Source organism: Pyrus communis, chromosome 12, assembly GCF_963583255.1.
Source record: "Pyrus communis chromosome 12, drPyrComm1.1, whole genome shotgun sequence".
In the NCBI taxonomy this organism is placed as follows: domain Eukaryota; kingdom Viridiplantae; phylum Streptophyta; class Magnoliopsida; order Rosales; family Rosaceae; genus Pyrus; species Pyrus communis.
The window spans coordinates 14,776,749-14,848,837 of record NC_084814.1 but is presented as its reverse complement, the minus strand read 5'-3'; the positions used below and the strand labels follow the sequence as shown (position 1 = coordinate 14,848,837).

General features: G+C 38.0%; 3 protein-coding genes and 1 pseudogene across 3 annotated transcripts in view; 3 read left to right on the top strand and 1 right to left on the bottom strand.

The window, feature by feature from the left end:
• The first annotated feature begins 56,182 nt into the window (after positions 1-56,182).
• LOC137711108 (uncharacterized) lies at positions 56,183-58,763 on the top strand. The gene is made up of 6 exons (XM_068450313.1): positions 56,183-56,451; positions 56,546-57,111; positions 57,431-57,623; positions 57,746-57,810; positions 57,901-58,111; positions 58,293-58,763. The coding sequence occupies exons 1-6, from the start codon at positions 56,299-56,301 to the stop codon at positions 58,659-58,661; spliced, it is 1,557 nt and encodes a 518-aa protein (XP_068306414.1). The 5' UTR covers positions 56,183-56,298; the 3' UTR covers positions 58,662-58,763.
• Positions 58,764-59,352: 589 nt separating this feature from the next.
• LOC137711587 (actin-depolymerizing factor 7-like) lies at positions 59,353-61,703 on the top strand. Its single transcript, XM_068450839.1, has 3 exons — positions 59,353-59,469; positions 59,943-60,202; positions 61,063-61,703. Exons 1-3 carry the CDS (start codon positions 59,467-59,469, stop codon positions 61,211-61,213), a joined length of 414 nt encoding a protein of 137 aa, XP_068306940.1. The 5' UTR covers positions 59,353-59,466; the 3' UTR covers positions 61,214-61,703.
• A 6,554-nt stretch (positions 61,704-68,257) lies between these two features.
• Positions 68,258-71,202, top strand: LOC137710052 (RNA-binding NOB1-like protein; annotated as a pseudogene).
• A 755-nt stretch (positions 71,203-71,957) lies between these two features.
• LOC137709742 (uncharacterized) overlaps positions 71,958-72,089 on the bottom strand; it is a 3,901-nt gene continuing 3,769 nt past the window's right edge. The window contains exon 6 of the mRNA XM_068448721.1: positions 71,958-72,089. This exon is cut by the window's right edge and continues 121 nt beyond it. Within this exon, the coding sequence (XP_068304822.1) occupies positions 72,037-72,089 (53 nt within the window). The 3' untranslated portion in view covers positions 71,958-72,036.

The window sequence follows — 72,089 nt, the reverse complement described above, 5'->3', positions numbered from 1 at the left end:
GATGATATACAATCATACAACAACATATATATATTTGCTTCAGGGAAATCAGTAGTATAAAGATTTTCTTATCTGTGAGATTCCATGCAACATAGGTGAACATGATTTGTGGCTTTGTGCTTTCCACTGACACAAGAGCTTCTTGTGCTGATAACGTGCTGTAAAACTCGACAGTGTGTGCAGTGGAATAAATAAAACAAGACACAAAATTTACGAGGTTCCTCTACAATCAGTGCGACTGGAGTACGTCCTCGGAGCAGCAGTGGTGCTTTCATTATAATTTAGAATAATAAGAGTACAAAATAACTCTCTTGATTATCTCCTCTCCTCTTCCTCTTTTTTCTCTCTTCCTCTTCCGTGAGCCTTGTGGCTTCTATGTGTTTGCTCTCATCCTCAACATTCCTTTTTATAGGCACAGATGATAGTGCTTGCTGCCTTACTGCTAGCTAAGCTGCAGTGTTCTAAAGTGGTTGATATAGTCATCCATTACATCATTTAGTGGCCAGCCACCAATGTTTACAACAAAACATACTTAGAATAAAAAGCACTTTTAGTAAAAACACTTACAAGCATGTATTTATGGGTTAGGATCCGGAGATACATCTTTTTGACACACATTTTGACATACGTTTTTATGAGAATCACTCCATAATATATTTTAACGATCCAACTATCTGTCATTTATGTCTTTCCTCAAATATCATCTCCACGAAAAATCACCAAAATACGAAACCATATGACCATTGGATTAAATTTGGTATTTCTTTATAGAATCATGTTTGTCCATTTTCTTCACTACAAATAAATGTCTTATAGTTTTGGATTTGTCTAAATATATATATATATATATATATATATATATATATATATATTTTATTTTATTTTTTTTTATTTTTATTTTTTTGTGAGGAAGATATGTGAATGATGAATGAATGTCTTCACTACAAATATAGAAGATTACGGAATGGAAGTCATAAAAACATGTGTTAAAATATGTGTGAAAACATTAATTATATATATATATATATATATATGTTAGGATCCGTGAACATACGCTTTTGACACACATTTTGACACCATTTTGTAATATATTTCAACAATCTGAACCTTCTATATTTTAGTATATCATTCTTAGATCATTCTTGCAGAAGATTAGACAAATCTAAAACCATTAAGCAATTGATATGTAGTGAAGAAAATGAGCGAACACGGTTCTACAAAGAAACACTAAATTGAATCCAGCGATCATATGGTTTTGGATTTGAGTAATTTTTGCTAGAGATGATATTTGAGAGAAAACGTAAAAGATAAACATTTGGATCGTTGAACTACATTACGGAGTGAATCTTACAAAAGTGTGCGCCAAAATTTATGTAAAAAATATGTGTCCCGAATCCAAACTATTTTAATACGACCTAAACACTCATTTGGCATTGTATCGCCCTTTTATGTGTCTTATACATAGCTTGCTCTTTTTGATTGCACGTCAACAGGCATGCCAATATGCGCTAATTAGTTTGTTGTAATTTGCAATCTTTACTAATCATTCCAAACACAGTTGTCTTTTTTCGTTAGTGGACACCCTAGATTTCATAGCTCTTCCTATGATATGCTCGTAACCCTAATGCTTGTTTATGGAGTATGATGAGGAAAATTTGTTTCGTTCACAACATTATTTAATATTTATTTACTTTTCATACGACTCCATCGTCATCATGTAATAATAAAGACCATTTTTTTTTTCTTCACCAAAAAAAATAAAGACCATTTTTTAATTTTAATTACTTTCTTCTCAACTAGGGCAAAAACACGACCACCACATACAATTCCCGAAAGAAAAAAAGAACATGTTATTGAGGCATTTTATTCTTGTTTTGATTGGAAGATCCCAAAAGTAACCCAAATTTGTTGTCTGCCAATACTTTTACATGGGCGCTAATGGTGTCAGCAAGCAAAAGTTGATCTTGATGTAACTGAGTGTAGCTTGGAATATTTTTAGTAAAAACAGTATATTTATAAAAGTCGACATTGATGTAACTGAGTTTAGGCATTAATCTGGTGCAAGCAAATCAAATTTGGTTTTATAGTTAGAAAAAGTCGACCCAATTCTGGAGAACAACGTGGAGAAGACGGGAATACTAAAACCTTGCACAACCGGCAAGGAGAAGCCAAACTTAAGAAAAACACAAGACGAGACAGAGATCATCACATAGACCCAAAAAAAAAAAAAAAATTTCAATTAGATACGGGGTAGAGGTCCGGGTTTGTTATCTCGATTTATTTCAGGGAAGGAGAGCCGGGAAATCTCCCTTGAATAGGAAGGGCCGGGGAAGGCTGTTGGTCTCCGGTGCTTGTGCTTTTGGTACAAAGGCGAAAGAGATTTTAAATGACATTTTGCTTTCTTGTACATGCAATTCTAGCTAAGTGCTACTAATTATCCACCTTATTTTTCTATACCCACCTTATAATGACTTGTCATCTATATTTTTAGTATAAGGTTCGTGAGAAAATATGACAAATGATGAGAAGCAAAGAAAACACTCTTTCTAACTATTAAAGAATTCATCAATATTTTCTTGTAGCTGAAAGCGTATGTGAAATAGAATTCAAAAACGGGTGAAAGATGAAATTTACATAAATAAATTAATAAGAGGCATGCAGGGGATTCCATGTTGTATCATTACCTTGCCATTAGACATGTTTTGTATGATGAGCATGGATTTATTTGTATCAGCGTTATGCCTCTTAAATTAATTAAATTCGGGAGTACTTCTCCTTCTAGTTCGTTCGAAGAGATACCCAGTGCAAATCCTATCTCCCATATCAAAAACATGAAAATAAAATAACATCATATTCAAAGAAAAATCATACACTCCACAACCGTTATTAATTTTTAGTTGAATAATTGACACGCATAGAATCTCAAGAATATGCATGATTTGTTTCATTAATTTCAAACGAGTAATGCTATATTTAGCACATATTCATTACTGATACACCCTTTAATATGGATGCGTTTTATATACAATGGTATACTGTCAACAATGAGGTCGGAAGCATTATTGATTTCAAATAGTACATGTATACATAAGGGCCATCTCCATCAAATAAACGCCATGATCATTTCTTTCCCTCCACTTCTTTTTTCTCCTCCTTCTTCTCTTCTTGGGCTGGACCAACCGATTCTATATCTATTTTGCCTATTTTCTTCAGCTTTTTGGCTATTGCAATAGTGTCCATCTCTCCAACGACCGTAAGCTTCTGCTCCTTCAAATCAGCTGCAATTGAGTCAACCCCTGTTTATCAACAAACAATTGGTCATTCTGCAAAGTGATCTCATTAGTACAGGACAAAAGGATGGCAAAATCCGCATGGATACAGATAACTATGGGAGGTCGCCCCGATTGGGCGCATTAGCAAACCCCTACCAGAAACTGCCCCCAGCCCATTCCCAGCTAAATTTAATAAACTACAAACGAAAGCGTCTTGCTCCAAGTAAGAGCAGGTGCATAAATAAATTAAAAGAAACTTGGAAAAATTAGATAAAAAACCGTATAGGTTGGCAACGGCCTCTATGGCTTTCTGCTTTGTCTTCTCGTCATCCATAGTCATGATCCTCACCACAACTTTCTACAAAAAAGCACAACATTGGAAATAAAATTGGATCTTAATTTCCTTCACATGCAACTAGTATATAATTAAGTTGAAAACCATAGTACGTATCAGAACGCGTGAACGAAAAGCTATCAAACTAGGAATATATTGTTATTTTCCAACAATATATACTAATAAGACGAGAAGAATATTAAAGACTTGGCAGTACCTGAGCCATATTGTTTTCACAGTTCTGAAGCTATGGAATGTTAATCAGAGAAACAGTAATCTAGATAGGGAAAGTGTAAGCTATCGAAGAAGAATAAGGAAATAGAAGCTGAGAGAAAATAATAACAAGAGACTCTATACTATTACAAAATTACCCCATATCTAACTCAAATAACACAAATGTGACACGTGTTGTTGTGTTATTATATTGAACCTTAATGTAGAACTAGGGTTACGGTTTTAAAGAGCAGCCTACAAGAAACCAAAGATCTAAACTAGGGTTACGGTTTTAAAGAGCAGCCTACAAGAAACCAAAGATCTAACTTCAAAACTTGTGTTTCAATGAGCTAAAGCCACTTAGTACTAGGGTTTAGTGATATTGCTCTTCACTTGTAAGTGAGAGGTATTAGGTTCGATTCTCGTCAAAAGTAAATTTGAACCACACTATTGCTATCACATTGTGAGCCTAAGTCCACCCTCTCCCCTTAGTGTAGATAATATCGTTTGTTAAAAAAAAAAAAGGTTAAAGGACGATCGATGTTCATATATACAGAGAAATCATGTGGCACTACAATAAAAAATAAAAAAATAAATTTACATTTTTCAGAAGAAAAATTTTTGTCGCACAAACTCACATTTTGTCACTTAATTAGGTTTTGCCCAACAAACATTCGTCTGGCAGAGTTCATCGTGCGAACCTCGTTGCATTAAATTTTTCCTTATAAAAAATAGAAACCCTTGGCCAATAGAATTTTTCCCAACAGACCTTCCGATCACCCTTTCCTCGAGCAAAATTGCGTTGACTAATTTTGCTCCACGAACAATACATGTTTGACCAAAATCTTTCTTTGGCCAAAGTTTAAGTTTACGAAGAAAAACATATATATATATATATATATATATATATATATATTATACCCAATTAAAATTTCATTGGTAAGTTTTATAATTAAGCAAACAAAAAATAATAATCTTGCCCGACAATGAACTTCGTCTCGCAAAATTTTTTAATATTTAAAAATGACATAAATTATAGAAAAAATTATACATACAGTACACTTTTAATACTTAATTGTATATTGAAACAACATTTTTTTTTTAAATATTTGAAGAAGAAACAAAAATTAATACATGTGAAATATGACATCATTGACTATTTCTTAAGTTACAAAAATACCCTTTATTAACACAGATGTTAACATTACAATCATTCAGATTCTAACCTACACTCATGAAACACCAAGCCCACGCAGCCATACTCCCTTCCATTGTACATAAACTTACATCATAGGCGATTGGGGTCAATGAGATTTGGGAATTTTTTTTATTAATAATGGGTATATAAAAAGGAAGGGTTAGTTTGATTATTATATATATATATATATATATATATATATATAAACAATGTTCAGATAATACATTCCTGATTGTGCCTCGGCATATAGTAATCAACATTTCAAAGTGTTGTCCATTTTTTTTTTTTTTAATCCTTGAAAAACCCGACATGTGATTTTCAAAAGTTTATATAATGTCATTAATAAGATAGAACTTAGCTATTATGTGAATGCCAAGTTAAATTATTCCTGGATTGTGATTGTGTTCAAGAGAACAATACTCAAATAGAATCAGAAGTAGATGAAATAATGGAATACAAAGATACAAGAAGATAAATATGAGTTGATCATGCTTGAGTCTTCCTTTGTTTGGCTTGCTGTTGCAGGAGCTCTTCTCTAATCCTCTTCATCTCCATTTCCCTTCTGAGTCTTTCTTGTTTTTTGTCTTGATATAACATTAATCATTTGTGTCCTAATGAGCCAATATGGACAATTCTGGGTATGATAATATGAATAATTTTGTTTAATCATTAATTGGTGAAATAGCTTAATGAGCCAATATGGGCAATTCTCGGTGGCCACCTCTACTCACTTGTTTCTCTTGTCTTAGCCCATGTAGCTGATGTAGCTGACTAGCATCTCCCAAATATCACAATATAAAAAAATTATTTAATAATTAAAACTAAAATGTTCGTACAATTATGTTAAAAAAAAAAAAAAACAAATGTATTTTCAGTGGGAAACAACTTCACATGTTCAATTGCTATACTCTAGAAGATGTCCATCTCTAGAAATTATAAATTTTGAAAGTAATCGTAGAGTCAATGTCACTCATCCATCATATGCTTAAAATCATGGGCGGATGGGTTAGAGCTGTAAACAATTTCCTATGATAAATGAGACAAGAACACGCGTACAAAATAATTGTTTTGTATTAATGAATTTGTAGGGTTACAATCTCTTTACAACTTGATCTTCTGATTCAATCTTCGAAATGTGTGGATGTGTACTATTGTTGATCCAAGGCTCGCAATGACTTAATCTTAGATGAACGAATGCCGCAAGGTTTTGGCTCTTAGCAATGGAGGAATCAGCACATGTAGGGGTGCTTGGTAGTTCTTCATGGGATTTGACGAAGAACACGAAGAATTTTCCGAGTCTTCTTGAGTGTTTGAGTGTTTGAGGGGTTTGAGTGCTTGAGAGCTTCATAATTTCAAAGCTTCAACGTCTGGGTGAGAAATAACTTTTAGACCCTTTCGTTTATTTTGGAGCCTGCTATTTATAGACTTTCTAAGCCTTGACTATGGATGGATCTGGCCTTGATTGTGGGCTTGATTAATTGACGAAAGAACCTAGACTCAATGTATAGGCTGGTTCATGATCTAACTCTATCAATTAACATTTGATTTGATTAAATTAAAATCAAATAATTCCCTTCCGACAAGGGTTGAACTGATTCTGCAAAAATAGTCAATGATGAGTTAAGCTTATGACATATATTAATTTTGGTGGAGTTGTGAGAGCTAAGTTCTATTAACAACCCTAAAGCCTTAGGGGTATAACTGGTATTTTAAATATTGTTTCCATGTTTTTTGGCTGGGCTTTAGTTATTTTTATGTTTTTGTCTCTCCTTGACATGTTTTAAAACTAGTGGACTTTTTTTTAAATATAGTGAAAGTTGAGTTTGGGAGTGGGGTTTGTGTTTGTGTTTATTTCCTATATATTTCAAGTGAGAGAGGATTTTCCACAACTTCTGTTTGAGGCTGCTTGGGCTCTTACAAATATTGCTTCTGGGACATCTGATAATACAAAGGTGGTAATTGGTCAGCGAGCTGTTCCAATATTTGTGAAACTGCTTAGTTCTCTGAGTGATGATGTTCGTGAGCAAGCTGTTTAGGCATTCGAAAATGTTGCTAGTGATTCCCCTAGTTGCCGTGATCTTGTACTTGGTAATGGGGCTTGGCTTCCATTGCTTTCACAGCTTAATGAGAATGCAAAGCTCTCTATGCTGAGAAACGCAACTTAGACACTGTCAAATTTTTGCAGGGGAAAACCACAGCCTCCATTTGATCGGGTTAAGCCTGCCCTTCTTGCTTTTGCGCGTTTAATTCATTCAAACGATGAAGAAGTCTTGATTGATGCTTGTTGGGCTCTTTCGTGGATTGTTAGATCCCACATCGCCCAGGAGAGTGGATCCTCTATGCCTTATATGTACATGCTCACCTTCATTAGCACGAGACATTTTGAGAGCTCACTGGCTTCGGAGTTCATTCTCTATATATAAAGCTCCCTAAATTATATTTAATTCTAATTAATTAATTTTTATTATATTAATCTCCCAAAATATCACAATATAAAAAACTTATTTAATAATTAAAACTAAAATGTAAATGCAATTATGTTAAAAAAAAACAAAAAAAACAAATGTATTTTCAATGGGAAACAACTTCCCCTGTCTAATTGCTATACTCTAAAAGACATCCATCTCTAGAAATTATAAATTTTGAAAATAATCATAAAGTCAGTGCCACTCATCCATCATATGCTCAAAATCATGGGCTAATGGGTTAGAGTTGTGCACATGAATTTCCTATGACAAATGAGACAAGAACACGTGTACAAAATAATTGTTTTGTATTAATGAATTTGTAGGGTTACAATCTCTTTACAACTTGATCCTCTGATTCAATCTCCAAAATGTGTAGATGTGTACTGTTGTTAATCCAAGGGTCACATGTAGGGGTGCTTGGTGGTTTTTCACAGGATTTGACGAAGAACATGAAGGATTTTTCGAGTCTTCTTTGAGTGTTTGAGTGTTTGGGGGGTTTGAGTGCTTGAGAGCTTCAAAATTTCAAAGCTTCAGTGTTTAGGCATGAAATGATTTCTGGACCCTTTCGTTTGTCTTGGAGACTCCTATTTATAAACTTTCCAAGCCTTGACTATGGATGGATCTGGCCTTGATTGTGGGCTTGATTAATTAATGAAAGAACATGGACTCGATGTGTAGGCTGGTTCGTGATCTGACTCTATCAATTAACATTTGATTTAATTAAATTAAAATCAAATAATTCCCTTCCGCCAAATGTTAACACATGTCATTCGTGATGACTCGTCTGATTTTGTTAAGTCACACTCTATGTGTACAATTTGTACGACAAATAATGCATGCCACATATGCCTTGGCCTGTCAAAACTTTAATGCGTTGCCAAATATTTATTTCACCGAAATTTCGATGTCTACAAATGCCCCCACTTCAAGGTGCGTCGTATGCATGTGCTTGTCACGTATAGAAGATGTGTTTTTAAGTCCCTGAACGTAGATGTCGATTCAAGGGCTGTTGAGGCTTGAACTTGAATTTGGCTGGAAGTTTCTTCAAAGGCCGAAGAGGCTTGGTCTTGAATTGGGCTGAAGGTTTCTTCAAGGGCCGTCGAGGCTTGATCTTGAATTTGGCTGGAAGTTTCTTCAAGGGTCGTAGAGGCTTGGTCTTGAATTAGGTTGAAAGTTTCTTCGAGGGCTGTCGAAGCTTGATCTTGAATTTGGCTAGAAGTTTCTTCAAAGGTCATAGAGGCTTGATCTTGAATGAAATGGGATCACGAGGAGTGTTATGTGGCTGGTGATCTTCAGCTTTTGTAATGGATGAATTGGCACGTGTTTGTTGTGCTTGTTGATTTTCCACGAGCTTGATGAAGAACATGAGGCCAGTGAGCTTTCTGGTTTTCTCCAAATGTTTAGCTTTGCTACATTTCTTTGGAGTTGAATTTGATCCAAGGGTGAATAACACTTGATCTTGAATTAGACTTGTCATTTCTTCAAGGGCCATTGAGGCTTAATCTTAAATGAAATGGGACCACAAGGAGTTTCACGTGGTGCATGGTCTTCGGCTTTGTTGGGGATGAACTGACATGTATTTGTTGTGCTTGTTAATTATCCACAAGTTTGATTAAGAACACGATTGTTTGGCTATTTAAGAGAGTTCTGGATGTCCAGAGTTTCAACTTGCTTTCTTTTGCTCCTCCCTTTGCTTATGAATGAGTGCCTAATATTTATAGGCAAAGAATTGGGCTCAATTTGAAAGACCTGATTGGAGCATTAAGCTCGCCATGTTGTTTTATTTTAAACTGCTTGGACCGGTATGCCTCAGACTTGTCGCTGAATTCTTTTGTATTGACACATGATGATGAAAGAATCCGCATATGCATATTATGTGACTTGAACAAATGCATATATTTTTTTCCATGTCGAATGTCGATACCAATCATGTACCAATCAGTGCATTTTTCTTTCTTTCTGCGCCATGACCAATCAGTGCATATTTTATTGGAAGAATGACCGAAGCATTAAACAGCCTCTGCCTAACCTGCTGCTACTTTGTATATACGGTAAATATTAGTTTACTACCCTCATGTTTCGTGGTTTTCAACATTTAGTACATCCAGTTTTTTTCGTCCCAGAGTCATACCTAAAATGTAAATTTTGGGACAGTTTCATACATCCATTAGTCAAACTATTAAGTCTTATGTTAACTGATGATGTGGCGTCCACATGGACAATGACTGGGTGCCACGTATCAATAAGGGTCCCACATGGATATTTAAAAAAATTAAAAATTAAAAATTACAAAATTACAAAAATTACAAAATTACAAAAAAAAAAAAAAAAAGGTTGTTCTTCTCAACCCCGACCGTCCTTCCCTTTTCCTTCCATTCTCGGCCTCCAACCATATGTGCAAATCAAACCCTCTCCCTCCCTCAACCCCCAACCCACTTAATTAAAAAAATAAAAATAAAAAAAAATTTTGGGTACCCTACCTCAACCCCCGACCCTTTCCCTCCATTCTCTCCTTCGCACACCCTTGCCGCGAGTCTGACTCGAGCTAATTCGGCCAGCTCATCCATTGATCACACCTAGATGCAGGGGAGTTAACCCATCGCGATCCAACACCAAACCCAAATCTGGGTTGACCCGCACCATATTTTCACCATTTCCACTGACCCTTTTGCCCTTGCCAGGTGAAGGGATCAAGAGCCACGGGAGTCCAGCTCGGCGGTGAGTTCAAGATTCTGACTCAATAACTCTTTAGCAAAGTAGAGTGACCCAGAAGCTATGAAGTGGAGATGGTGTGCGGAGAGGGTGTGCAGAGGAGGAAAGAGATAAGGGTTAAAGAAGGAAGGGAGAAGAAGAAGAAGTTCGAAGAAGAACAACTTCTTCTTTTTTCTTTGTAATTTGTAATTTTTTTTAATTTTTAATTTTTAATATCCACGTGGGACCCTTATTGACACATGGTGCCCAGTCATTGTCCATGTGGGCACCACATCATCAGTTAACGGAAGAGTTAACAGCTAGACTAACGGATGTATGAGACTGTCCCAAAATTTACATTTTAGGTACGACTCTAGGATGAAAAAAAATTAATATACTAAATGTTGAAGACCAAGAAACATGAGGATAGTAAAATGATATTTACCCTTGTATGTATCTGTGTTTGTTTGTGTGTGTGTGTGTGTTTGTTTGTGTGTGTGTGTGTGTGTGCACAAAAACTCACACGGCACCATCAAACCAATGATGCCCGTCATTGCTTTTATTATTTTACTCCTTTTTTCTTGCTTTTTCACACGCCACCGTCACTCAATTTAATGAAGGGCATCATTGCTTTTTCCTTGACTTTGCTTTCCACGCCCATCCATCTTGCTTTTGGCAAGAATTGGATCCTTTGTCTATGAAGCCACGTCAAACAGAGTAATGTTATTTATATTGTGTTTTTATGTCATAGTTTTATATCATATTAGTTAGTATTTGATGTGGGCAATCACTTAAGATTAAGTTTGGCAATTATTCACACGACTCGATAATTCGATACAACACGACATGAAATTAACAGGTGTTCGGGTCGACACGATAACGAATCAGGTCGTTATCGAGTAACCCGATAAGCACATGTTAAGATAACAGGTTAGTTCGGGTATACACGTAGGTAACACAATACACAATAATCAAAATATTAATTTTATAATTTTATACCCCTAAAAAAATATTATAATAATTGTATATATTAATTTAACAATTTTATACTTCTAAAAACTACAATAATTATATATATATATATATATATATATATTAAATTAAATATTAAAAATTGGTGACCGCTGGATCGGCTTAAATATACATACCATTCAATTTCTTAAGTATTATATGTACAAAATCAATAAATTTAAATCTACTTAATAAATAAATAAACATATATATATATATATAGACACCATTGAACTTGATGGGATACAAATTGTACGAAACTAATTTGAAAAATCCAACTGTCAAACTTGTTTGTATATGCATCGAGATTGCATCAGCAAATAATCGCAAAAAAACAAACATTCAGAAATCAAGTAACTGGACAAAACTTTTCGACGGTTATCAACGAAAAATCACGATTTAATGGTTATTTTAACTCTGATTTTGATGATTTTTTATAGCTACACTCCTTGACCCTATATCAATACAATTAATGAGCTCGATCTTCAATTTAAAATATTTACACTAGTGGATACCACAAAATCTTATGTTATACTTAATGAAATTATGAATAAACTCTTAAGTGTTAATGAATCTATTATTTTGATGGGATATGCATTCTACGAAACTAGTTTCAACGATCCAACCGTCAAACTTGTTTGTATATACTTCGAGATCACATATGCCAAAAATTGCAAAAAATAAACATTCATATATCAAGTAACGGGACAAAACTTTTCGACGGTTATCAATGAAAAATCACGATTTAACGGTTATTTTAACTCCGATTTTGATGATTTTTTTGTAGCTACACTCCTTGACCCTATATGAATACAATGAATGAACTCAATCTTCAATTTAAAATATTTACACTAGTGGATACCACAAAATCTTATGTTATACTTAATGGAAGTATAAATAAACTCTTTAGTGTTAGTGAATCTATTGTTTTGATGGGATATGCATTCTACGAAACTAGTTTCAACGATCCAACCGTCAAACATGTTTGTATATCCTTTGAGATCGTATATACCAAAAATTGCAAAAAACAAACATTCAGAGATCAAGTAACGGGACAAAACGTTTCGACAGTTATCAACGAAATCAAGATTTAACGGTTATTTTAACTCCGATTTTGATGATTTTTTACAGCTACACTCCTTAACCCTATATGAAAATAATGAATGAACTCGATCTTCAATTTAAAATATTTACACTAGTGGATACCCCAAAATCTTATGTTATACTTAATAAAAGTATGAATAAACTCTTAAGTGTTAGTGAATTTATCGTTTTGATGGGATATGTATTCTACGAAACTAATTTCAACAATCCAACCGTCAAACTTGTTTGTATATACTTCGAGATCGCATGTGCTAAAAATCACAAAAAACAAACATTCAAAGATGAAGTAATAGGACAAAACTTTTCGACGGTTATCAACGAAAAATCACGATTTAACGATTATTTTAACTCTAATTTTGATGATTTTTTACAGCTACACTCCTTGACCCTATATGAATATAATGAATGAACTAGATCTTCAATTTAAAATATTTACACTAGTGGATACCACAAAATCTTATGTTATACTTAATGAAAGTATAAACAAACTCTTAATTGTTAGTGAATCTATTGTTTTGATGGGATACGCATTCTACGAAACTAGCTTCAACGATTTAACCGTCAAACATGTTTGTATATACTTCGAGATCACATATGCCAAAAATTGTAAAAAAGCAAACATTCAGAGATCAAGTAACGAGAGAAAACTTTTTGACGGTTATCAATGAAAATTCACGATTTAACGGTTATTTTAACTTCGATTTTGATAATTTTTTTATAGCTACACTCCTTAACCCTATATGAATACTTTGTATTAACTCGATCTTCAATTTAAAATATTTACACTAGTGGATACCACAAAATCTTATGTTATACTTAATGAAAGTAAGAATAAACTTTTTAGTGTTAGTGAATCTATTGTTTTGATGGGATACGCATTCTACGAAACTAGTTTCAACGATCCAACCGTCAAACTTGTTTATATATACTTTGAGATCGCATACGCAAAAAATTGCAAAAAACAAACATTCAAATATAACAAGACAAAACTTTTTGGCGGTTATCAACGAAAAATCACGATTTAACGGTTATTTTAACTCCAATTTTGATAATTTTTTATAGCTACACTTCTTGATCCTATATGAATATAATAAATGAACTCGATCTTCAATTTAAAATATTTACACTAGTGGATACCACAAAATCTTATGTTATACTTAATGGAAGTATGAATAAACTCTTAAGTGTTAGTGAATCTATTGTTTTGATGGGATACACATTCTACAAAACTAGTTTCAACAATCAAACCGTCAAACATGTTTGTATATGCTTCGAGATCGCATATGCCAAAAATTGCAAAAAAATAAACATTTAGAGATGGTTATCAGTAATGGGACAAAACTTTTCGACGGTTATCAATGAAAAATCACGATTTAACGGTTATTTTAACTCCGATTTTGATGATGTTTTACAGCTACACTCCTTGACCCTATATGAATATAATGAATGAACTCGATCTTCAATTTAAAATATTTACACTAGTGGATACCACAAAATCTTATGTTATACTTAATGAAAGTATGAATAAACTCTCAAGTGTTAGTGAATTTATCGTTTTGATGGGATACGCATTCTACGAAACTAACTTCAACAATCCAACTATGAAACTTGTTTGTATATGTTTCGAGATCGCATACGCTAAAAATCACAAAAAACAAACATTCAAAGATCAAGTAACGGGACAAAACTTTTCGACAATTATCAATGAAAAATCACAATTTAACGGTTATTTTAACTTCGATTTTGATGATTTTTTACAGTTACACTCCTTGACCCTATACAAATACAATGAATGAACTTGATCTTCAATTTAAAATATTTACACTAGTGGATACCACAAAATCTTATGTTATACTTAATGAAAGTATAAACAAACTCTTTAAGTGTTAGTGAATCTATTCTTTTGATGGGATACACATTCTACGAAACTAGTTTCAATGATCTAACCGTCAAACATGTTTGTATATACTTCGAGATCGCATATGCCAAAAATTCCAAAAAACAAACATTCAGAGATCAAGTAACAGGACAAAACTTTTCAACGATTATCAACGAAAAATCACGATTTAACGGTTATTTTAACTCTGATTTTGATGATTTTTTACAGCTATACTCCTTGACCCTGTATGAATACAATGAATGAATTCGATCTTCAATTTAAAATATTTACACTAGTGGATACCACAAAATCTTATGTCATGATGATTGATGGAAATTGAGGATTTTGTAAAAGGAATAACATGCAAGCTTTAAGTTCCATTGGCAAAGTTTAAACTTTTAAGAAAGGCTTCACAACCTTGAAAACAAAAACTCTTTCATTTTGCATATCCTTGCACATTTAATATTTTGTAATAGACTAGTAGTGTATGAATGTTTGTTTATTAGGCTCTTATTTTCAAATGTAGATGTAGTACTTAAACGACAAATGTGTTTTAATGTTTTGAAATAATATTTATGTGGCAATGTGTGGTATATGCAAATTTAAGAAAAAAAAATACATTTTTCTTAACGGGTCATAGCAGGTCATAACGGGTTGGGTCACTTTACCGGTTGGGTAAAGTGACCCGACCTGTTAAGGACCCGTTAAGATAACGGGTGTGACACGACACGACCTGTTAAGATAACAAGTGTTACATGAAAACAACACGAACACGACATACACAACCCGTTTACCACGCCTACTCAAGATGATATGAAAATATGATACAAAAATATGATATGAATAGCATTTGAAATCAAGTCAAACTTTGACCATCTCTCTCTCCATTTTTCCTAAAGCTAGCACCTATTATGTCTTTTTTAGGCATTTTTCGGTTACCTTCTAGATTAACGCGTAACCTCAATCATTATCAGTATTTCCTTTAGAGCCATGTTTTACAATTAATTTTGAATTAATTGCCTTTCAAAGCTCCTAATTCAGAACAAACCCAGAAACTCAACAAGGAATGTCTTTCAAATCGCTGCAATTTATTTGAACTATTAACATGGAATAAACTGGATTTAATTTCCATTAGCTTTATTTTTTGGGAACTTTAAAGAAAAACTTATGTTACTGTTCATTTTAACGAAAAACCACATTTTTACACTAAAAAGTCAATCCAAGTACCATTCACTTTAACCTTTATTTTATCTTTATTTTGTCCTTATCGTTAAAACTCAAAGTTTTCAAGTCATTTTCATTAATTTTCCTTTATTTTGTTTTCCTTGAAACGCCCACAACCTCAGCAACTCATGCACAAAATTTAATACATGGGGGCCATGCTCATTATGCCCACGTGAGTGGAAAGTTTTAGGGGAGCTTCAATTTTCCTTTTTTGCTGTAGCTTTTGTTTTCTTCTTTTGCTTCTTTCACACTTATGCTTTTTGTGGGAGTTTGGTTGTGGTAAAGACAGAGGACTATACACGTCTTCTTTCTTAGAGCATGGACAATGGAAGGCATCGACCACTCCCTGGAAATTTATGGAGCCGATGACGACGGCATGGAACGGAAAGCGTTTAGCCGTGGAGTTTTGTCTCGAACTTCGACGAGTGGTCTAGACCACTTACAAATTCATGGCAGCAACGATGGTGTTGCAAATATCTCCATCGGTGGAAAAGATAAAGGAGTGCATCTTGGCTGCTACGTCATTTTGGGCATCCGTTCAACGTCGACGACAGTGCTGCAAATATCTCCATCGGGGGAGAAGAGGAAGAAGTGCACCATGGCTGGTCAACTTGAAAACTCACAGTAGCCATGTCAAAGGCTGCTGTAGGCAGAGGGCCCCAGCAACGTTCTTGTTGGGCAAAGAGGGAGAAGAAGCTTGGCACCGAAATTCTCACGAAACTTTCAGAGGCATGGCGGTTGACGGCAACTGTCGATCTTTCACGGATCATTGTGTAGCTGCTGTGTTTTACAAGGAAAATGAGAGCTCTGCAGCTCTATTGGGAGCATAAGCTTTGGTGGAGATCAGAGATAGAAGCGGCACAGCCTAATATTTTGTTTTCTTTCTTTTAATTTTTTTTTTTTTGGTTTTTGCAGGTGCTCACTACATTCATGGATTTCCTTATTGTTTTGATGGAGGTTCTTTTGCTCGTGCTTACAGTTAGTGGCGGCTTCCTACAAGTTTCTACCTTTTACGAATCAAGTCTGCGAGCACAGTTTCTAACCCGTAGATGGCAATTCCATTTTTTGGGTTGAATTGGTCCTACGACGCCCGCTGCTGCTATCGCAAGAGGTCTGAGTGCCGTCTTCAAGTCCAATTTCTAACCCATAAGTGGCAACTCCCTTTTTTGGGTTTGCTGCAGTCTACGAAATTGGTTCTACAACACACGTTGATGTTGTCGTAAGAGGTTTGCGTGCCGTCTTCGAGAGCATTTTCCAAACCGTAGGTGGCGGCTCCTTTTTGGGGTTTGTTGCCATCTTCAGTATTGGTTCTACGATGCATATTGCTGCTGCGGTCTTTGGCATTTATTCTGCGACGTCGGCTGCTGCTATCATAAGGAAGACTGCTTGCCGAGAAGAAGGTTACTCACCACAGAGGAGTTTCTTGTTACAAGGGAGTACGCTTGCCACAAGGGAGTGTGATAGCCGCAAAGATCTCTACGCACCACAAGGAAGGGTGCTCGCGCGCAAGGAACGGTGATTTCCCCAAGGGAGTGTTACTCATCACAATGGAGACTGCTCGTTGCAAGGCAGTCTAGTTATCGCAATGAAGCTTGCTCGCCGCCAGGGAATCTACACATGACAAGGGAGTGTGCTCGCTGCAAAAGAGGTGTGATTTTCGTAAGGGAGGGTGATCGCCGCAAAGGAGTGCTACACATCATAATAGAGGCTGCTCGTTCATGGAAGACACCAATTCATTGAAGACATTGGAAGGCTTGCTCATGATTTAGCTACACAACTTCAAAGACCTAGTCTCAAAGTAATGGCTTGATCTTGCATCTTCATCTCAAAGGTTGGATCATATTTTTTTTTTTTCATTTTTATGTGATTGAACTCGAGTTTCATTTTCGAGCTACCTACATACCCTTCCGAAAAAGAGATCAAGTCATAATGTAGTTCAAATATGTTTGTTTGTTTGTTTGGTTTTTTTTTTTTTTTTTTTTTGTGGACTTTTTTTTCTTTGGTGCCGTACACAATTTAAGCTTTTGCGGGCCAGGAGCATGTCTTTTTCTCAGGCGTAGCATTGCTTCAAACGTGGCGAAACTTTCTTCAAGTCATTAATGGTTGCTTGCCCTCCATTCTCGAGTGGTAAAACTTCCTTAACATCTTTTCCCTCGACCTCTTCAACTGCGACATGGTACATAGCTTGGATCATCTCCTCTTCGTCATCCTCTTGGGCTCGTTGGTTCGAGGATTGGCCTGTCTATATGATTGTGCATAGTTTCGCCTTCAGCTGACCATATGTACTCACGTCCAATGTTGAACAATATTTCATGCGTGTAGGAATTACACTACAAATTATATCACTTTTGGCGAAGTCAACGAGTCGCTTTCATTCTTATATCAGTTGTTTTTCCTCATAAGGTTTATTTGCAACTTTGAGTCTCTCCAAAGCTGACCTTCGTGGGGGAGAACTAGTTGTGCTTTCCTATCCAGCAAGGTTGGTCAACCTGTTAAACAAAAAACCTTGAAAGGCTGGTGTATTGAGTCGATTAAATACGGGAGTCTGAGCTTGACCATCAATGTGATCAACACACAGAATTTCACGGCTTTTAAACCTTAAACTCATGCCGACTATGTCACCTTCATGGCTCATTTGGGGCGGGTTTGCTTAGTGTTGAGGTGAGAACATCCCTTTTGTGTCTCATTCCTTGCTCGAGCAACTTGTGTTTGCGGCTTACACACCTTCCTTAGGGCCACCAACGTCCATCCTTCGTTACCATTGACTGAATGGCCATCGATGAGGTTAACGCCACTGAGATAACTTGCTCTGCCAATGGTGTTTGCTTCACCTGCATTAATCACTTTAGACTTTACCTTTAACGACTACGGCCATGACATGATTGGCAATACAAGGAGAGCCACATGATCAAAGGGTTCAAGTACAATCTTGTTGTATTTGCCGCTGCCGCTTCTTCGAAGTCTAGCTCAATCTTTCCTTCTTTCAATACAAAGAACTTTTCAACCAGATGACAGATAATGCTATGGTACTTGCAATATCTTGGGCTGTCGATGTGATTTATCTATTCCAAACGTTTGCACTCGAGTAAATTGATCACCTTTTTGTCGAGCAAATCCTCCAACATGGTAGCCACATCGGTGTCGATGAACAAGTAAATCTTCTCGTCAAGCTCCTTCAAAGTGTGTTTGTACCTCTCCTGATCATGAAAAAGTTCGTTTCGCTTCACCTCCTTCTTTTTGTCTCCTGTGGAGATTCTGACGGAAGTCGTGCCAACCACCATTGCTTCCTAGGTAGGCTCATTCGCAAATTTGTCCATTTTATGCCCAAAGAATTTATCTTTCTTATAGTTGGCGATCGACTCTTTCTTTCCATGATTGGCGATGCTCAACTCCATGTCATGGGCGCGGGTAGCCAACTTTTTGAAGGTTCAGAGCTTAATGCCTTGAAGAATGTAGTGTAATCCCCAATGCATGCCTTGTGTGCATATCTCGATTAAGGAAACCTTCGAGAGTCTGTGTTTCCAGTCGAGACTTAGAGTGCGTCATCGGTTGATGTAGCCAACGACTGGTTCATCATTCCACTGCCTTGTACTTGTGAGCTCCATCATGCTGATAATGCAACGAGTACGGTAGAAACGGTTCAAGAACTCCTGCTCCAATTGCTCCCAGTTGTTGATGGACTCGAGCTCTAGGTTCATGTACCATCGAATGCATTTCCCTTCAAAAAGCTAACAAATTGCTTTATGAGGTAGTCTACTTCCGTCCCAGTGTTGTTGAAAGTTTCAACAAAATGAGCGATGTGTTGCTTTAGGCTCCATTTTTTGTCAAATTGCATGAACTTTGGTGGTTGGTACCTCATCGGCATTTGTAAGCTATCAATCCTTTTAGTGTATGGCTTTAAGTACATCAGTGCATCCCTCGAAGTACCTTCATATTGTGCCTTGATGATGTTTGTCATCATGTCTTGAAGTTGTTGGATGGAAAGAGAGCCCATTAATGTAGCTTCGGACTCTGGCTTTTGTTTCCCTCCAGCTTTGTCGACATGATGCGCTTCTCCCTCACTAGACTCTTCGTCATGTTGATTCTTCTTTGGGTCAGGGTCGGTTTTTCCATCATGTTGTGATTCCAACCTACTCATAAACGTAGCGATCTGTACGTCTTTCTCCATGACAATCTTTGTCAGCTATACGATCGCCTCGTTCATCTGTGCAAGTTGTTCCTCAATAGAGGTGGCGCTGATGGTCATGACTTGCGCAACCCAAGAATGTGACTCTCCTATAGACATCAAGGGTGCTGGCGAAGTCTCTATGTGATGGTTGCTAGTTAATGATCTACGATAGGATCATGCGCTTGAGTCCGCGTCTGAACCTAGTGACAAGGAGCGCTCTCTCAAGTTCTTCAAAGAAAAAAAATCTCGCTGACCGCTTTGGGATGCCATCCTACATGCCACAACAGCATGCTTCGATGCCCTCAGTAAGGTTAGGTTGATGATGGGCGCATGCCTCTGACTCTCCCCTTACTCCCTTAGCGACACCAGCTTTGAAGTAGCATGTTGAAAAGTGGTGACTGCCTTCGCCTTGCTCCTGGTTGTGACGTCAAAGGATTCTTCGCTCGTGGCAGAAATGCTCAGGCTCATTTCCTTGGTTGCGAGAACGGCTTGTCCCTTCTTTAATGCCATTGCGTTTGGAAGTGTGTTTGGATTTCTTGAACGAAGAAAGAGATGAAAGGCAGAGATTGTCCCACTGGGCATGCCTAATTTGTAAAGACGAATTTCTTGTGACAAATGAGACAAGAACATGTGTACAAAATAATTGTTTTGTATTAATGAATTTGTAGGGTTACAATCTCTTTACAACTTGATCCTCTGATTCGATCTCCAAAATGTGTAGATGTGTACTGTTCTTGATCTAAGGGTTGCAATGACTTGATCTTGGATGAATGAATGCCACAAGGTTTTTGCTCTTGGCAATGAAGGAACCGGCACATGTAGTGGTGCTTGGTGGTTCTTCACGGGATTTAACGAAGAACACGGAGGATTTTTTGAGTCTTCTTGAGTGTTTGAGGGGTTTGAGTGCTTAAGAGCTTCAGAATTTCAAAGCTTCAGCATCTGGGCGTGAAATGATTTCTGGACCCTTTGGTTTGTCTTGGAGCCTCCTATTTATAGACTTTCCAAGCCTTGACTATGGATGGAGCTGGCCTTGATTGTGGGCTTGATTAATTGACGAAAGAACCTAGACTCGATGTGTGTGCAGGTTCGTGATCTAACTCCATCAATTAACATTTGATTTAATTAAATTAAAATCAAATAATTCCCTTCTGCCCAGTGTTGACATGTGTCATTCTTGATGACTCGTCCGATTTTGTTGAGTCACACACTATGTGTACAATTTGTACAACACATGATGCATGCCACGTATGCCCTAGCCTGTCAAAACTTTAATGCGTTGGCAAACATTTTTTTCACTGAAATTTCGACGTCTACAAGAGCTTCCTCATTATTTTCTAAAGTCTTTTAGTGCATGTGCAGGTCGTACATTAATTCCCTAAACCACAGAGTCCACAACTAGGCTATATAGTTGGACATACCTGGCACTTTCACATTGATCTCATAGGTACTCTGAAATAGATAAGAAAACAAGTGTTAGTTATGAAAATACACTAACTAAATAAGTAATTATCTGGAATAAGTAAGCTTATTAAAAGTAATAAATTTAAATAAAACACACACTTACCGAGAGCACGGTTATCATCGCCTTCTTCACCTCGGGGGAAAGATACTCTTCCATTTAAAGCATCTCCACCCATTTTGGTGAGGGCAAGAGTAAGGGTAATTCATTGCCCTTACTATTCACTCTAAACAGTAGTTGTCTTTGTGCAACTCTCCCCGTTTGGAAAGAGCAAGGGCAAAGGTAAAAGCAAAGACAATTACTAGTAACAAATATAGTTTTTTATTTTAAAATTATTAAAAATATCATTGGTGAAAAGTTAAAATATTTCTAAATTATTAAAAAATCATATATTTCTTTGACGGGTAATGCTAGAGAGACCAAATTTCTAAACCAAAGTTTGTAAACCAAATGATGTGGATGTTGATGATTGGATTATTACTTAAGTGTTGATTAATGTGCTTATTTCCTTTTTGGTAACCAAGGCTCTAAAAAACGCTAGGCGCTAGACAGGCGGCGGGCTGGGGCCTAGCACCTAGGCAGACTAGGCGGATTTAAGTAAATCTATTATATTTCGTGTAAATAAATGTCTGCTCATACTTAAAATATATATAATTTCATCATAAACTACAAAATAGAATGCATTTATATTATGAAGTATTCGAACATAATGAAACATGTGAAATAAGGATATAATGTGTGTTCATTTAAGTATGCAACAAGTCTCTTACAATTTATTGAAAAAAAAATATAAACGCAAAATGAAAGTTATCTATTTTTTGTCTAAGTGAGTTGCAACCTAGGCGGGCACCTCAGCAGGTCTAGATGCCATTTCTTAGTATTCAAACACCAAGGCATTAATCGGGGTGGTGGCTAGCCGCCTAGCACCTAGGCGGCACTAGGCGAGGATTTTTAGAATAGTGTTGGTGACACATCATTTGGTTTGGAATTTTGGTTTAAATATTTGGTCTCCCTAGCATTACTCGTCTTTGACAAAGCTAAGCCAAGGCATTCAATACAATCAATGGCTGACAATTATTTCTCTCTTGCCCAGCTTGCCCAACCTTTCTCGTGAAGTCGATCTGCTCTCTCTCCCTCACTCCATCATCTACTCATTTAAAAGCCAGAACATAGAGCATACAACCATGGTTGCCATATTTGATTTGATGATATTGATTACCAAATTGTTGTAGCACATGATGTTTGAGAATTACCCAACCTTTATCACTGCCGTGAAACCTAACTCGGTTGACCAGATGGAGAAAGCCAAGAAAGATGAACCACAGGGAAATGAATCATCCTCATCAACCTTTTTAACCAACGAGTTGTGATGATCAAAGGCGATTCAAACTTTGATTCTCTATTGCAGGAGCCGAACAACGATGACACCAATTGACACCATGAGGGGTGTGCACTCAGTTGGAGAGAGACGTTAGGCTCTACAGTGAATTCATGTGGAGTCAGTGTTGACATCACCCATTGCCAGCAGGCTCAAAGCTTGGCATCATAAGGCCACCTCCAACTGAATGGGCTATGTTTAGCACCCGTCCAGATTATAACCCTACAAGAAATTATTTTTATAATGAACAGTGCCATACCATATTTATATATTATCTCCAACCGAAGGAGGCTATTTTTTACTCCCTCGATAATTTATTATTTTAAGTTTGTTCTTTAATTTTATTAGTTAATTGAAATAAACTACCATATTAAAATAAGGTTTCCGGACATATTTTGAGTGTCATTTGTTGCCAAATGAATAAGCCTCCGGACATATTTTGACTGCCACTTGAAGATGTGGCCATTTGAAAATTATTGAAAAAGTTAAAAGAAAGATTATTGGAAGAGAGGGGTGTGTATGAAAAGAGTGTCTGAGGTGAATAGAATGTGAATAATTGAAATAAAATGAGGTAAGATAGTAAGAAAGGGTGAAAAGAATGTGAGAAATGGTGCAGAAATGTCCTAGGTATTTATAGGAAAAAAAAATTAGAAATTTTTTATTTTTTTTAAATTTCATCTTGAAAAAAAAAAAATATTCCAGTTGGGCCCAACTGAACAGGCTGGTTGGGTGGCTAAGAATGGCCAGCCCGTTGACCATTGGCTGGATTTTGGCCTAGTAGGTCCCAAGGTTTTTTGGCCCAAACCTTTATTGAAGATGGATTTTGGGTCAAAAAGGGTATTCCTTTGGTCTATGACCCTATAGCTGGCCTGATTGGAGATGGGCTAAGGCTGGGCAGTCTGACGAGCATAATGGAGCCCACCAGTATAGACCACTGGACGTGGATTTTTGGCCTAGAAGGCAACTATAAAGCCCTTGCCCTGCCTTTTGGGTAACAGCTAGAGTTGCTCTTAGAGGCTGTCATATGGCGCCTCATACAGATGATGGCTCCTATATTTTCCATCATCTATTACGCCGATATTGCGCGATCTTGGCATCTACAAAAAAAATTGCAAACAATTTCTAAAAATTCCAAAATTTTCTAAAATTTTCTAATATTTCATACAAATTCTAAAGACGGCGGAATTTTACTACCACAATATGGGTGTGAGTGTGAGAGAGAAAGAGAGAGAGTTTTCTACGAAGGGAAGAAGGAAGCAACGCCGCGGGGGTAGAGGAAGAGGAAAAGAAAAGGAGAAGGGAGAAAGAGAAGGCACGAAGCTTTTTAAGGAATGTTTTTCCGAACGAACTTGACCTGACGAAGCCCATCATCGAGTAAAGTGACTTATCCTAACAAACTAAATTTTCGTCGGCCAAACCCTCACACAATATTTTTCTCTTGGCACCAAAACATTGCCCGATGAATATTATCCTACCCTGCAAATTTTCTTTGTCGTGCAAAGGTTCAGACAAAATCCTAAATTATGACTAGATTGCCCGACAAAGGTTTTTTTCGTCGGTAAAGCCATTTGGCCGGACGAAAGTAGGTTTGTTAGGCAAAATTTGGTTGGCAAAATGGCATTTTTTTTGGTAGTGTGGCTTTAATTACTTCAAAATAGGTTCCCACTTTCTACTGCTTTTTTCTTCAATTCTAATTAAATCTACGAGATGGGAAATAAAAACTATTAGCCCCACAAGAGGTTTGTGAATAAGTAATTGTCTAATAATGATTGGTTTGAAAGTACTTTAATATTCTTGCAATTTATACATATTAGTAACTTATAAAAAAAATATTGATTTGATATGGAAAATTTGGAAAAATAACTAAATTGTACCTTATAGAATTATAGTCGTTCTTTTAAGTTTATAAAACTTATAACCAAAAGTCGATTTAAAGTACTAATATATCCTTAATGACTAAAAACGACTCCCTTTACTCTTAACCGTGAAAAACCCAGAGTTCAAATTCTGGGTGTTGGGAATTCGGATGGCCAGGGGTGATTGGATAACATTTCATTTTTTAGAATTTGCAGGAAATCTCTCGCTATCCAAATGAAAAAACATCATTATGTTTCACGTTAGAATTTTTCGGAGATTACAATTGATGGTTTGATATAGACAGAGTGTTTTTGTGGTGGGGGGGGGGGGGGGAGGAGAGAGAGAGAGACAGAGGGAGGGCAGTGATCGAGGAGAAGCAAATGGGGGACAAGAAGGAATGATAAGAGAAGGGGTTCTGCCGTAGAAAATTTCGAGTACAACTTCCGCTAGACACGCTGCAACTTGGTTTAATTTGCATCTGGGTAAAGTGGTTTAACAATTCAATTGTTCAAGAGAGGAACACCAGAGATAGAGGAGTAGATAAAGTTTTAACTCAAGGGTAATCAAGTATCTTTCACTTCAATTTTGATTAGTTTTATAAGAATTGGTAAAGATAAGCTACATTTCATTAGGTGTTCTCAAAATGGTTATATTTCAAAATTTTCCATTTAATTTTCTCTTATGAATAAGAACTTTGTAAGTCAAGTAGTTAAGATGATTCATACAATTGCACTTGAGGTTAATTCTCCTCATTCGAAAGACATAATTTCTCATAGAAAAAGAAAATAGGCACACTTCCTTTTAGGTACAGTGTATAATAATCTAATATCTTTATTATTATATTAAATTGTCATCAACACTATGGTTTTGTGATAATATTTTCACTTATATGTGAGAGGTATAACAAATTATCAAGTTAACCTCTTATAAATGATAAATTTAATACCTAATTATAGTTGTTCCATTATATGATTTAGCATAAATCCCCTGAAATCGTGTCCAAAAAAAAATTAGGAGGAACATCTGAGAATGAATTAACGAATACAAAGGAAACTTTTTGTATTATTCAGTTCGAACTTGGGATCATGGGTACAAGGAAATTTTTTCCTTTCCAATCAAATAGTGCTACCCATAAAGCCTTAACCAGTGATGGTAAGACAACATCTCCAATTGGAGCTTTATCTTCTATGAAGTTACTACATTTGTACTTCTAGTGAAAAATCTCATCATTAATGGGCCAGAAAATGGGGCTATATCCACCACATGAGCTAGCAACTTTATTCTTTGGATAGCAAAAAATTAGACTACATCTGCCCTAAAATGCAGGGAAACCCACACATTAAAGGCCCAATCTTGGGGTTTCTTTTTTTTTGTTTTTTTTTTTTTTTTTTTTTTAAGTTTAGAAATGGGTAGGCATTGACACACCCCGACCCGGGATGTACACCTGGACTCTGAATTGAGCTGTGTTGGCCGACACCAGGAAGGTGACGAAGCCATAAAGTGTAGTGATGTGGAAAATATGAATAAATTTAAACCTAAAAGTGCCTAAATGTAAGAGTGCGCTTGTAAGTGGGAATGAACCCATTTCACACGTGACGTCAAAGCATAACTAAAATATAGTAAAATTGGAATAAGAATTATATCATCAGGAGTAGTCTCCAATATCAGCATTTACCAAAAATCCTCATCGACATGAACACTGCCACTAAATCCTAGAAAGGCGAAAAACAAAGGTGAGTGGGCCTAAAATTAAAATTTTGTATAAAAACGTTTTCGAAAGCGTATAACCCCTCACCGTAAAACAAGTATAGTTTGCAAATATACATACTACGTATAGTGTGAAAATACTTACCGTAACTTGCAATATTTCAAGAATTCAATACGTCACAAAATTCAAAATAGGCATATAACTTCTAGTAATCACAATATCTCGTAGAACTAAACATATCACATTGAGTGCTCATCGACGTATATTGACACATGAGTTCATGTAGAGGTACTCTGACACGAACAGGACTCGTGTAATAGTGATTTACACTCTAGTACTACAATCACATGAAGACTGGTGTTATACGCATCACATACGAGTCCTAATTGCCTATAGCAATCTAGGACTTGACTGGCACTATACGCATCACATACGAGTCCTAATTGCCTATAGCAATCTAGGATAGGACTAGCACCTACAATGGATCCAAAGAGAGTGTACGGTGCAATGTGAACATACATGTGAAAGATTGGCCTTGCCTTGGGCGAGTACTCACACCAGTGTAGCATATGATGAGCAGATAACATAAATAAAATCATACAGCGGTAAATCGATAATTCACGTCACCATAATACTATTCATGGCCATAAATGTAATTAAGCCATCAATGATAATATGCATGCTTGTGCATCCTGTATGACGTAGTATAATTTCATAATTTCTATCAATGCACTAAATCTTATAAACGTTAAGCTAATCTAGGCGTACCGTAGCAAATTCTTTATGAGATATATAAATGGAAACTAACAAATACACACACACACAAACACACACACACACTACATAAAAGAAAAGACCCACTCACAGATACTTGCGAAGTCGTAGTCGTTCGAGTTAAGAAAGCTGAAGTCTCCGATAGTAATTGCACCTAAGCATAATATTGGGCCTCGTCAGTAAAATTTAACTAAACCGATTAAATTTGGGAAACCGAAATGCATATTTGGAATCAGAGTGTCGAAATAAGCTAAGAAAGGTCTCCGACAAATTTTGTAAAAAGTCAACGGTTAACCCTAAAAAGTCAATCGAGCCGCCCTAGTGGTCAACTATGTCAAAACTTTGGAATTTCACTAAACGGATGTAAAAAACGGAGTCGGGACGTCGAAATTAGCCTAGGAGGGTTTCCGAGAAAATTTCAAAAAAAAAAGTCAACAAAAGCCAACTAATGGTCAACATTTAACTCTAACGGAATATTCCATTCTCAAAAGAATATTCTGTTAAAGTTAACAGAATATTCCTTTCAAATTCTAAATGGATCCGAATCGGTCTCATGGATCCAGGTCGGATCTGGCCCAGGAATCTAGGCTTGGGCCGGTTCCTCGTTTGGGCCTTTTTTTTTTCTTTTAACAAATCAGGTCAACCCAGTCCTAGTCGTAGGTTCGATCACCAATTTTTGGAAAAAATATAGCCCAATTTCACAACTATTTTCAACACAAAATATATGGATTTGAAACTCAGAGAGAGAAGTAGAATTATATACCAAAATCACGTCGAGACATGGTCGAGATCGGCCTGAAAAAGGCCAACAACTCCGTGCACTTTGCCGAAAAACTAGGTTTTAGTTCTAGGGACGATTTATGCACTAATCGTCACCAATCTCCCCGTGTAAGCTTGAAATCGAGGTAGAAGTCGAAAACTAAAACAATAGGGAAGGGTGTGAGTCATTACCGAGTCAAGAAATGGAAGGAATCACCGGGTTTTACTCTGGTGATCCTGTACAGCAAGCACAAAGGGAGAGATTATCTGACGAGGGTTTGCGACGTGTGGAAAGGGAAGTGTTATGTTGATGGTGATGGCTGGTGGTGGAGGAGTTCGTCGGAGCACCGACGGTTTATTGGAATTGCCGTTGTTAAGTTGTTTGTTGTCGCCAAATGAAGAGTCACGTGAAAGGTGAAGGAAAGAGAACCGAGAGAGATGAAAGCGAGAGAGAGTTCCCAAATTGTGGAGAAAGAATTGCCACTTGGCAAGAGGAAACTGGAGAGATTGTGACGCGTGGGGCGCACGGTTAAAAATAAAATTATTAAAATATTAAAATATCTGACTAAATAATATTAAAATAATAATATAATAATAATACAATAATTAAGAATAAATAGTAATTTTTACAAAACTATTTTTCGGATTCATAGTTCTGTAAAGCCTCCATCATAACTTCAATTTCAATTCCGCTTGAGCCTACAAGTTCATACCATCAAGTACTTTGAGAATATGGTAAAATAACAACTCATACGCATTGGGAAATGATGGTCAACAAAAGTCAATAATCTCGCCACTAGGGGCATTTTCGTCAATTCACTCTTTTAAAATTAATAAAAACATAAAATTAAGGATGGGTTGCTACAATCTACCCACCTTAAAAAAAATTCATCCCCGAAGTTTCCAATAACTTGCTATACTTATATATATAAGGAAGAAATCAAGCTAGAACGGTTGCATAAAAGAGAAAGTCATTCCGTCGCGATCAGATTGCAATGATTCCTTTTGCATGCCTCCAAACTCAAACTTTCCTTCTCCTTCAATACAATACTAAACTATAAAATCCTTTACAAAAACATAAAGTCAAGAATAGATATATAATAACATAACGTCAAAATACGTATATAGTAAAGTAAAGTTAAAATAGTTGTACTGAAATCAAAACCGAACATAGAAAGATTCCACCTACGCACTCGTAGCGTAACATACTCCGAGAATAAGTATAGTATCTTTGAGTCAAGCCCAAACAATAATTAAATAAACGAATACAAATACTAACGTAGACGGGCCTATTTACCCACTTGCTTAACGAACCCAACAAATAAGTTATTGATACTACGGTCTGTAGCCCGTAATACCGACAACTCAATGTTACCATCTTGCCCTTCATTGGGAAATACACATAAATCGTCCGATTAATGCATCAATCGCGCTCACGTTCTACCCTCTCGAGCGACAACGTCATTAGTACATAATTTCTTACATTGTAATCTCAATCATTCAAATACCCATTCGCAATACTCTTCTATCAATCATGTATTGTGCATAAAATCTCTATACCACGTCTCAAATGATGTCATACTCAAAATTGAAAGTGTAACTGCAATTACACACAACTCTAACAAAGATAATTGTCAATCATAACCATGCTAAAACTCTATTTTCGTGTGTTTGTAGGTCCTAATGGCAAAGTTGGCAAGAAAGTGCATTTTGGAGCCATTTGGAGCAGTTTTGGGCTTGGAATAGATAGCATATGCATGGAGCAAGGTGGATTGACGAAATTGAAGATCAAAAGAGGCTAGGAATGTGCTTAACATCTAAAAGAATTAAAGCAAAGACTTGGAAGATAAGGAATCAGCTATAAAGGAGGAAACATTATCCAAAAAACCTTATCTTATCCAAACCTTATCCTATCTTATCCTATCCTAATCTTTTGCTACTGCAAAGAGGACTTAATTCCATATTAGAACACTTAAATATATGGTTCTAGAAGACCTTATCTGATCCTAAATGCATGCCGCACCATTTATCCATTCTAGAAGTCCAATTTCTGCCACAAAACACAATATTTCTAGAATCCCTAGAAAGGTGGTGCATCTCCCTCTTCTAGAAGCTCTAGAACTTGTAATCCTTTTCCCCTAGGATTGTACAATCCTCTTCCCTTTAGATTTTGGTGCACCCTAGTCCTTTTCCCACCTGATTTCTACCACACCCTAATCTGATTTCACTAAGGTTTCAGCCGTGCATCACACACATATATATATATGCTTATGCCGCAGAAAACACCACCATTCATTCACTCATACATTCATTCATACCTTCAGCCATCAAACACCATAATTCACACCACATCACCCTAGTGCCGCAACAAGGAAGGAAGGAGAAGATGACTTGTCCCGTGCAATATGCCATCCAAGGGAGTGCCGTGCATGCCATTGAAGTGTGGAGTGTTTCTGGGTTTTTTCTATCCTTAGTTTTAGCTCAATGTTTATTTTAATTTGGTTTTCAATTATGATGAACATGAGGAACTAATTTCTTTATAGTTGGAGGTGAATTCGAAGCCATCATTATATGTTTTATATGAATTGATTACATCCAGTTATTGTTTCTTGATTCTTGAATGTGATTTGCTTATCTGAGTTATCAAAACTTGTTTATGTATGTTGATTGAGGGTCGACACTTAATTTGCATGCATGACTTTGATGCTAGAGTATAAGGGAGTTTCACCTAATCCTTATGAACTTATATTCACAAGTAGTGGAAGTCATTAGTCATGATTGTGTTAAGTAAATCCTTGGTATGACTATCATGCTTTTCATAGTTACAAATGCCTCGTCAATGCTTGTGGTTTTCAAAGAACTTAATGACCTTTGATATGTTTTTCTATCATGCTTTTCATAGTTAGGAAACTTGATAAGGATAATTTGGTTGTGATGCGTATCCCGTCCAATTCAATGAGTTAAGGAAAATCTGAGAGTTAATTTGTGCTTTTCACGGTTAATTTGGGGCATTGTCATTCATAGTCTAAAGGAATAATTGGTTTGCATGCATATATCATGTGTGGAGATGAACCCTTTAACTAGCCTTTCACCCTTTTCAATTCACCAAATTCGTTTTTATAAAGTGTTTTATGCAAAGTTTCTGTTTTAAGTTTTAAATTTGTCAAAAACAATCCCCCTTTCATTAAGTCTTGTTAGTTGAGTCAAAATCTGTTTTCTTTTAGTCTTTTGAGTCAAGTTAAGTCTTATTTTCGTCAAAATCACTTGTTAGGTCTAGAATTGAGTCTTTTTGATTGTTTGTTGCTGTTTTGAGTGTTTTAAGTCAGTTTTGAGTCAATAGAGTCTAGCTTAGTGTTTTTAAGTCTTATTTGTGTCGATTAGCATCCCTAGTTAATCCCCAGTCTAGAATGATCCCTACTTACGTGTATGCTACAATTGTCAACATTAGGGCTTAATTTGTGTGTCAAGTTAATTTTCACATCATCTGGATAGTTCATTCAGACTGGCCATTAGTCTAGGGGTGAATGTGGTATCAGACAAGAACTTAGTACCCATAATTTTCAACAAAACTTCCCAATAGTTGGAAGTAAAACACTCATCAAAGAGCGTAGTGACATGCACACAAAGTAGCCGAACAATGTAGTTCACAATTCCTTACAGAGTAGATTCATAGTGAATTTCTCTCGGATTTAGCGAAAAACTATATCGAGAAGGCTAAAAGAACACTCAAGAATTTGAGAGTAAAAAAAAGTCCATCAAATCTATAATACAAGGTAACTGGATTAAATGCACATATGTCGCTACAAATGTAGCTTCCAGAAGATTCAATCACCAACAGTAAAGATTCGTTTAGCATAGTTTTTGTTGGGTGATTGAGGAATCAATAGTCACAACTAAAACTTTAATGTCAGCGATTCTTCTAAACAGTTTATATGCCTTGGAAATAATACGAAGTTTAGTAGGGTAAACACCTACGCAAGGTTGACTGAAAAGCTTTCCAGCACAGAAAGGTGAATATGGAATCACAGTCAGAGTAGATGTTAATCGAAACGTTAGAAAATCTAATAAATTTAAGAATGAGAAATTTTACCCTGTGATCTAAAGTGTAATCCCCCTGAACCAACAGAAAGTGAGTTGACTTGTCAAGTCGGTCGATAATCACCGAAATATTATCATAATCTGCATATGTACAAAATACCTCATACCGGGAGCTTATGGTGACATTTCCTTATCTCCATTTGCATACAAGAAAGTGATTATGATTCGTAAATAACATTAAAATTATACTCGTGAATTCCAATTGAACTGTAATTAGACAAGCTGAAGGTGTTCAAGGGTAGTTATGTCCTTTGTTCTGGTAAATAGTAATTATGTTTGCACAACTGAGGTAATACATGATAGTGCAATCGTAGACGTTGATTTGGTTCTTCCCTTGTTGCTGTTTGAAATTTAACTCATTTCAAATGAAAATATATTTGAGAAGTCTACGAGGTTAATAAAGATTTTGGACAGGTTTCCCCATAGAGAAGTGTCGTCTGGTTTCTAATTAAAGATGGTAACTATTAACTCTAAGTCATGAGTAAGATGGCTCATTTCGTACGGTTCTGATTGTTGGAAACATGAGCGATACTCTGTCAAGCTGCATCAGTACACATCCAAATCATTCAAGGGAAATGTCATCGTGGATTTCGTAATTATCGATATCATCGAAAGGTGTAAGAATAATGCTCGGCAAGAGACAACACTTTGGTTGTCAAAAATTTTATTCATATACATCATCACAATTAAACTAACTTTCCTCGGTTGACAAGTGAGGAAGACGTTATAGCTGAAAAATCGCTAACAAACTGTCGATAAAATCGACAAGACCACAGATATCCCGAATTTCACAAACGCTTTGTGAGGATTTCAATTTTCTTCCATTACAACCTTTTAGGAAAAAGAAAATAATATTGTCTGCTGAGTGCATGTCTCCCAAGAAAAGTACCAGTCTAACAAAGCTAACATTTGAGGAATTTGGTATAAAGCTAATTGTCGGTGTTTCAAAAATTTGATCTTGTTGCTAAAGTAGTTGAGAAAATCATCGGTAAAACTACAACAAATTCGTCAGGCTATAGAAGAAAACTCGGGCTCTAGAAGTTGGTCTAGGCCATAAAGTGAATCGATAATGTACTTTACTTCTTGCCTCAGTGGTATCTCAAGAATTTTTTGAGAAATGACGCCAAAGATAGGCATCATCAAAATATACAACACTACTTTCTTTCTCTACGACAAGTACTAATAGGTCTTCATAGTTTTCTCGATATTCAATTCACTCTTACATAAAAAATTTGACTCGTGCTTCAAAGCTAATATTTGTCAGTGGATGTGACCATAAGAATGACTAGTCGAGAATGTTCAAGTTACCTAATTGGGTAATATGGTTAACACAACTATGAGTTTACTATCTTAATACAAGGCTTGCCCTAAGTTTCCACGATTGTAATTTCTTTGACTCAGGTTGTCATTGTTAATCAGTCTATCAGTCGTGCCACCAATTAACGCATTTTACTGTTCTAAAAATCCCCACCTAACGCCACCTAGGCCCTGCCTAGCGCTGTCTAGGCCCCGCCTAGGTGCTAGGCGGTTGGCCACCGCCCCGATTAATGCCTAGGCGTTTGAAAATTAAGAAAGGGCGCCTAGACCTATTGAAGCGCCCACCTAGACCGCCTAGGCACCCGCCTAGCCCGGCCAGACCCGCCTAGGTTGTGACTCACTTAGACAGAAAATAAATAACTTTCGTTTTGCATTTTATTTTTTCAATAAATTGTAAGAGATTTGTTGAATACTTAAAAGAACACACATTATATCCTTGTTCCCCATGTTTTCATTATGTTGTAATAGCTCATAATATATACGTCATTCCATTTTGTAGTTTATGATGAAATCATATATATTTTAAGTATAAACAGACACTTATTTACATGAAATATAATAGATTTAATTAAATCCGCCTAGTCCGCCTAGGCGCCCGCCTAGACCCCGCCTAGCCACCTAGGCGTTAGGCCCCAACCCGCCGCCCGACTAGCGCCTAACGTCTTTTAGAACCTTTATGACATTTTTGATATTGTTCGCTACCCTAAACTGTGAACCAGCGTTCTGGCAAAAAGGTATCACTCCCAAATACTAGCATGTGTCCGGTATCAGAAATCATACCGTCTAAATATTGGTTGACAGCTTGTGGATATGAGAGAGTATCGTCAATTAGTAGCACCACCATAGGTTGATTATGGGCTACATCCTGCTAGGGTAAATGGTTTCGGATGATTGGTAAGAAATTGATCCTAATGACTTGGTTTCATTGATTCTAGGGAAAATTGATTACTGATAATCGAAGGTATAACAATTCATACTCTCGTACCTATACTCATCGAAATGACGAGTACAGAATTGAAGAAATTCTCGGAACTAGTGTTGGTTGAAATGTTCTAAGGCCAGAAAAGAAATTTGCTAATAACCTACCTTAGAATGGACTTAAATGGAAATCAATCTTCTTAATGAAGATCCGAAATGATAACTAGTATGTTTGAGAAGATTAGCGTTATCAGCGACCAAAAGTGATTGTCCCCCAAATGTTCTTCCGTCGAGTGCTACCACTTTAGCACCATAATGTCAACTTGAGACATTTCTAGAAATTTTGACGAAAAGTAAAACTTCGTAGGAATTTCTAATAGATGGTATACTAACAAGTACTGCCAAGAAATCAAAACTAATTATGGTTTCCTAACTTGAAAGGTTTGGTAAGGATGGCTAGAGAATAGTGATGGGATTGATCGGTAATTTGCTGGTGATACACAACTATCGATACATTAGTCCTGTGTTAGGGCCATCAATTCACTGGTGATACACAACTATTGATACATTAGTCCTGTGTTAGGAATTTCTAATAGGTGGTATACAACGGTAAATCGATAATTCACGTCACCATAATATTATTCACGACCATAAATATAATTATGGCGCCAATAATAATACGCATACTTGTGCATCATAGGACGTAGCATAATTTCATAATTTCAGTCAATGCGCTAAATCTTATAAACGTTAAGCTAATCTAGGTGTACCGTAGCAAATTCTTTATGAGATATATAAATGGAAACTAACAAATACACACACACACACACACACACACTACATAAAAGAAAAAACTCACTCATATATAGTTGCAAAGTCGTAACCGTTCGAGCTAGGAAAGCCAGAGCCAGAGCCAGAGTCTCCGAAAGTAATCGCACACAAGCATAATATTGAGTCCTGTCAGTAAAATTCAACTAAAGTTATTAAATTCGGGAAACTAGAGTGCAGATTTTGAATTAGAGCATCGAAATATGCTAAAAAGGATCTCCGGCAAATTTTGTAAAAAGTCAACGGGAAAGTCAACGATCAACCCGAAAAAGTCAACCGAGCCGGCCCAGCGGTCAACTACATCAAAACTTTGGAATTTCACTAAATGGATGTCAAAAACGGACTCGGGAAGTCGAAATTAGCTTATGAGTGTTTTCAAGAAAATTTCGAAAATAAAAAAACAAAAGTCAACTAATGGTCAACAATTAATTTTAACAGAATGTTCCATTCTTAGAAAGAATATTCTGTTAAAGTTAACGGAACATTCTAAAGGAATATTTCCTTCAAATTCTGAATGGATCCGAGTCGGATCTGGGCCACGGATATGGGCTTGGGCCTTTTTTTTTTTTTTTTTTCTTTTAACGAATCGAGCTGACCCGATCCCAATCGCAGGTTTGGTCACCAGTTTCTGGAAAAAAAATATGGCCGGAAAGCTTCCACAACTCTGATTAGCCCGATTTCACAACTATTTTCAACACAAAATATATGGGTTTGAAGCTCAAAGAGAGAAGAAGAATTATATACCAAAATCACTTCAAGCCATGGTCGGGATCGGCTGAAAAAAGGCCTGCAACTCTGTGGACTTTGCCGGAAAACTAGGCTTTAGTTATAGGGACTTTTTTTGTACTAATCGTCACCAATCTCCCCATGTAAGCTCGAAATCGAGCTAGAAGTTCAAAGCTAAAATGATAGGGAAGGGTGCAAGTCCTTATTAAGTCAGGAAATAGAAGGAATCACAAGGTTTTACTCCGGTGATCTTGTGCAATGAACATAGAGGGAGAGATTGTGTGATGAGGGTTTGCGACGTGTGGAAAGGGAAGTGCTATGTCAATGGTGATGGCTGGTGGTGGATGAGTTCATCGGAGCATCGACAGCATATTGGTATTGTCGTTGTTGTGTTGTTTGTTGTTGCTAGAGGAAGAGTCACAGGAAAGGTAAGGGAGAGAGAGCTAAGAAAGAGGGAGAACCGGGAGAGATGAGTGCGAGAGAGAGAGAGAGAGAGATAGAGTTCCCAAATTGTGGAGGAAGAATTGCCACTTGGCAAGAGAAGAGTGGAGAGTTTGTGACGCATAGGCCCCACGGTCAAAAATAAAATTATTAAAAGATTAAAAATATCCCACTAATAATATTAAAATAAAAATTATGAGAAAAATATATAATAATAAATAGTAATTTTTAGAAAAGTATTTTTCGGATTCCTAGTTCCATAAAGCCTCTATCGTAACTCCAATTTCGATTCCGATTGCGCCTACAGGTTCATATCGTCGAGTACTTTGAGAATATGGTAAAATAATAGCTAATAAGCGTCACCAAATGACATTCAACAAAAGTCAACAATCTCGCCACTGGGAGCATTTTCGTCAATTCACTCTTTTAAAATTAATAAAAACATAAAATTAGGGACGGGTTGCTACAAGCCTCATTTTTAATTCTAAAACATGATTTTAAGGATTTATTTTTCAATTGTTTATGATTTTAAAGGTTTACTTTTCAACCGTTTGTTTGATTAAGAAAACATAAACAAACAATGGCTATTTTTGTGTATTATTGATTAAGAAAAAAATGTTATGCTTTGTGTTTAATTTTTTAGGTTGAAAAGTTCATAAAAAAGTGATGAATTGAACATAGGTAGTTTAGAGACCTTAACCGAAAACATAAACGAACAACATAACTAAATTGTGATAAGATATTTCAATCCAATGGTTATTATGAAATGAAATCTTATTTTGTTTGACTTCGGAGAATGTGGTAATCAGAGAAAAAAACCAATGAATGAGATTGAGATAAGATGATCCAATCCAATGATTGTTATAAAATGAAATCTTATCTTGTATGATTTCATAGAAACAAACCAATTGATGAAATTCAGATAAGAGAACATACAACAATGCATAAGTAATGAAACCTAACTTTGTTAGAATTTGAATTTTTTTTAGGTTGAAAAGTCCATAAAAAAAATTTGAGATAACAAGTCCAAAAATCAACTTAAGAAAAGTGCAAACAAAAATAAATTTACCTTGTATTCAAATCACTACATAAATAAATATAGAATCCTATATAGAGCCCGAAAGATATATAGCCTCTTATTTAGAGAGATTCTTTTTTAGAGCCCCAAAGATTCTTTGGAACTCTAAATTGGAATATATCCACCACTCTTCTAGCCCTATATAGAGCCCCTCATGAAGGATGCTCTAACCACTAATCTTTTCCATTCCACTATATTTATCCTAATCTGAACCAATAATTTTTAAAGTTAGCACTGATATCATTCATGTAAAATTCATTGAAATAAGAAGTTGTTTAATTATCTAACTGCAACTTGATAAATAATTTTTCAGTTAAGTTAATTTATGCAAGGATGGTTTATGAATAATGATTTAAAATGAATATTTCGGATTATGAGATTCTCTTTCTGAATTTTTACAAAAATTCTCTATGATTTAGTAATATTATAGTCGAAGATACTTAAGGACCCGCGCTTGAACACTTATCAAACCGAAAACAAGGGGTAACGCCCCCACATCCTTCCAGGCAGAAGAGTATCTTGGCTTTGCAATACATGAAATATAATAATATAACTTACAGCAAACGTACTCATCACGCCTCACCTAGATAGAGGGGCATGCATGGGGAAATAGGAAATATACTAAAGTCAAACGCTCGAACTAATAAAGGAAGTAGGCTAATCTAATTGATATTTAAAATAATCTGACATCCACAAAATTGTTGTAAGAATCATTGTAGTACGTGAAAACTAAAACGTCCAAATTGTTCTTCAAATCCTCTTAATATAAAAACACTCATTTCACACATGAGCTGAGTTTAGGCATGGTTGATTCACCACGGTCTAAGACCTAATTAGTACGAATAAAAAAAAAGGCGTCGTTTGTTAGATAAGATTAGTTTGGGTATAACCATTGATTATATTGAAAGTATTTTGAACCAAGAAATGAATGACAACTTTCTTATTTCATCTTTATTATTGTTTTGTTTATGAAAACCATCAGAAACAACATACATGGGGAATTTGCGTCAGGTTTCTAAGGTCATCTCCAATCGATCCAGTCAGAGGGTCATAGGGCTAAAAATAGCCCCGAAATGATACAAAAACCGTCTCCAACCGAAGGCTAGGCCAAAGGGCTCGCGAGCTCCACCGTGCCAAAATTGTGTAATAAGGCCAACCGGCTGGCCCGAACCAGCCAGCTAGGCCCGAGCCAGCCCAATGGTTCAAATCCAACGGCTAGCTGACGTTAGCATGACACCAGCTAGCTAACGCAGGTTACCGTTGGATTTGAATTTTTTTCCCTATAACTACCTAAGCCATTATTAACCAACATTAAACAATATTAAATAACGTTAAACTTAAACAACTTTAAACAATATTAAACAACATTAAATAACGTTAAACTTATACAACATTAAAGAACACAATCTCCACCCTAGTACTACTTGGGGTAGTTATTCAAACTTAAACAACATTAAAAAAAACAAAAAAAAAACATTTAACTGTTGGGTTTTACGGCTCAAAATTAGGATGATGCAAAAAATTAGGTTTGTGTTACCTATTTGGTTTTGGTGTCCTATTTGGGTTTGGATTTTGACTTCTTAGTTGGTTTCCTTGGTGGAGAGATTTTGTTAATCACTTATTTGATTAGGATTTGTATTTACTTCCTATTAGGATTCTTATTGTAATCTAAGTCCTATGCACTATAAATACGACCTTAGGGTTAGTGTATTTTGTGTGGCTCATTCGTGTGGCAATTTGGTGAGAGTCAATTTGTGAGTTTGTGAGTTAAAGAGCAATTTGGGAGAATCTTCTCCATTGGTTTTGGGTTCTCTACTCATTTGATTTAGGGTTTGTAATTTGTGGGATTTGGGTTGTGAGAGTTTAAACACTCTTTTGTAATTTCCATTTGTTTAGTGAAATTCCTCGCTGTGCTTCGCTCATGGACATAGGCTTTATGCTGAACCACGTAAATCTCTTGTGTTAGTTTGAGATTGTTTGTTTTAGTTTTCACCTATGACGTTGATATTGGTACTTTGTTAAAATTCTCTTCCGTTTGCGCATAAAAGTACAAGTGGTATCAGAGCCCAGGTTTCGACTTGGGCTTTGCTTGGTAGTCACTATGACGCCTTCTGTGTCGTTGGTGAAATTTGATATTGAAAAGTTCGATGGCAATGACTTTGGTATTTGGCAATTGAAGATGCGTGCTTTGTTAGTTCAACAAGGGCTTTTAAAAACGCTAAAGGGTGTGAAGGCTTTATGGACTGATGAAGAAAAAGAAAATGTTATAGAGCGGGCACTTGGAGCAATCCTACTGGCTTTATCGAATGAAGTCTTGCGTGAAGTTGGTAACATCAAATCTACACTGGAATTGTGGCTAAAATTGGAGAGCTTGTATATGACCAAATCCCTTGCTAAACGGTTGTATTTGAAGAAAATTGGAGAGCTTGTATATGACCAAATCCCTTGCTAAACGGTTGTATTTGAAGAAAACTTTGCATACTCTTCGTATGGATGAAGGTACATCAATTCATAAGCATGTTGATGAATTCAATAAACTTATGATGGATTTGAAAAGTGTGGACAACCAAATTAGTGATGAGTATCATGCGATAACTTTGTTGTGTTCTTTATCTCCTTCGTATGAACACTTTGTCGATACCATGCTATTTGGTAAACAAAGTCTTAGTTTCGAAGATGTTAAAGTCGCTTTGAATTCCAAAGAGCTAAAGAATAAAGTGTTTGACACACAAGATGGAGCTTTGGTAGTTCGAGGAAGAAATAAGGAAATGAGCAAACTTGGAAAGAACACTTGTAGCTATTGTTATAAGGAAGGTCATTGGAAAGTAGATTGCCCTAAACTCAAGGGCAAAAAGAAGCCGTTTGATAAGTCTTTTGCTAGTGTTGATGCAAACATTGCAGAAGATCGTTGTTCTGAACTCCTCTAAAAAGTTATGTGAGGAGGTGGAGCTTGGTACTCAAGCTCTTTGGGTGGAGTGCAATTCACACTTTTTTGTTTGTATGTTCAAGCTTTTGCTTGGATTTTGTTTCGTATTTGTTAGTTTCCGTAATGGAATTTATTGGAGAATGCGTTGGAGGAAATTTCAAGTTTGAAGACTTTTTTTTTTTTTTTTTTTTTTTGAGTCTAGGTGGAGGTTAGTTTCGAAAGAATTTGGTGCACATTTGCATTTGTATTTTGGCATCCCAAAATTTGAAGTTTGTATTTGATTTGGAAGTTTGCTAATTTCTCGCCAAGGTGGAGATTGTTGGGTTTTATGGCTCAAAATTAGGATGATGCAAAAAATTAGGTTTATGTTACCTATTTGGTTTTGGTGTCTTATTTGGGTTTGGATTTTGACTTCTTAGTTGGTTTCCTTGGTGGAGAGATTTTGTTAATTACTTATTTGATTAAGATTTGTAGTTACTTCCTATTAGGATTCTTATTGTAACCTAAGTCCTATGCACTATAAATATGACCTTAGGGTTAGTGTATTTTGTGTGGCTCATTCGTGTGGCAATTTGGTGAGAGTTAATGTGTGAGTTTGTTAGTTAGAGAGCAATTTGGGAGAATCTTCTCCATTAGTTTTGAGTTCTCTACTCGTTTGATTTAGGGTTTGTAATTTGTGGGATTTGGATTGTGAGAGTTTAAACACTCTTTTGTAATTTCCGTTTGTTTAGTGAAATTCCTCGTCGTGCTTCGCTCGTGGACGTAAGCTTTATGCCGAACCACATAAATCTCTTGTGTTAGTTTGAGATTGTTTGTTTTAGTTTTCACCTACAACATTGATATTGGTACTTTGTTAAAATTCGCTTCCATTTGCACATAAAAGTACAACATTAACAACATAAAATTTAAACGTCTACTCCATACTGCTTTTGGCCCAATGATGTGTAACAAGATCCTGTTGTAGGTACTTGTTTGTGGCACGTGAATGTATCATCCTATGGCGCCTCATATACTCATTTAAAGAAATATTACCAGTTCTTAGATCCAAAGGCAAATTAGGCCCATCATATATTTTTGCACGAGCCCTCATTGACCTATTTGGGTCATCTTGGTCGTCATCAGACTCTCCATCAATATAGCCATCTCACTCATCCTCCACAAACATATTGTGTAATATGATGCACGACATCATGATGGAGTTCAATTTATCCTGACTCCACCCTCTTGTCGGTTCCTTAATGATTTTCCACTGCGCTTGTAGAATACCGAAAGCTCTCTCAACATCTTTCTAGTATGCCTCTTGGTGTAAGGTAAACCACCTTTAGGCCGTCATCCATAGGGTTTGCAATTGCTTGGCCACTTTGGGTAGATGTCATCTGCCAAGTAATACCCATATTGTACTGATGCCCGTTGATGTAGTAGTCAAATTGAAGTGATTTACCCTCTGTCAGGTTATTGAAGAGGGGTGAACGCCCAAGTATTGTAATGTCATTTTGGGATCTAGGACTCCAAAGAAAGCATTCCAGATCCATGTGTCAAACGAGGCAACCACCTCTAACACAATAGTTGGCTTTCTCAATCTTCCCCTAAAGCCTCATTGCCATTCAGTGAGACAATTCTTCTACTGCCAATGCATACAATCTAATGACCTTATCATGCCCAAAAGCCACGGTCTTCAACTTTGCGAAAGAGCCGATCCAAATCTACTTTATTTGGTTCACAGAAGGACTCCTCTTTGTAAATCTGAACAACTGTGTGACAGAATTTAGCAAGATTATCAAGGCATGTAGACTCAGACATACCATATGTATCATCCATCGCATCAGCTAGGGAGGCATAGGTCAGCATTCGGAGTGTAATAGTAACCTTTTGATGAGGTGAGAAATCAGGACGGCCTGCTTTGTCCAGCTTCTGTCAAAAGTATGGATTGACATGTTAGACATCATGAAGTAAACGCTCGAATACATAACGTTTCATCTGGAAGCAACATCTAAAATCCTCTTATGTGTACAACGAGTTAGGGTTGAAGTAGTTGTTCATCAGACTCTCCTATGCCATCTCTCTATTTCATGGTTTATAAGAGCGACCAGCAACAGAGCCACCCTATTGAGGTTGTTCTTCAGTTGGCTCACACGCCATAACCCTAACCATTACTGCCATATATGTTGTGTTGCGCCATGCTTCATCTTCTTCATCGAACTCCCTGTTTTCTCGTCTCATCTGTGCCCATTTATCTTCCAATTTGAAATTGGATGAGGACCCCCAGTTGGAATGTGAAGAGGATCCAAATTAGAATTCATTGCAAACTTGAATTAAAAGAGATTTAATTGAAAGAGATATTGGAGAGGGCAAAGATGAAGGTGTGTGAATTATAGCCCAACATCCACCCTATTTATGGACATTGGAAGCTGAAGATAAGAAGTGCCATGCAGATAAAAATCCTATCTTCGCACAACCAATTACATCTCGACACGTGGTATGTGAAATCCTATTTGAAAAGTTATTGAGATTACATATTGACAAGAAATTTGGAGAGTTGCTTACATATCGACACGTGGTACTCGAAATCCTATTCGAAAAATTATTGAGATTACCTATCGATAAGAAATCTGGAGAGTTACTCACATATCAACACGTGGCACTCGAAATTATATCCCAAAAATTATTGAGATTGCATATCGACAAGAAATCTAGAGAGTTACTCACATATCGACACGTGGCACTCGAAATCCTATTCGAAAAATTATTGAGAATACATATCGACAAGAAATCTGGAGAGTTACTCACTTTAGCGACACGTGCCACTCGAAATCCTGTCCGAAAAATTATTGAGATTACATCTCGAAAAATTATTGAGATAGTTTAATTTAAGTAACCATATTAATTCAATTAAAATAATAAATTATGTTTGGCCTATGGTGTCACATCCCGGCCCGGGAAGTGGTCCCGCCTGGGCCGGATTGTGAGATCCCACATCACCCAGGGGAGTGATCCTTAAATGTATATTCTCATCCCTACCTAGCACAAGGCCTTTTGGGAGCTCACTGGCTTCGAGTTCCATTGGAACTCCGAAGTTAAGCGAGAAGGGGGCTAGAGCAATCCCATGATGGGTGACCCACTGGGAAGTTGCTCGTGAGTTCCCAAAAATAAAACCGTGAGGGAATGGTAAGCCCAAAGCGGACAATATCGTGCTACGGTGGTGGAGCGGGCCCGGGAAGTGATCCGTCCCAGGCCGGGATGTGACAATTTGGTATCAGAGCCTAACCCTGGTCGCGTGTGTGCCGACGAGGACGTCGAGCCCCTAAGGGGGTGGATTGTGACATCCCACATCACCCAGGGGAGTAATCCTTAAATGTATATTCCCATCCCTACCTAGCACGAGGCCTTTTGGGAGCTCACTGGCTTCGAGTTCCATCGGAACTCCGAAGTTAAGCGAGAAGGTGGCTAGAGCAATCCCATGATGGGTGACCCACTGGGAAGTTGCTCGTGAGTTCCCAAAAAGCAAACCGTGAGGGAATGGTAAGCCCAAAGCGGACAATATCGTGCTACGGTGGTGGAGCGGGCCTGGGAAATGATCCGTCCCGGGCCGAGATGTGACATATGGCCCTTTAGTCACCTCAGTTGGAGATGGTTTTTTGTCACAGAACCATGTTTGGCCTATGGCCCTTTGGCCCTCTCGGTTGGAGATGGTAAAAAATGTGGCACTGTTCATTAAAATATTAATTTCTTAGAGGGCTATAGGGCTAAAGGGAGCCCTCTGCCTCTCCTTTGATTGGAGATGGCCTAACATTCTCAAATTATACTTGTGTTTACACATTATGATAAAAGGAAAAAATAAAACTTAGAACCAAATAGAAACCAGACTGCCTTGATAGGTAATGAGTTGGCCAAACAAATAACTAGTACTATCTTGGACTGGATTAAGCTAAAATGGCTTGGCTTAGATTAAGTAGGATAAAGTAATGAAGCATTTGATGTAGTGTCGTACTAGCTATGGACTAAAATACCCAAAAAAAAGTACCATTTTTTAGTACTTTTTCTTTTAAAAAAAAAATTTAACCTAAAAATAATAAATAAATAAAAAATCTCACATCTCTCTCTCTTTCTCACCGCCAAGAATGACCATTTTCATCTGCCAATTTTGTTTATAACCCAGATGGGCAGTGATCAATAAATGTAACAAATGTATCTCCTTCGGAAAGGATTTCTCCATAATGTTCATGAACAGTTGCTATTGGAGTGGCTAAATAGGGCTTCCCAATCTTATTACTACAGAGTCAATTTGAACAATTATAACTTGCCCCGATTTTAGGTGTGTTCCTTTTTTGGCCATACATAGAGTTTCACAAATAAACTGCCTGACGCTAATTATTGTGGATGTTTCATCACAATAATTATGATTATGATTATGATGGAGAAAATGCCAATTCAAATTGAATGAATTCAAAAGTATGTTTGTATAGGAATTATAAATTCTTTTGCTTTCATCCATTAAATAATATTTAAATACTTGAGGAGTCTGTTTTAAATTGACGAGTTGCAAATATTTAGTTAACGAAATCTGATTATAAGTTATTAAATGGTAAAATGAATACCATCCTCAATTTTAATTTGGGTAGGGATTCTTCATCCCCTAACCCACTTACCAAACAAAAATTGGTCAGATTTGTGAAGCTGAGAAGGCAGAGCCTTAACAAGAACTTTGAGATCAGAAATTTTGGTGCAGATCGTCTGAATCAGGGGTGGGTCATGGATTTAAGGCGTTAACCAAGATGCGGTGAAGTTGCAGGACGAAGGAGAACGCAAGATTTGGTGAGTCGGTGACTGCGTTTGAGGGACGACTGAAATTGGTGAGGCGTGTTGCAGACGAAGGAAACGGGAGTAGCAATCCACTAGTTTTTTAGGGGTCTCACTAGGATGACTTAGTGTGACATCCCGTCCCGGAAATATCGAAATGTACATGTGAAATTACGATTTTGCCCTAGTTCGTTTTTATCACATTAGTGTTGTGTAGTGTGGTGTTGTAGGACCACACACACACTCACACATCACTCTCCCTCTCCCGTGATTCCCTCCCTCTTTGCCTCTTCTCTGTCTCTTTCCTGTCTCTCTCTCTCTCTCCCCGAATCCTCCATTTCTTCTTCTTCTTCTCTTCAACGTACGGACCACACACAAACATACTCAAACCATAGCAAATCGAGGAAACCAAGGGTGTAGTTGTGCTGGTGAGGCTGAGAGGAGTCCAGTGGTGCCATTTTCAGGTAAGAACTTCGACGTTTTCACGTCGATATCGCCATGTTCGTTTTAGTTACTGTTCATGCAAGATTAATTTAGTGAGTTTTTGGACATTTGAAGCTTATAGTTGTGTTTGTGAGGTTCCCAGGAGCTTGGGAGTAGCTCGTTGGGTGAATTTGGACGTCAGGATCATTGGATGTGGAGTTGGCCGAGTTTTGGAGATTTGGACAGGTATAATCTCGTAATTTTAGGCCTTAAAACTTGTTGGGACATGTTCTACTAGCTCTAGGGTTGATTTTGGTGCAAGAAATGTGGAAAAAGGTGGAAAAACGAGCGAGAAATCGTGTTTTGCAGGTTTTCCGGCGTCAGGGACTGATTGGAGAAGGAGACGGAATATTCCGTCAAAGTTGACGGAATATTCCTGATGCCGTTAACGGCATCTGGTTAGGTTTAACGGAATATTCCGTTAGTTCAATGGAATATTCCTGACGGCGTCAGTTGACGCCGTCAGTGTGCATGGCACGTGGCCGCGCGTGGGGGGCGCGTAGGGCCGTGCCTTGGCCGGCGCGTGGGGGCGCGTGCGGCGGAGGAAAAATATTCTAAAAATATGGTTGTGATCCTGAGGTTGTGTAGAGCACGTTGGTATATTCAATTGTCCATTTTGAGCAATGTATGAGAAGTTATTACGAGAAGTTGGTTATGTGCTTTTAAATTAACGTTTTCGTAGCTATTTCGCTTATAGGTGATTCGTGTCCCGAGGACGAGCGTGATCACTCGAGGCAGGGGGGCTACGACCCTTCCACTTATCAGTGAGTGGGCTTTTGTTTTCCGTATATACCTATATACAATTATATTCCCAGAAATAGATTAAAAAGGGTTAATTGATTTATGCCATGTACTTTATTATTATCGCTTATGCATCATCACATGCATTAGTAGCGACATACATTTATATATGTGTGTTTGGTGCTGTGGACGCACAGGTAAGTGCCAGGTAAGTGGTATTCATGTTTGTATTTCAGTAGTAGCTTGAGATGCTTAGAGAGCTCATAATCTGCACCCCCGGTGTTAGTGCTCCCGCCCAGAGAGGGGCAGAGTCCTTCACGTGATGTTCACCCGCACCACACGCTCAGCTTGGATCCAAGTTCGGTGCACAGTCTTGTCGTACAGACCACATTAGGTGGTTTCGACTCGTAGGTGACCCGCGATTATTCGCACAGTCTTCACGTGATCGTAGCACTAGAGCGTATATATTACACCCAGTCCTGTCGTACAGACCACATTAGGTGGTTCCGACTCGTGTGCAGATTCAGTTATTGAATTTGAGATGGAGCTCTATATGCAGCCGTACAGGTCACGTTAGGTGACTCCCGGCTGCCAGATTATATGTTATTGAGATGAGTTATGCTTGAGCATTTACATTTATTATGAGATTTCGTTGTGGCATATTCTCAAGCATGAATGGCATATTTTGGAGCATGATTAACATATCTATACATACGTATATATGTTCAATTTCTGGGAAGTATACAGGTTTTACGGCGATGGGTTAGAATATATTTTGCTAAAGAGTTTTCAAAGAGCTTTGTTTTTGCCCACTCACGCTTTTTTTTTTGCGCCCCTCCAGGTTCTAGTGGTCTAGCAGGTTCGGTGGTTTTTCCCAGAGGGCGTCCCGGCATTTCTGACAGACACTCACCATTGTAGGGTCACCTTCGGGTGTATTTATGTCGTATCTTTTCCTTTGGACTGCTGTAGTCTTGCTCTGAACTTAGCGTTTCACTTACGCTAGCACTTATTTAGTACTTTGTATGCTAGTTTTTAATTATTCGTACTTTTATTTTAGCTTCCGCACGCGCACATGGCTACGTCACCTTCATGTAACGGCCAGCACCCCCTGATCTCGGTCGGGGTGTGTCAGTTTGGTATCAGAGCCTAGGTTTGGCAGTCCTGTGTCTTTGTGAGTATTCTAATAGTTGGTGTCTTCTGTCAGAATTATGCCTCCTCATCGGGAACCACATCGTTCTTCTGAGTTTAGCTTCCCCGATTTTGCTCAGTTGGGGGAAGTTATTGCTACAGCCCTTCAGACAGCTATGCGCCCTCCCTAGAGGACTCCTCTGGAGACTATGTATAATCTGAAGTTGGATAAGTTCAATGGTAGTGAGGGTCATGAAGGCGCGGAGCGATGGTTGGAACACATTGAGAAGACTTTCCGTGTGTTGCGTAATCAGGGGAACCTTCCTATGGAGAGGTGGGTCGAGACAACCTCATGGTTTCTGGAGATGGAGTCTGCAGCCTGGTGGGAGCAGGAACTTCGTAGGTTGACTCCAGCTCAGAGGACTGATTGGAATGTTTTCAAGGATGTGTTTAAGAGGAGGTTTGTACCCCCTGAGTATATTGATCGTAAGAAACAGGAATTCACCGAGTTGAAACAGCGGAAGTTGACGGCTAACGAGTATTATCGTAAGTTCACTGATCTGTCTCGTTACCATCCAGACGTCGCAAGTAATCCGGCGGAGATGCTTCGTCGTTTCCGCTTAGGCACTAGGAAGAGATGGCGTTCTATGGCGACTACTACTCACTGTGAGTCCTACCAGGAGTTCTATGAGATACTATTGAGGATTGAGGACTCTGAGAATATGTCGAGTGACAGTGATGAAGAGAAAAACGGCAATCAGAAGAAAGATGACAAAGGAAAAGGTCAAACGTCACTTGGGCCTCGCCAGACTCAGAACTTCAAGAGGGGTGGTACTAGTTCGAGTTCGTCTAGTGGTGGTTTCAGTGCCTCTGGACAAGGACGAGGAGGTAGGTTTTATGGAGGTGCTCGAGGCCAGAGACAAGGTGATGGTGGCCGGAACCGACCCCCAGTTTGCCGTAGGTGTAATAACCGACATTTCGGCGAGTGCAGGCGTGGCGGAGGTGGTTGTTATACATGTGGGCAGATGGGACATAGAGCTGTGAATTGTCCCCAAGGTCAGCAGCAGAAGCCGCAGCAGACCTTTATGCCACCACCTGCACCGATTCTGCAAATCCAGGGTCCGAGTAATTATGGTCAGGCAAGTAGAGGTGGTGCCTACCACTAACAGGGTGATGTTGTTCCCTATGCTCCAGGACAGTATCAGTACCCCCAGGAACCGTATTCACAAGGTGGTTATCCCCCGTATCCTGGCAGTTACATGCCATATCCTCCAGCTCCAGTAGGTGGTTCTCAGTGGTACCAGGGAGGACAATATCAGCAGAGTGAGATTGCCACTAGTAGTGCAGGGTCTTCGAGGCAGTTGGGTCAGCCCAGTCAGGGGCGTGGAGCTCAAGGTCGCGGTGTTCAAGCGAGCAGAGGTCGTGGTGGACGACAGCAGGGCCAGGGGCGTATTCACAATATTTCCCTGCAGGATGCTCAGAACAACCCGGATCTAATTATGGGTACGTTAAACATTCTTGGTTATTTTGCTAGAGTCTTAATTGATTGTGGAGCTATACATTCCGTTATTTCTCATACATTTGCTCAAGTGACGCAACCTCGCCCCACACCTCTAGGGTACGATTTAGAGTTCGCTATGCCTAGAGGGGAGAGATGTGTTGTAGATTGTATGTACCCAGGATGTCCAGTGATAATAGAGGGTATTGTTATGCCAGCTGATCTTATCCCGTTAGATATTGTTGACTTTGATGTGATTTTGGGCACGGATTGGTTGCATTTCTATCGTGCCAACATTGATTGTTACGGGAAAGTAGTTACGTTTCACCGTCTTGGACTACCTGAGGTTACTTTTGTGGGTGAGCAGAGTGGGGTGAGACACGGTGTTATTTCGACCTTGCGAGCGAAGAAGTTGTTGTCTAAAGGTTGTCAGGGGTATCTAGCTCATGTGGTGTTAGATGAGACCGTTCCTAGCAGAATTGAGGATGTGAGAGTGGTCAGACACTTCCCTGATGTTTTTCCTGAGGATTTACCTGGTTTACCCCCAGATCGAGAAGTGGATTTCACTATTGAGTTACTTCCAGGTACTAATCCTATTTCATTAACTCCTTATCGTATGGCTCCCGCTGAGTTAAGGGAATTGAAAGTTCAGTTACAGGAATTAGTGGATAAAGGGTTCATTCAGCCTAGTACTTCGCCTTGGGGCGCTCCAATCTTGTTTGTGAGGAAGAAAGACGGAACTTTGAGGCTGTGTATTGACTACAGGCAATTGAATCGGGTGACGATTAAAAACCGTTATCCATTGCCTCGTATCGATGATTTGTTTGATCAGCTGAGAGGTGCTTGTGTATTCTCTAAGATAGACTTGAGGTCTGGGTAGTATCAGCTGAAGATTAGTAAGGATGATGTTCCTAAGACGGCGTTCAGGACTCGTTATGGTCATTACGAGTTTCTGGTTATGCCGTTTGGGTTGACGAATGCACCAGCAGCTTTTATGGATTTAATGAACCGGGTATTTCAGCCTTACTTGGATAGATTTGTTATTGTCTTCATTGACGATATTCTAGTGTATTCTAAGTCCAAAGCGGAGCATGTTCGACATCTTACCTTGGTGTTGAAGAGGTTAAGGGAACATCAATTGTATGCTAAGTTTAGCAAGTGCCAGTTCTGGTTAGATCAAGTTGCGTTTTTGGGGCACATCATTTATGCTCAAGGTATTTTGGTAGACCCTCAGAAGGTTGCAGCTGTGGAAAGTTGGGAGCAACCACGAACCGTCACTGAGGTGAGAAGTTTCATTGGTTTGGCGGGATATTATCGGAGATTCGTTAAGGATTTTTCGGTAATTGCCTTGCCACTGACGAGGTTAACAAGGAAAGACGTTAAGTTTGAGTGGAATGATAAGTGTGAGCAGAGTTTCCAGCAGTTGAAGCATTGTCTTACTAATGCACCTGTTTTGACACTCCCGGACGATAGTGGTGATTTCGAGGTTTATAGCGATGCTTCCTTGAATGGTCTGGGATGTGTATTGATGCAGCATGGTAGGGTGATTGCTTATGCTTCGCGGCAGTTGAAACCCCATGAGATGAATTACCCTACACATGATTTGGAGTTGGCTGCTATCATCTTTGCGTTGAAGTTGTGGAGACACTATCTTTACGGGGAGAAGTGTAGGATCTTCACAGATCACAAAAGTCTTCAATATCTCTTTACTCAGAAGGAACTTAATCTTCGTCAACGGAGGTGGTTGGAGTTGCTCAGCGATTACGATTGCACGATTGATTATCACCTTGGTCGTGCGAACGTAGTGGCTGACGCACTTAGCAGGAAGTCACATGGCCGTATTAATGCGTTGTACGCTAGTCGTATTCCTCTTTTGGTGGACTTGCGTGCTACGGGAGTAAGGTTAGAAGCAGAAGATCGAGAAGTGGCGTTACTTGCTAATTTTCAAGTTAGGCCAATCTTGGTTGATCGGGTGCTTGAAGCTCAAGTAGCTGATGAGCAGATTCAAGAACTAATTCGAGCTCGAGATCAAGGAAAGAGGCGAGATCTCAGAGTGCGTGATTCTGATGGCATGTTGATGCTAGAGGGTAGAATGTTCGTGCCTAATAATGTGGAGTTGAAGAAAGAAATTCTCGATGAAGCACATGTCTCGACTTACGCCATGCACCCAGGAGCGACAAAAATGTATCATACCATTCGACCATTTTACTATTGGCCGGGAATAAAAAGGGAGATAGCTGAATATGTGAGCAGGTGTGCTGTTTGTCAGCAGGTTAAAGCAGAAAGGAAGAAGCCGTTTGGGTTGTTACAGCCGCTTCCCGTTCCAGAGTGGAAATGGGAAAATATCACTATAGATTTTGTGTACAAGCTCCCACGTACACATAATGGCTTTGACGGCATCTGGGTGATTGTTGATCGGCTCACTAAGTCGGCACATTTTATTCCAGTGAGAGAGAAGTATTCTTTGAACCGGTTAGCGGAGTTGTTTATCTCGAAAGTTGTGAAGTATCATGGTGTCCCTGTGAGTATTGTCTCGGATCGTGACCCACGATTTACATCGAAGTTTTGGGTAGCTTTTCAGGAAGCTTTGGGTACGAGACTACTTTACAGTACGGCATATCATCCACAGACAGACGGACAGTCAGAGAGAACTATTCAGACCTTGGAAGATATGCTACGAGCTTCGGTGTTGCAGTTTACCGATGCTTGGCACCAGCGGTTAGATTTGATGGAATTTGCTTACAACAACAGTTTCCATTCGAGCATTGGCATGGCGCCATTTGAGGCCTTGTATGGTAGATCTTGTCGCACTCCGTTATGTTGGTTAGAGGTTGGAGAAAGAGTTTTAGTGGGTCCGGAGATTGTCGAGGATACTACCCGGAATGTTCAGGTAATTAGGTCTAACCTGAAAGCAGCTCAGGACAGGCAGAAAAGTTTAGCAGATCGGCATGCTACGGACAGAGTGTATGAGGTCGGAGATTGGGTATTTCTAAAGCTTTCACCGTGGAGAGGTGTTGTGCGGTTTGGAAAGAAAGGGAAGTTGAGTCCCAGGTACATCGGACCATACATGGTCACAGAACGAGTTGGTGAGGTAGCTTACAGATTGGAGTTGCCTCCGGAGTTGGCTAAAGTGCATAACGTTTTTCACGTGTCTATGCTCCGACATTATGTTGCTGATCCGTTGCATGTGATACCTCCTCAACCATTGGAGATTAATCCAGATTTGACGTATGACGAGGAACCGTTAACGATCTTAGATTGGAAAGAGAAGGTTCTGAGGAACAAGACGGTGAATTTGGTGAAAGTCTTGTGGAGGAATCATTCAGTTGAGGAAGCTACATAGGAGACAGAAGATCGAATGAGGGATTTGTATCCTAGATTGTTCTTCGATCATTAGGGGTTTTATGTGGTTGTTTTGAATTTCGGGACGAAATTCTATTAAGGTGGGTAGGTTGTGACATCCCGTCTCGGAAATATCGAAATGTACATGTGAAATTACGATTTTGCCCTAGTTCGTTTTTATCACATTAGTGTTGTGTAGTGTGGTGTTGTAGGACCACACACACACTCACACATCACTCTCCCTCTCCCGTGATTCCCTCCCTCTTTGCCTCTTCTCTGTCTCTTTCCTGTCTCTCTCTCTCTCTCCCCGAATCCTCCATTTCTTCTTCTTCTTCTCTTCAACGTACGGACCACACACAAACATACTCAAACCATAGCAAATCGAGGAAACCAAGGGTGTAGTTGTGCTGGTGAGGCTGAGAGGAGTCCAGTGGTGCCATTTTCAGGTAAGAACTTCGACGTTTTCACGTCGATATCGCCATGTCCGTTTTAGTTACTGTTCATGCAAGATTAATTTAGTGAGTTTTTGGACATTTGAAGCTTATAGTTGTGTTTGTGAGGTTCCCAGGAGCTTGGGAGTAGCTCGTTGGGTGAATTTGGACGTCAGGATCATTGGATGTGGAGTTGGCCGAGTTTTGGAGATTTGGACAGGTATAATCTCGTAATTTTAGGCCTTAAAACTTGTTGGGACATGTTCTACTAGCTCTAGGGTTGATTTTGGTGCAAGAAATGTGGAAAAAGGTGGAAAAACGAGCGAGAAATCGTGTTTTGTAGGTTTTCCGGCAACGGCGACGGCGACGGCGCCGGCGTCGAGGACTGATTGGAGAAGGAGACGGAATATTCCGTCAAAGTTGACGGAATATTCCTGACGCCGTTAACGGCATCTGGTTAGGTTTAACGGAATATTCCGTTAGTTCAACGGAATATTCCTGACGGCGTCAGTTGACGCCGTCAGTGTGCATGGCACGTGGCCGCGCGTGGGGGGCGTGTAGGGCCGTGCCTTGGCCGGCGCGTGGGGGCGCGTACGGCGGAGGAAAAATATTCTAAAAATATGGTTGTGATCATAAGGTTGTGTAGAGCACGTTGGTATATTCAATTGTCCATTTTGAGCAATGTATGAGAAGTTATTACGAGAAGTTGGTTATGTGCTTTTAAATTAACGTTTTCGTAGCTATTTCGCTTATAGGTGATTCGTGTCCCGAGGACGAGCGTGATCACTCGAGGCAGGGGGGCTACGACCCTTCCACTTATCAGTGAGTGGGCTTTTGTTTTCCGTATATACCTATATACAATTATATTCCCAGAAAGAGATTAAAAAGGGTTAATTGATTTATGCCATGTACTTTATTATTATCGCTTATGCATCATCACATGCATTAGTAGCGGCATACATTTATATATGTGTATTTGGTGCTGTGGACGCACAGGTAAGTGCCAGGTAAGTGGTATTCATGTTTGTATTTCAGTAGTAGCTTGAGATGCTTAGAGAGCTCATAATCTGCACCCCCGGTGTTAGTGCTCCCGCCCAGAGAGGGGCAGAGTCCTTCACGTGATGTTCACCCGCACCACACGCTCAGCTTGGATCCAAGTTAGGTGCACAGTCTTGTCGTACAGACCACATTAGGTGGTTCCGACTCGTAGGTGACCCGCGATTATTCGCACAGTCTTCACGTGATCGTAGCACTAGAGCGTATATATTACACCCAGTCCTATCGTACAGACCACATTAGGTGGTTCCGACTCGTGTGCAGATTCAGTTATTGAATTTTAGATGGAGCTCTATATGCAGCCGTACAGGTCACATTAGGTGACTCCCGGCTGCCAGATTATATGTTATTGAGATGAGTTATGCTTGAGCATTTACATTTATTATGAGATTTCGTTGTGGCATATTCTCAAGCATGAATGACATATTTTGGAGCATGATTAACATATCTATACATACGTATATATGTTCAATTTCTGGGAAGTATACAGGTTTTACGGCGAGGGGTTAGAATGTATTTTGCTAAAGAGTTTTCAAAGAGCTTTGTTTTTGCCCACTCACGCTTTTGTTTTTGCGCCCCTCCAGGTTCTAGTGGTCTAGCAGGTTCGGTGGTTTTTCCCAGAGGGCGTCCCGGCATTTCTGACAGACACTCACCATTGTAGGGTCACCTTCGGGTGTATTTATGTCGTATCTTTTCCTTTGGACTGCTGTAGTCTTGCTCTGAACTTAGCGTTTCACTTACGCTAGCACTTATTTAGTACTTTGTATGCTAGTTTTTAATTATTCGTACTTTTATTTTAGCTTCCGCACGCGCACATGGCTACGTCACCTTCGTGTGACAGCCAGCACCCCCTGATCTCGGTCGGGGTGTGTCACTTAGTGAAGCTGTTAATCCACACAAGTCACACTTAGTCTAATTAAACTTAATCCTTACTCGCACCAAACATGGACTAGTAATCTTGGCTAAGTCAGTTTAGTCCAGTAAAATTTAGTGAGGCCAAACAAACGAACCCTTACACCCATATAGAACTCACTAGGGCTTCGGAAGAATCCTGGGAGACTAATGAAATTGAAATCACGGTCAACTGCACGACAAAAATTGTTGAAATCATGGTTAATCTGGAATATTTAAACTTCTCTATTTTTTTTAAGTAGTATGACACTTATTGATGAGGAAAATGAATGTGTGTAAGAAGAAGCTTCAAATCTTCTGTACAAATATGGTGATTTTGAATGGGTCTCATAAAAAATCTTGCTAGAGATCTTATTTTTATATATTTAAAAGGGACCAGCTGGTGGCCAAGCCATTACAGTCCACCATTTCAAAGGTTGAGAAGACTCATAGAGACACTTCAGCATCTCCTGGTCACCATATCTTGTGATTCACCAGTCCTAAAAATCGAATCCAGGACGAGCAATGTGAAATACAGGTTTGAAATTCATTTCAACAACTAGAGCACCTCGCGGTGGAAGAAGAAAAAATGTGTCATGCACTTACATTACCAATATGTACGGCTATCTTCTTGCAGGAGATCAACGATTGCATCTGGAGGCTCATCGAATCAAACTATCTCCACATCCATGGAGGGACCAAGCCAAAGAATTCTATACGCGATTTTGTCATAAAGCAAAAAAAAAAAATGAAAGTTGAACATCAATTTTCATGTAAGCATCATTACTATATGAAACATAATTCTGGCCCAGTTAGAGTCGTTGCTAGTGTTGGATCCTTTGCTCACAAAATCCTTCAAGCAAATAGTTTGTATTGATCAATACGAACAAATTCAACGGTAACCCACAAATCTAAACTCTGTACTCTATTGAAAATGTTAATCGAGATCGACCTCATCAATCTAACGGTTAAAATGTGTTCGTATTAAAACGTATTCGTTAATATAATTTAATCCGTAAAAAGAAGTTAAATAATCTTACTCTGACCTCCAATAGTCGTCGTGTTATTCTTGCTCCTTCACATGGTCGGTCTCTTCCTTTACACCTTTTTCCTACGAAGACAGATAATATTGAAAGCAACATTTTGATCTTTATGTCATTTGCTTATCTTGTTTTGAGCCTTCTAATTATTGTTGGTCCCCCTTCTGTTTAAACTGTTCCTGTGCTCGCAGCTTGGAGCTGTCCGCTTTGTTATTTGTATTGCCCTTTGGCCTTTACTGTTCAGGCTCCTACATTTCTTGCCATGTTTTGGGATTAATAAGAAGTTTTTGAATTTAAAAAAAAAAAACACAGATGTCATATTTTTTGACAAACTCTAATTTACAAAGACTTTTACAACGCAACTATAGTGCCACAATTACTTGCAGCTCTTAAACATAAACAATACACATATGGTGGAAACATGCAATTAAAGATCCTTGAATTCTTAAGCCTTCATATATATTTTACTATATCCTTGTATTCCTAAAAGTCTTAATTTGTGTATTTTACTGGTTTTGATTAGAGTGCGAGGCAACGTGCCAACCACGTAATAACTCCATAAATGCGTTTTGGCTCCACCCCAACACGGATTTAGATGTCATCCGAATTCTCTTTGTTCACAACATTTCTGTTTATTTTATATCGTGTTGTCAGAAATTATTTTAATTTTTTATTTAAAATTAAATACAAATAATACTTAACAAAAATTAACCATATACAATGAAAGATGTGAAGATCCGTAGGATCTCACATAAAAAATCCGGAGAAAATCCTATCACCGACGGATTACTACTTACTTTTCTACTTTATTCTTCCATCATTTCATAATTTTCTATTATTTTTTAATAAACTTTTCCCGTCAACTTGAAATTAATCTACACAATTACCAGTTGATGAAGCACCATATATAAATCACCACCATTGAATTATTACGCGAGAGGGCTTTCTGGTGCTGTACACAACTGGAAGGAAAAAAAATAAAAAAATCCAAAGCAGTACCAAAGCTCTAGACTTCAGAACTCCAAAGTCACCTATAGCTAAACAAAATTATTATTAGTTCCAATGTTGCGCGGATATCGTTTTGCCAGACCTTTCAAGTTTCAGGGAACAAGTTTAAAGGGATCTGCACCAGCTGCTGTTGCAACCAATACTATTCTCTTCGTGGGGCTATTCATTGTTGCTTCGGCCATTCTATCTTCCTTTTGGGTTCAAACCGTAAGCCTTACTCACTTGATATAGTTTTAGTAATTTTACCTAAACCGCCTATGCATGTTTTGACATATAATTTTCATGTTTTTGTATGATACAGTCCAATTTTCAGATTGGAAGTTCTACAAACCAAACCATAGTAGTCTCCAATGAGTTTAAAAAAACCCCTAAACCAGTTGAATTCCCACTCAACTGTTCCATCGGCAACCAAACTCAGACCTGCCCAGCAAACTACCCTACAACCTTTGGCAATACTGATGAACTTGACCCGTCGCCAAACCCTTTGTGCCCGGACTATTTCCGGTTCATCCACCAGGATCTCATGCCATGGAAACGCACAGGAATCACAAGGGACATGGTGGAGAACGCAAAGAAGACAGCACATTTTAGGCTCGTGATTGTGAAGGGCAAGGTTTATGTTGAGAAGTACAAGCAGTCCATACAAACAAGGGATGTTTTTACCATATGGGGCATTTTGCAGCTTCTTAGGAGGTATCCTGGCAGACTACCTGACTTGGAGTTCATGTTTGACTGTGATGACCAGCCGGTCATCCGATCAAGGGACTACCAGGGACTGAACTCGACTCGGGTACCGCCACTGTTCCGGTATTGTGGTGATAGATGGACAAGGGACATTGTGTTCCCTGATTGGTCCTTCTGGGGTTGGTATGTTTGAAATTTTGGAATTTGGCTTAACTTTTTTGTTTACTTTCTGGCATGAAAATGATAGGGCACCAAACCTCTAAGGACCACTCAAATTAAGACTAAATACAAACTAAATTAATAATTCATCAACGTAACTATTCTAGCTATGTTTGAGTGTTGGGAAACTTCTATTGGAACAATGTCATGTCAAACAGTCGGTCCAAATTCATACAAATTCACAGCCTAACAACGTACATATTATATATCTGGCAAGAGAATGTTACAATTTTGTTTTAAAGTACTTTTTCTCATAACTCATAGCCTGCATGAATTTTTGAAGGAATGAGATAAACATAAAACCATGGGAAGGTTTGTTGAAAGATGTCAAGAAAGGCAATGAAAGGATCAAATGGATGGACAGAGAACCTTATGCATACTGGAAAGGAAACCCCTTTGTTGCTGATACGAGGGAAGACTTACTCAAATGTAATGTCTCAGGGACACAAGACTGGAATGCTCGCCTATTCATCCAGGTACCATTAAAAATAAAAACTAATTTCGTTTAAACAAAAGGCATATGTTATCAACATCATTAACTTCTGATTGAAAACCCAATTAGCCAATAAATCTACAAACTAATTAGGTATAATTTCAGGATTGGATTCTTGAATCTCAACAAGGCTTCAAGCAATCAAATGTAGCAGACCAATGCACACACAGGTACTTCTTGTAGACATATAAATAAAATTCTCCTGTTTGGTAATTAAATTTCACTTTAATCATCATTCCATTTTATCATGATTTATGCAGGTACAAGATCTATATTGAGGGTTATGCATGGTCTGTGAGCGAGAAGTACATTCTAGCCTGTGATTCAGTAACATTGTTGATAAAACCGAAATACTATGATTTCTTCACAAGAGGTCTGCAACCAGTGCACCATTACTGGCCTATAAGGCATGAAAACAAATGTAGATCCATTAAGTTTGCTGTGGATTGGGGCAACAACCACAAACAAAAGGTGACTCCTCTTTCTAATTTACTTTCCATTTTGTTCGTAATTTATGGTATTGTCCTTTTTAAACTCCAAGCAGAGCTATTTTTGCCACATTTATAGAGGTGCCGTCAACAATGTGATCCCTCTAGCATTACTCTGGAAGTTTATACTTTACGGTTTCTGTTACTTACGGACTTTGGAACAGGCACAAGCAATTGGAAAAGCAGCAAGCGACTTCATTCAGGAGGAGCTTAAGATGGACTATGTGTATGACTACATGTTTCATTTGTTAAATGAATATGCTAAACTCTTAAGATTTGAGCCACGAATACCCAAAGGCACTACACATTTGTGCTCGGAGAGTATAGCTTGTCCTGCAAATGAGTCGCCGAAGAAGTCTATGACCGAATCATTGGTTAAGAGTCCATCAGCAACAGACCCTTGCACCATGCCTCCTCCCTATGAACCCCGAGCTCTTGCAAAGTTATACAGGAGGAATATTAATTCAATTACACAAGTGCAACAGTGGGAAGATAAGTACTGGGAAAATCTCTCTAAGCAGCAACAGCTGTAATTTCTTACAAAATTACTTTTTGTTTTAGCAATGAAAATTCAATGTAAACTAAGCGCATAAATTAATTACAAAGTTTGTACCCTGTTAGTTTGTAGTTTCAAATTGTATGGATGCTATCCGCATAATTTCATCAACAGGGAGGTAGGATTTAAACTTCGAACAGGTTCCAACATTGAAAAGAGAAATATTATGAATTTTTAATTATCACTTACCATGAAACCAAATAAAATTCAACTACCATCACTTACATACCCTCCTGCTACAGCATCTATCTAAACCAAGTATTTCTACCACGTCTTTTTTTAAATTATAAGTCAACAACCATAGTCATAAGAAGGGGTCTTTGGAAATAAAATGGATCGTATGATCAGTCAACTAAGTTGTTAAGATTACAAATCGTCGGATTAAATCCAACACGTAGGTTATTTCAACACTTTAGAACTTTCCTGATTATCAAACAACATTTTAGACCTAAAACAGGAAAATTCAATAGAATTTATCCCAAAAAGCCATAACAAATTGAGGTTACAATACGTGGAATGGAAGGACTAAAGTGACTTGTGGACACAATCGGCAGAAGAAGCAAATTTTCTCCTCCAAACTCTCTCCTCCTCCATTATCTTAGCCTCCTAATTTCCAACTTCTCCACCTTTCATACCTCCCAAAAACAAGGATCCATTTTCTCTTTTTTTGCCCCCATAGGCTCTCATTGTGCTTCTTGCCCCCACTTCCATTCTCTTAGGCCCCCAATTCCCTTCTCTCTCTTTTTTTCACATTTCAGAAGCCCTTTCTCATTGGAGACAAAATGGTATGCATCCTCTTCTCTATTGTTTTTGTTTCTACAATTTATGATGATTCATAAATATCGTAGGGTAAATTATGATGATTTATTTCTTATTAGGTCAACCAAAGGCATTATGTTTGTATTGAGCTGTGTAACGATGATGCTTAATTTTTCATGCTACCCTCCAATTTGTTTGTTTCTTCATTTTGATCCAGATTGGTTTATGATAACATATAACATGTCACATTCGCAATCTGAATCACACGTGCAAACAAATAAGAGAACATTCACCATGTTAACATCCGACAAAACGTTTTTTGTGTGATGCTTTGCTCTTAAAAATCACTAATACAAACAAAATAGGGAAAACAAATTTCTTAAACAGATCTATATAGAGTAATAATTTTATGATCAATAGGTGCATAATAATGCACCAATTAACTAGAGGTTGGAACTAATGATATAACTTTTATATATGATGACATGGGATCCTGCAGGCCAATGCAGCTTCTGGAATGGCTGTGCACGATGACTGCAAGCTGAGGTTCAAGGAGCTAAAAGCAAAGAGGAGCTATCGCTTCATTCTGTTCAAGATTGAGCAACAACAAATTGTGGTTGATAAGCTCGGGGAACCTAATGAGAGCTATGATGATTTCACCTCCAGTTTTCCTGCTGATGAGTGTCGATATGCTGTCTATGATTTCGATTTCACAACCGAAGAGAACTGCCAGAAAAGCAAGATTTTCTTCATTGCATGGTAAGTAATTTCACACAAACATTACACATCCTCATATTCTTTTGGAAATCAATTTGAAAAATAAACATGCCATGGCCATATATGCTATGCCTATGCTTAACTATTTTTCTTAGTTGCATAACTTGCATGAGGCCACCTATGAAAAACAAATGAAATTTGTGTCCGACTCTAATGTAAACAAACATGTGAGGTTCATTATCCATTTTTTGTACAAGTCTCACATGTTTGTAAAGAGTAATTTTTCCATACATACAACCAGTTGTGTACAATTATGGCTATCAATCTCTCTTATAGACGCAAAGTTGTATGCAACTACTAATAGGTTGTATTTTGAAGGATGACTCATTCAACCACTGTTAGATTTCAAATTACCAATGTGCATTATATAGCTAAATAATAAGGGCTCATTTAGTGAATAAGATTGGATTGGATTGGTTGAATGAATGATATATAATTCATGGTATGTTTGAAGTAAGAATGAAGGTAGATGTGAATGATTTTATTTGTTGGGAGGGATTAGAGGGGATCAGTTATAAGGTGCTTCTATTCTACCATTTTGTGCGGACATTTGTGGGATTAAAAAGAATAAGTTTTTACCGAGAGTAATTCATCTTTTACCTTTAACTTGGACCAAATTTCTTCATTTCTTGCTTAAAAGTATCTTAAAAACAAGTGGATTATCAAATCCAATTTTGGGTACTAAACGAATGCCAAGTATATTCTTTCCGATGACTCTAATGTGAATATTTTTCTAGGGAAATTTTGCGATATCTGTTCAAGTAATTTTTTTCATTTCTTTTTGCACTTTGTTGAACACTAAACAACTATACTTGTACATGTGTTTTTGTGGCATGGATTAGGTCACCGGATTCATCGAAGGTGAGGATGAAGATGGTGTATGCTAGTTCCAAGGACAGATTCAAGAGAGAATTGGACGGCATTTCATTTGAATTGCAAGCAACAGATCCAAGTGAGATGAGCTTGGACATAGTGAAAGGGCGAGCCTGCTAAAGTGACCCCCCCCCCCCCTTTTGCTCTCTCTCTCTTCCAAATCTTTTTCATTCTTTCCCTCACTGTATCCTTTGGGGGCCACCAACATCTTATAGCCATTATCTATAACTTGAATTTTTAAAAACATTCCATTCCAAAACCAAGTGAATCTGTGAATGTACTATGTACTCTTCTGTATAACCTCAAAGCTTTATTCAAAAAACAAAAACATTATGATATTTTGGGATTAAAAAAGCAAAGGGATTGAACTCTCAAAAACTAAATTGGCTGCAGCAGAAAAGAGCATTAGTTGATGCCGAAATGTTGTTGCTGCTGCTTTAGAATTGGTTGAACAGGGTTTTGCTTTGCTTCCATTTGTCAAAGTGTTGCTCTTAGAAGATTGTTATGATCGTAGCATGATGATCTTTGTTTTTGTGCCCCCTTTTTTTACTCGGGTTGATTGTGTGTAGTTTTGCTCTATATATTGTCAAACAAAAATCAAAGTATATCCATATGTTATTTTCCATTGTGCATTGTGTTGCTATTATATATACTTTTTTGCAAAAAAAACACACATATTGAGAGCATTGAATCTTGGAAAAGGCCCTAAAGCTGTTGGAGAGTAGACATCCACATTGGAATTATTACAAGATAATATACAATTTATAAACGAGAGATTACACTCCTAATATCACCAATACATTTTATAAAACTCTACTCCTGATAATAATTGTTAAAGTTGACAATAATATCGGTTGTTGGACCCAAATTCGCGCACCACCATTAGTGACGAAGATACTCAAATATGCTTAGCTAGAAAAGCGCACACAACTGTGAGTGAGTCTAGGGTCTGGGGATGAAGGTTGTGTCGGTCAAAGGCTTTTTGACAGTTAAGTTAGCAATATTAAGATTCAAGTAGTAGGTAAGAGAATAAGTGTGCAAAGATTGCGTTACCAGAGACGAACCCTAGAAAGGTGTATTAATACCAGTCGTGGAGATAATCTTTTAGAATAGTAGAAACCATATTGAACTGGGAGAATCCATGAGGATATCTAGGAAGTAAATATTGCATCCTCTTAGGAGTGATTACTTGCGGTGCACGCCAACCCTTAGACCAAGGACTCCAAGATTATAGGAAACATGTTGATTCCTTAATGGATTAGGTTCTCAAATCTCGCTAAACAAGAATAGTCTATCTCAATGAAGTCGATGAACTTCGCCTATTGACTCTGGAGCAGGATGATGGTGGCATTGCTAATCTGTTTAGTTAGCTCTGTAATGAAGGTTGTCAAGTCCCCGAACTTCCAAGGTAGGCATACTCTAATCCATCTTACTTTGGCCTTGGAAAATTAGCTCTGCAATGAAGACCCACAAGGAAAGAAATGATGCATGCATGATGGTGGCAACTATTAACAAACTATTCCTAATCAACACCAATATCCTAATGTTCTTTGATCGGGATTGGAGGACGTCCACTCACCCCCTGATGGCGCTCTTGTCATTAAGGTCTAAATTTCAAGCGTTATGGTCAGTCGTGTTCTGGTGGGCAACGAGTATGTGGTCAACATCCTTTTTAAGGATGCTACCGAAAGGATGGGGATATTGGACAACATTAGCAAAAGCATGACTACACTCTCCACACCTTCAGCGGAACTCATGGTCGGTCTCCTAAAACGGTAAAACTTGCAATTCATGCGGAACCTTACAACTACTTGGTGTTTTTCCACTCATGATTACCTGACCCCACACAACCCCATACTGGGAAAAAACTAGCTTCATAAAATGAAATCAATCCCTTCATCTTACCATCAACTATTTTGTTACCCAACTGCCAAACCGGTTATCCAATGAAAATAGAATCATGGCACAAAGCGGAGCAAGATCATTGAATCTGAGATCGATAAACTTAACGACGCCAACTTCATCGTCAAAGCTTACCACCCCGAGTGGTTAGCGAGTATGGTGCTCATACAAAAAAAAGAACTGAAAGTGGAGAGTTTGTTTGGACTTCACTAATTTGAACAAGGCATACCCCAAGGGTCCGTAGCCTCTTCCTCGATTAACTTGCTGGTAAACTCCACATATGGGCACAAATTGTTGAGCTTTATGCACCCCTATTCTAGTTACAACCAGATAAAGATCTACTGGCCAAACATGGAGGCAACTTCCTTCGTCATAGACTGAGGTACGTACTATTACATAACCTTGGTCTTAAAAACGCAAGGGCAATATGTCAAAGGTTGGTCAACCAGATCTTCAAGGAAAAGATCGAAAGAATAATGAAAGTCTATGTAGACGACCTAGTCGTCAAAAGCAAGGAGAGGAAGGATTATCTCGACCACATTCAAGAATCCTTCAACCTATTCCAGAAATACAACATGAAGCTCAATCTAGAAAAATGCACATTCGAAGTGGCGTCCAGAAAATTCTTGGGTTACCTAGTGACCAAACCTAGAATAAAGGTCAATTCTGATCAGATCAAGGTGATCATGGATATGAAGTCCCCAAGGAAAATAGAGGAAATACAAAGTCTGACCAAAAGAGCTGCAGCACTTAGCCGTTTACCGACAAATGCAAACCCTTCTTTACCGCTATAAAGAAAAACAAAGGCCTACTCTAGAGGGATGAATATGAAGAAGCCTTCATAAAACTAAAGGAATAACATCTAACCCTCCACAACCATCCAAACTGATGGATGTGGAATATTTGTATTTGTACCTAGCAGTATCAAACTATGCAGTCAGCGCAACCCTGATTCAAGAAGACTTGAGGGACCAGAAGCCAATGTATTATGTTTCTAAAGCTCTTCACAAACCCAAAAAATGATATCCCAAGATGGAAAAACCTATCCTAACACTGGCTACCACGGCTACAAAGTTCCAGCTATACTTCCAATCATTCAAGCTAGTCAACATGACAGAACACCCCCTACGATCCTGCATAGTCCAGACGCATCTTCCAACATCACCAAGTGGGCTATCGAACTTAGGCAGCATAAAGTCGTTTATCATCCGAAGATCTTCATCAAAGCCTAGGTACTCATGAACTTCATGGCAAATTCAAATTGCCAGACCAAGACATTCCCTCTTTTACAGATTCGCAAGACACACCTAAAAATCCTAAACTATGTAAGCTCTACATAGACGGGTCTTGGAACATAAACGTAGCAGGAATAAGCATGGTCTTGATAACGTCAGATAGGTCCATACTAGAGTAAGCCATGAAGTTGGGATTCAAGGCTAACAATAACGAGGTGGAGTATGAGGCACTGCTCACTAGGCTAAAGATCATAGCAGAACCATAGGTAAAGGAACTATCGATTTATTGCGACTCCATTTTGATAATGAATTAGGTCAAATGTGACTAAACAGCTCAATATCCAACAATGGGGTTTTACCTCACTAAAGCCAAATTACTGCTCGAAAGGTTCAGCAAGCACGAAATCCAACAGATCCCTAGAAGTGAGAATGGACACGTCGACACCATAACAAATATAGGGCCCATCATTGACCAAGCATTTCGATGAACAATCTCGTTCGAGTATCTCGCGATTCCGAATATCCACCACTCTAAGCCGAAGGTAGTAGCCACTATCGACACCACGAAGAACTAGATGAATGAGTTAATCGGTTACATCCAGGATGAGAAGTTACCAGAAGACCGCCACTTGGCAAGGAAACTGGTCCAAAAGGTTTCAAGACACATGGTCATACGTAGAAAATTGTACTAATGCTCCTACTTCAAACCCCACCCGTTTTGCGTCACCTTGAAGATAAGCTTGCAGATCTTGAACGACACCCATTCTAGTGTGTGCAGGAACAACGCAAGCGGAAGATCCCTCACAAAAAAGGTGTTGATGGTAGGATATTACTAGCCCACCATACGACATAATGCAGTAGACTATGCTCAAACTTGCGACGAATGCCAAAGGTACGCCTCTATTAACCATCAACATGTTGAAAAACTTAGCACTTTAGCAGGATCATGGCATTTCTATGCAATGGGGCATCAACCTTGTCGAACGACTAAAGAAGGCACAGGGCCATAAAGAATACTTGATAGTAGGCATAGACTATTTCTCCAAGTAGATTGAAGTAGAACCTTTATCCACAATCACTGGGATAGGGGTAAAATCCTACGTATGGAAGAACATCATTTATCGATCATGCATCCTTCATACCATACTCATAAACAATAAACTACAACTCACCAACTTTAAAGTTATAAATTGGTTCACCTTCATTCGGCGTTACCCGCAAGGTAATGGACAAGTAAAAACTTCAACAAAACCATTCTACAGTGCTTGAAGAAACCATTAGAGTAAATGGCCAAAAGAATTGCATGGAGTTATATGGGCATATCAAACCACTCTCGAAATGAGACTGGGGAAATAAAACAGAAGGGGTCATCCCAGTTCTAATCGCCGCCATGCCTAGCTTATACACAGAAAAGTGAATCCTAGATAACACTAGGGATCTTGAAATCCGATCTTGATTTTGCAGAAGAACGTCAAAAATGCGCCCAAGTCCAGCTCGCTGCTTACCAGCAACAGTTTAGATCATACTACAACAAAAGTGTCAAACAAGTCTTTAGGTTGGGGATTTAGTTTTAAGGGAAGGCCACCACTACCAAGAGAACAAACCAATGAAATAACTAGATCAACGAAAAAAAGGGTAAGCAAGCCACCCACATAATGTGTGCTCCTATAATCCTACCAAATAGTGCTAATACCACTTCAATAAATGAGGGTGAAGTAGAAAAGTAAATTAGCATCAAACTCACAATTCACAAGATATAAAGTTAAAATCTCTCATTTACAAATAAAGAATAACTTCCAAAACCAAATAATTCTTATGAGCTTTAATGAAAAGGGCTTGTTTAAACTTTTTAAACCAAAAGCCATCTAATAACTTTATGACATTTTAGGCAAAATGATATCTGAGATTTGCACAACTCTTCACTTTGTCCCTGATATTTGAAATCAATAAAATTAGTCTCTGAGATTGTCCACCATCAATCATTTTGGTCATTCCGTGAAAAGTTAAGTTATAATCAAAATAACAATAATATCCTCAATTTAATAAACAATAGTTCAAAATGATTTAACAAAAATAAGAGTACTGTTGTCATTTTATCCTTATTTAATGGAGATTTTTCATGGACTAACCAAAATAATTTATTATAAACAAACTCAGGGACCAATTCTATCAATTTCAAATCTCAGAGACCAAAATGAGCAGTTATGCAAATCTCAAAGACCAATTTGGCTAAAAACACCTAACTTTAATTAATGAAAAAGGCTTAAACTTCAATATAAAAAATTTTAAATTTTAATGAAAATGACAAAAGTTTAACATAAAACTGACGCGCGAATCTCGCGTGTCACAACACACACACTCTCCCTCCTCCCCTTACTCCACCATTCTTAACCTTTTTCCTTCTTTATTCCTTCTTTCACATATTCCCATCAATTTTCTCTCCACATTAACTTTTTCTCTCTTTTTGCCTCACCCATCCACATTAACTTTTTCTCTCCTCTCTCCTTTCTCCTCTCTTTTCACCTCTCCACTCTCTCATGTCACTCTACTTTCACTCCACAAAACATATTTTATTTTATTTTATTATTTGTTTATTTGACCATTGTTTCATAATTTTTTTTAGAATAAACTAAATAATAATATTGCAAGACCAAAAATAAAGATAATTTTTATTTTTCAATTTTATTAACACTAATACTATCACTATTTCTTAAATTGAACATTGACTACTTCTTAAACTAAACACTATTTCTTAAATAAACACTGACTATATCTTAAAATGAACACTAATACTATCACTATTTCTTAAATGAACACTAACTATTTTGTAAACTAAACACAGACTATTTCTTAAATGACCACTAATATTATCACTATTTCGTAAACTAAATATTGACTATTTCTTAAATCGAACATTAGTATTATCACTATTTCATAAATTAAATACTGATTATTTCTTAAACAGAACACTAATACTATCACTATTTTGTAAACTAAACACAAATTATTTCTTAAATCGAACACTAGTACTACTACTATTTTGAAAACTCAACAATGACTATTTCTTAAACCCAAACACTAGTACTATAACTATTTCGTAAACTAGTACTATCACTATTTCGTAAACTAATACTGACTATTTCCTAAACTAAATACTAGTACTCTCACTATTTTATAAACTAAACACTGGCTATTTCTTAAACTAAACAATAGTACTATCACTATTTTGTAAACTAATACAATCACTATTTCGTAAACTAAACACCGACTATTTCTTAAATCGAATACTAATACTATCACTCTTTCGTAAACTAAACGCTGACTATTTCTTAAATTGAACACTGGTGCTGTCATTGTTTTTTAACTAAACACTGACTATTTCATAAATTAAACACTGAAAGAGGTTCAAAATTTAAAGCTCTCTTCTCATTATCTTATGAATAACTGGCAATAATGATTATATTCTTAAAGAGTTAGAATAATGATTTTCATATTCCTATTTGTTCCTTCACATTTCTCTCAATCAATTTATTTGACTTTTCTTTAATTTATTTAATACAAAATTAACAACAAAAGCTCAAATGAAAGATCCGAAAAGCTAAGTGTGCTTTCATTGGGAGATGCTATTCTAATATTCTCTTTACTTTAGGTTTTAGTTGTTATTTAGGAGAAATTTTTAGTTATAACAAACACACGGTAGTACATCACGTATTTTTATGTAAATGATGAAAAAATTAAAATTTTAAGTTATTATCATTTTAACACATATATCTTATCATTTATATAAAAATGTATCACCTCGTGCAAGAGGATCACATTGAAAAATCTCTCGTGATTTAGCTACTTGGAGACAACCTTAAATCCTCTAGGGTTTAACAAACATCCCTGGTCCTCCGTTTCTTCGCACGCAACCATGGACAACGCTACTGCCCCAGCTCCAGCCGCCGACCAGAACCCAAACCCGAACCCAGCTCCAATCTCATGCTGGAGCAGCATAGTGAAGAAGCAACTGCAGCCAAAGCCCTGAAACCCGTACGCAAACGCAGCAGCCCATGTCTTGGTGGAGAGCTGCAAGTCCTCCAAGGGTATAGCCATGGCAGTGGTCGACGCTAATGCCATCATTCAAGGCGGAGAGAGCCTCAGCCACTGTGCCGACAAGCTGGTCTCTATCCCGGAAGTCATGGACGAGGTCCGCGACCCCGTTTCCCGCCACCGGCTTGCCTTTCTTCCCTTTGAAGTCCAAACCATGGAACCCTCCCCTGAATCCCTCAACAAAGGTACACATAATTGTTTTTTTTTTCTTTGTCAATAAATTCACGTTTTATGTGAGAAAGCTTAAGGCTTTAATTATTCATTGTTTCTTAATTTTGGGGAATTGTAGTAGAAAATTATTGCTGTGAGATGATTTTAGGGATTTGTTGTTGAAATTTTGATATGGGTATGTGGATTTATAAGATTGTAGGATGTGTTTTAGAATTGGGGTTGATTTGGTACTGTGTTTTTCGAGCAGTTATTAAGTTTGCGAGGGCCACCGGAGATTTACAAACGCTTTCGGATGTGGATATCAAGCTCACTGCTCTGACCTATACGTTGGAGGCTCAGATACATGGCACTGAACATCTTAGGGACTGCCCCCCTCCGGTGCATACGGTCAATGTTAAGAGGTTGCCAGAGAAGGATTTGCCTGGTTGGGGCAATAATGTTCCAAATTTGGCAGAGTGGGAAGCTCTCGAACATGCTGAAGAGGAGAAATCAAACACTAGTTCGAGGATTCTTCCATTGAAGGATATAAACTTGAATGTGATCGATTCTGATAGCCATTCTGTTGATGGTTCTGCGGTGGAAGTTAAAAGTGATGCTCATTCTGAAAATCAGGAGGATGTTGGTGGTACTGAAAGAAGACATAGGAGAAATTTCCCAAGAAGAAAGAGATAAGCATTGAAGGGAAGATGGTTTTGGCTGGGATTGATGCGTCCCAAGGACAGTTGGATGATAATGCTGATGACTGGATGCCTGCTGTCAGTCGAAGTACGCATAGGAGGTTTTTGAGAAGAAAAGCTAGGTGCAAGTCTAATGAGTCATTATCTGAAAAGGATGCTCAAGATGCAGAGGAGGAAGCTAGAGGCAATGATCAATCGTTGCCTGTAGAATCTGAAGAAGCATGTAATAGAAATGGAATTTTTGAGGGTGGTGAGATAACAAATATAAAGAATGGCGATGAAGGCCTGTCTTCAATTCTAAAGCAAACGAGACTGGAAGAAGATTCACTAAGGGCTCTTCAAGAAGGGAAGGAGCTTAATGGGGTAGAGGCTAATGATTTCGAAGCAGAAGCTACCGTTGATAATAATGTGAATTTTTCTGTTGAAGGGGATGAAGTTGAAACGATAAATGAAGGGCTAGAGCACTTGGAGATCTCAAGTGAGACTAATGAAAGTGTTGATACATCCACTTTGAATGATGATCATAGTGAGCAGAGCTGGGCGCTTAAGTCCTTGTCGGAGTCCAGTGTAGCCTGTATAACTGGTGATTTTGCAATGCAGAATGTTATTTTGCAGATGGGTTTACGGTTGGTGGCACCTGGAGGAATGCAGATCAGACAGCTGCATAGGTACATATTTGATACACTACCTTTCAATTATCCTTTGCATATTATTACAAACTCTATAGATTGGCGTGTACCATGATGTTTATTGAAGATACCTTAAATACTCTATATGGAATGGTGAGAATTAAGTTATTTCAATTGGATTTAAATCTGTTCTTTCCTTCACTATTGTGTCTAATATTGCTTGATGAAACAACTGTATCATGAGCTTCTGTGGTGTCATCTTTGATAGGTGGATTTTGAAGTGCCATGCATGCAATACTGTGACTGCTGAAATTGGGAAAATTTTCTGTACAAAGTGTGGAAATGGTGGTACTTTGCGGAAGGTAGCGGTTACCGTTGGTGAGAATGGCATTGTTATGGCAGCCCGTCGACCTCGGATCATATTGCGTGGCACAAGCGTGAGTATCTCTATATCAGCTTTTACCAGGAATTGGTCACCATCTGTCTTAAGCTTAGATCTGATGGTTTATTGCCAAGTAAAACACATATCACCTCTTTTATAAGATTACTCACTATCCCATGGTTTTTACGCAATTCGCTCACTCTTGTTGTACCAACCAGTTATTATTTATGGGTACTCCTCGATTTTGTGCTTATTGTTGGTACTGGGATCACACAAGTAACAAATGAATTAGGAAACATAAGGCATTACGTTCAAGGACTCAGTATACATCAATACTTTATCCATCTCTTTGCGTGCCGGCTCACATGTTTGCATTTGTAGTTTCATGTTTACCTCTTTTGCATTTCACTTGAAGAATTCTTGCCCATGTGCGCATCTTGGTGTATGGCTGTTTGCAGTTTTCGCTTCCTTTACCTCAAGGTGGAAGGGATGCCATTTCCAAGAACCCCATTTTACGTGAAGATCAACTCCCACAAAAGTTTCTACATCCAAAGACAAAGAAGAAAGCACATAAGGTGGTAACTTTTCAAACTCTTTGGTTTCCATTAGTTGTGACCCTCTCTGATTCCGTGCGTGTTTATTATTTCTCAATTATCAACTGTCTGATTATCCCACGTCGCATCTGCAGGGAGACGACTTGTTTGCTAACAATGACTTCATCTTCTGCCACCATACCGATAAAAAGTCTCCTTTGCAGCCTCCCATAAGGAAGGCTCTAGCCGTTTTCAGTGGAAGGAGGAATCCCAACGACAACCATTACTCGCATTCTAAGCATAAATAGCGGGTTTAATTTATTTTTGACTGATTGTTTTATAGACCAGTTTTGATATTCCAATTGTTCGTTAGGATGATTTGGGGGTGATATTTATGTGGTCGACGACTGTATATAATATACGAGAGCAATTTTTTTGTTAGTATTTCTCCGGTTATTTATGTGTCAATGGAATGTCCAAATTTCAAAGTTGGGGTTGTTTGGTTTACTATTTGAAACCAATTTACAGTTTTAAAATGGAAAATGACGAATGTAATTAAATAATTTGGTACTCATTGATTTCAGAAACAAAAAAATTGCATCTAAGAAAGATACCAAACAGTCTCTCATTTTCAATTGACGTTTTAAGGCTTGTAATGGAAATGCTTCTCCGCACTTGTGTTCATAAACACGTTGGAAGTGTTTTTGTTAAAAGCACAACAAAATTTATTAAATGGAAGTTCTTCCGAGTAGGTGCTTATTTGGGAAGCACAAAAGGAATTGCCTTGTTCTCTTTAGATCTTACTAGAAAATATGCCCGCGCGTTGCTGCGGAACTTGAATGCACCAGCCTAAACTGCATGAATAAGACACATTTAACCTGAATAAATTAAACATAACCATGAATGGACAGAGGAATAGATGAGTGAAAGGGGTCGGTAAGATAAGCAGCTTGGTTTTTATATACATTCAACATAGCTGATATGAAAAGACATTGTACAATTAACAGGACAAAATTGAACGTTCTTGATTACAAAAGACGTGGTTGCAAAATATTCTCTGTTTTCATAAGAAACAGAAGCAACATTCAACCAATTTACATGATAAGAACCGTAAATTGGCATCGCGACAAAAGGGGATCGACTAAACCAGGTTGAATCAGAGAACTACTTCAAAGTTCCGATAGAAGTAAAAAATCAAATGAGCTACAGGCTTAAGGGCATAACCACAGATGAATGAAGGGCTATTAACTTAAACATTTATAAATAACCTTTAGTCCCTAGCTATTATGCATGCCACTAATGAAAGGAGGGATCACCATTTGTTAAGGTACCTGGAATTCACCAATACCAGGATATTTCCAACCATGCCGTTCAG

Bases quoted from the DNA above. Each gene is read 5' to 3' on its own strand.
- LOC137711108 (XM_068450313.1), top strand. From the start codon at position 56,299: ATGTTGCGCGGATATCGTTTTGCCAGACCTTTCAAGTTTCAGGGAACA. The intron at 57,624-57,745 runs GTACCATTAAAA...GTATAATTTCAG, and splicing joins ATGCTCGCCTATTCATCCAG to GATTGGATTCTTGAATCTCA. The intron at 57,811-57,900 runs GTACTTCTTGTA...TGATTTATGCAG, and splicing joins GCAGACCAATGCACACACAG to GTACAAGATCTATATTGAGG.
- LOC137711587 (XM_068450839.1), top strand. The intron at 60,203-61,062 runs GTAAGTAATTTC...GGCATGGATTAG, and splicing joins AAGATTTTCTTCATTGCATG to GTCACCGGATTCATCGAAGG.